Source organism: Patella vulgata, chromosome 8, assembly GCF_932274485.2.
Source record: "Patella vulgata chromosome 8, xgPatVulg1.2, whole genome shotgun sequence".
Classification (NCBI taxonomy): Eukaryota; Metazoa; Mollusca; class Gastropoda; family Patellidae; genus Patella; species Patella vulgata.
Genome location: NC_065886.2, coordinates 7,174,284 through 7,238,763, shown reverse-complemented (window position 1 = coordinate 7,238,763; position 64,480 = coordinate 7,174,284). Strand labels below are relative to the sequence as shown.

The 64,480-nt window shown below is 38.4% G+C and overlaps 1 protein-coding gene across 1 annotated transcript; it reads right to left on the bottom strand.

The window, feature by feature from the left end:
* Positions 1–8,740: 8,740 nt before the first annotated feature.
* On the bottom strand, positions 8,741–20,465 carry LOC126829682 (2'-5'-oligoadenylate synthase 1A). The gene is made up of 6 exons (XM_050559767.1): positions 20,379–20,465; positions 18,364–18,574; positions 16,945–17,236; positions 13,643–13,800; positions 12,435–12,601; positions 8,741–10,312 (listed from the first exon to the last, which is right to left on the bottom strand). The coding sequence occupies exons 2-6, from the start codon at positions 18,571–18,573 to the stop codon at positions 10,171–10,173; spliced, it is 969 nt and encodes a 322-aa protein (XP_050415724.1). The 5' UTR covers position 18,574; positions 20,379–20,465; the 3' UTR covers positions 8,741–10,170.
* Positions 20,466–64,480: the final 44,015 nt, after the last annotated feature.

Here is a 64,480-nt window from a genome sequence, read left to right as displayed (position 1 = left end):
GAGGTATGTCTTTATGTCCATATACAAGAACGATCTCTAGCCTAGTCATTATGTCCTCATATACAAGAAACAATCTCTAGCCTAGTCATTATGTCCTCATATACAAGAACAATCTCTAGAGCTAGTCATTATGTCCTCATATACAAGAACACTCTCTAGCCTAGTCATTATGTCCTCATATACAAGAAACAATCTCTAGCCTAGTCATTATGTCCTCATATACAAGAACAATCTCTAGAGCTAGTCATTATGTCCTCATATACAAGAACACTCTCTAGCCTAGTCATTATGTCCTCATATACAAGAAACAATCTCTAGCCTAGTCATTATGTCCTCATATACAAGAACAATCTCTAGAGCTAGTCATTATGTCCTCATATACAAGATCACTCTCTAGCCTAATCATTATGTCCATATACAAGAGCATTCTCTAGGACCATGCTTATGCTTATAAATGTGTTTCGCTAACTACTTTCATAGTTCTATCGAATATAAAACTATTGAAATATCGACGATATTTTCATTTAAGCAGAAATGTAAAATATGAAATTTTTTAAAAAGATTTTCTGAATGTAAAGGAAAGGTTGACGCTTTTGCATTTGCCATTTGACTCAATAACAGACCTTATGAAACAACACGCACGCGTTAACCATTCGGCCATCCAATCTCTAGGTTGAATAACATATCGGTCTAAATATTATCAAAATCGTCAAAATTCTAAATTAAGCTGCCTTCATTTAAAGGTCGAATTACTTTCTACTGATTTTGTTAGATTGAAATAAGACAGGTTATTGTGACTTGAAGCGTTAATATTTTTTTTTCAGGATGTTGAGTTTGTAAATGGTGGATTTGGAATAAAAAATCCGATTATAACTGTAGCAGAGAAACAGCAACCATCTGGTAAGAATTTTGAGAGAGAGAGAGAGAGAGAGAGAGAGAGAGCGCATCCTACTCCTTGTCACGGACAACCGGGGAATCGAAGCCACTCCAGTTGACACAATGACAGACCCTGTAAAAGGTTTTACAAATCTGATTAATGGGCCGGGATTGAGGGCTAACAACAGGGGAGTGATAGCTGCCAACCAGTCAGTGAGAGCTAGCAGCTTTAGTAAATAGAGGCTTTAGTAAAAGGTGGGTGAGAGCTGGCAATAAGCACGTGAGAGCAAGCAATATGGATGTGAGGGTTGGCAATAAGCGCGTGCGAGCTAGCAGCCGGGGAATGAGAGCTGACAACAAGCGACTGAAAGCAAGCAACAAGGAGTTAGGGCTAACAACTTATTCACCGCAATTAAATTAAAAAAATATGTATATATTTTGAGAATGTAAACTTTTCATTAGCTGGGTTTTAAAATCCTACGACAAATTTCAACTCTTCGTTAAAGACAAAGTTACATTCTTAAGATATTTTTAGACAAGCAAACTAAATCTAGTACAAGATCTAGCTCTTCCCTAAGGACAAAGTCGCATTGTGAAGATAGTTTTGGATAAGGGCCCAAATGTCGTGCAAACTAAATATCTGGGGTTTTTTTTTATGATTTTAGGTCTGAATAATAATATAGGTTAGACGTGTATTGTTGTTGTTGTTATTCTAGGTTCGGAGAAGCGCCCGGGCTATACATGTATAATATGTGAGGCAACATTTCCCAATCAACGATTACTGAGTCGTCATGTGAAAATGCATGAAGATATCAAGAGATTTCTGTGTTCGTTCTGTGGGAAAGGGTTTGATGATAAATTTGATCTGAAGAGACACACAAGAATACATACAGGTACAGAGTGGCATATATACCTTGTAACTTTACATAAAACGTGAAATGAAATGAAATGGGGTTTAACGTCTTACTGTAAAATCTTTATTTAAGAAGGGTAAAAGGCTGCTCCGACTGGGCTGATGAAGACGGGCATACGTCATACAGTGTGCTAGGAGGTACATTTTGCCCGGACAGCGGCACTACGGCCTACTCCTATATAGAATTTAACTGTCATGGGATAGTTTACGTGCACGCCAATGTGTACGCGGGACCTCGGATTTTTCGTCCATGGAAACCACCACGGAAGACCCTGATGAGCCCTCTCGGCCAGCCAGCCTCTTACTCACGTTGTAGTAGTAGTAGTAGCTGCATGTGTGGTTTCACGTCTGCTTCAACAGTAGTGATATCGCAAAAATTTTAATAGGAGGAAGTTGTAGGAGAAGATAAAGCCCTTATTAACACCGCGACTAGGACAAATGAGTGATGGGACCAAGGACAAATACGTGATGAGCCCAAGGACAAATACGTGATTAGTCCTAGAACAAATATGTGATGAGTCCTAGAACAAATACGTGATGAGTCCTAGAACAGATGAATCCAAGGACAAATACATGATGAATCCAAGGAAAAAGACGTGATGAGTCCTAGGACAAATACGTGATTCGAGTCCAAGGACAAATACGTGATGAATCAAAGGACAAATACGTGATGAGTTCAAGGAACAATACGTGATGAGTCCAAGGAACAATACGTGATGAGTCCAAGGACAAATACGTGATGAGTCCAAAAACATATATGGGATGAGTCCAAGGACAAATACGTAATGAGTCCAAGGACAAAGGAAACTTTAATTATCCATTAAAACAAATAGATTGTATAAATGAAGAGCCCCGGGGAAGAACGATCTAAGTCACATTTTCAATGAACACCAGTTAATCGCGCCATCTGGTAGCAAATTGTGTAAGCTTTCTGTGGAACAGTCAATTTCAGGTAAAACCGACCGGAGTCACATCGAACCAAGGCCCTTTTGAAATGGCCTCCTGGACAAATACGTCCATCGTACCCTTTATTTGACCTTAATTTGGCTGAAAAGTGGAAGTCAGTTGTTGTACTATTATGATTCGTATTAAACATCATTTTGAAGTTGTAATTAAACCCATTCGTTGTTTTGTTCGCGTCAAGCATTCTCGTCCAAAAGTCTGTTTTGCCTTTTATACGAAAAGACAAAAATGTGACTTAGATCGTTCTTTCCCTGGATTAACCTTCTGAATTCACAAAAAAAAACCCAAAAAACTTTGGTAATGTTGAATTGATTGAATAGAAAAAACCGATTGTTTCTCTTGTAGGTATTAAACCTTTTCGATGTTCCACCTGTGACAAGGGGTTTACTCAGAGATGTTCTCTAGAGTCACATTGTAAGAAAGTTCACGCGAGTCGTTTAGAATTTGGTTATAAACAGAGAAGAGAGAAACTACACGTGTGTGAAGATTGTGGTCATACCACTGAAGATCCAGCCAGTCATTATCTTCATCTCAAACATAATCATCCTAACAGTGCTGTATTGAAGAAATACCACGATAAAAGACAGTTTAAATCGACGGTTACATTTTGAGAAATATTTAATCATTCGCTACAATAAGCATATGCTGCACTAACAATGGCTTCATAATATACCCGAAATATAACAGAATGGCTAGACCATTAAATAAAAAGGGGTTTAAAGTGCTACTTTTCCACACCGAGTGTGCTAACAGCTTCACTGTTCTGATAATATAAACATATACTGGTTTATAAAACAGTTCTAAAAATAGAAATTTGTAAATGTAAACATATTCATAGGTCAATTATGACTTCCGCTTAATATATATTTCCGAATATATCTTATAGGGCTAACTCCGTCAGTAATAGAAAATACTAACCATTAACTCCAGACTAGCGAGCCAGCGTCTTACTCACTTGGCCACCGTGGCTCCTTTTTTAGAATAAATATGGTAATGAATGTACATGTACGTGTGTAGTGTCAATTAATAAAGCCCGGTGATTAAACGATACAATATAAATTGAACCCGATAACAGACCAGTTGAACCAAATCTGATTAAAACACATATCATATTTCGTTTTGTTTTTATAGTTCAAAATTTCGTTTTACCTGTCTTTACTACGCTAGGACCTGGAAGAGTTGTTATGTAACAGGCGTTCTAGTTGATGTGAGGAATTAGTCAATGAAACGGTCTGTTACCGTGAGTTCTTGACCTTTTTATGCACGGAACTGTGGGTAATCCTCTAGAAACGTCAACGCTGATTGATTAATCAATGTCTGACGTCATAAGGCCAAAAGCCACTCGTTTTACCCCTGACGTGAACTCCCACTATAACTTGTCAGATCGCCATGTAGTGTAGGCCATCGAAAGTATAAAAAAACTAAACGAAATATAGATCTGTATTTTAATCAGATTGAGTTGAACCGGAAATATAATGTACATTGACCGACATATTTTGTTTTATGTATTTGAATAATATCAACTGTTTTTTTTGTATTTGAATAATATCAACTGTTTTTTTGTATTTGAATGATCTAATATGTGATATCAGCTTGTTTTTGTATTTTAATGATCTAATATGTGATATCAGCTTGTTTTTGTATTTTATTAATATCAAATGTTTTTTGTATTTTAAAGTTGCAATTTCATATTTTTAAGTTATATTTTTAAAATTAATTAAACTAAAGCCTTAAAATAGATGGTATCTATAAACAGTCCTACCTTGTTAAAGAATAATTTTATTAATCCTATAATTCACTATTGCCAGTTGAGAAATTGGCAAAAATATCATTTTCAACTTCAAATTCAAACGTTTGAAGATAGCTATTCCATGGGGGGGGTGAATAGTAAAAACAAGGGAGGTAATTGTGTTATTATTTCCGGGGTCAAAGGATTTTTAAGTGGGAGAATAATATCTATGGTCGTATAATAAGGAGTTGACAACCTATTGAGCAAAAGACATATAAATAATTATGTTTTGACTTTCTGAGCAAATATGAAATTATCGCTTTAATGATCTAATAATGTGATATCAGCTTGTTTTTGTATTTGAATAATATCAAATGTGGTTTGTATTTGAATGATCTAATATGTGATATCAGCTTGTTTATGTATTTGAATAATATCAAATGTGGTTTGTATTTTAATGATCTAATATGTGATATCAGCTTGTTTATGTATTTGAATAATATCAAATGTGGTTTGTATTTTAATGATCTAATATGTGATATCAGCTTGTTTATGTATTTGAATAATATCAAATGTGGTTTGTATTTTAATGATCTAATATGTGATATCAGCTTGTTTATGTATTTGAATAATATCAAATGTGGTTTGTATTTTAATGATCTAATATGTGATATCAGCTTGTTTATGTATTTAAATAATATCAAATGTGGTTTGTATTTTAATGATCTAATATGTGATATCAGCTTGTTTATGTATTTGAATAATATCAAATGTGGTTTGTATTTGAATGATCTAATATGTGATATCAGCTTGTTTATGTATTTGAATAATATCAAATGTGGTTTGTATTTGAATGATCTAATATGTGATATCAGCTTGTTTATGTATTTGAATAATATCAAATGTGGTTTGTATTTGAATGTAATATGTAATACCAGCTTGTTTTTGTATTTGAATAGTCTAATTGTATACAAGAAATAAACCGATAACCTGGCATGCAGTGTTTGTTTTGTTATGTTGTTGTTTTTTTTTTAAAATTATTATCATATAAATCAGTACTTCAAATCTGAAAACAATATTGTCAATGACATCATAGGTGTATTGGCTGTTTCACTCACACTTTCCGGGTCTTCAGTGAAATGACGTAGAAATAGTCACCATCCTGCCACTCGGATTGGACAATTTTATGAATTACGTCATATGATCACGTGTGCCAATGATATTTCAGTGCATTCCAACATTGTATTTAGCCTCACTTCAATGGCTACATTTATCAGAATGTTATTGTAAATATCTTTTTTCTGTCGCAATTCAGTGGCTATATTTATCCGTTTTGTTGAATAACTGTCCTTCAATATGTTAATATGCCTAAATTTGGCTCGACTTTTGGTTACTTTTTACGTCTCTAAATATTTTGCACAACTTTGCCCCAACATACGTCATACGACTTTCAGTAAAATTCCGTAACAGTCGAGCGGTAAATTATTTGTGACGGGTATCGTGGACAAAGCAGAGTGTTCTTACCCTCTTTGGAACACCTGATATAACGTGCAGTATTTTTCATTTGTAAGCTCGACAAGTTCTCTTAACATAATCCCCGGTTGTACATAACAAGGAGAAGGGTCGCCTGAACAACCTCGTTTCCTCCCACGACTACAGATCCCTACGCGAAAGCCAATTATTGAAATAAAATTGAACCATACGTTAGTCCCGAAATGACCTAGTTTGTGTCTAGTGGACGTTAATTCCCCCCTCTCTCTCTCTCTCTCTCTCTCTCTCTCTCTCTCTCCCTCTCTTTCATTGGTCGAGAAAGTTCCTCGGGGTTATCCAGAGGTGCATGAGGGGAAGCCTACAAGAAACACCTTTTCGACAAACCGAGGCCCCCTTCATACTTATCACCTGCCACTTCAAAAAAATTGAAAATTCAAACGTTTCGAGAACAAATCTGAGAAATAAAGGGAAGACCAAACGAGGAGAAATCTAATGGAGTTAAACGTCCTAATTCTCTACGCCGATTCTGCTAATGAAGTCGGGCATACGTATACAGTGTGCTATCAGAGCAATTGTGTCGCTATGGCCCACTCTTATATCGAATTCCGACTGTCACGGGTTCTTAAACGTGCACGCCAATGTGTACACGGGACTATTCGTTGACCCAATTGACTTTATCGGCAAAACCGGGATCGAATATGGGACCTCCATGTTAGCGAGAAAACGTCTTACTCACTGCGTCACAACGACTCACAACTTGGAGAGAGAGAGAGAGGAGAGAGAGAGAGAGAAATGGGGTTTAACGTCCACTCGACACAAACTAGGTCAATTCGGGACTAACACATGGTTCAATTTTATTTCAAGAATTCGCTTGAGCGTAGGGGTCTTTAGCAGTGGGAGGAAACCGGAGAAAACCGACGAGGTTGTTCAGGCCACCCTACTCCTTGTCACGTACAACCGGGGATTCGAAACCACACCAGTTGACTCAATGACAAGCCTTATGATACAGTACGCACGTGCTAACCATTCGGCCATCCACCCCTTTCCCCACTCATAACTTGAGTAGAGAAATTGCTGAAAATATGTAACACGAAACTAAAGTTAATAGTGTTTTTGCATGAATTAACACCAACTTCATATCGTTTAATATAATCAGAATTTTAATGTTTTCCCAACTCCGTTAGAACCGTACACCTTTACACCAGTTCATTCATAAAATCTATCCATTCATAACGACACTAACTTCATTCTTAAACTATAGTCTTCTCCCATTGGTCGATAAAAAACAAATACGCTGTTGTTCGTTGGACAAGTTGGATTTATGAATGAATTTTTTTCAAGTTCAGGAGAAATACACGACTCCCTCTCAACAGGACTACTTTTATAACTGGATATATAACGGTATCCAGCTGACAATATAATTAAGTTAACGGCATACTTTTTTCTGCACTAACATGAGCTAATAACCAGGGCGACAGTTTCACAAAATCATTCGCATTTCCTGCCCAAACATCGGACATTTTGTATTCCATGAAGGGAGCGGGAGGGGGGGGGGAGAGAGAGAGAAGGTCATTTCGGGAGTGACACATTGTTCACCTTTTTGGGCCTTTAGCAGCATGGGGATACCAGAGTATCCGGAGAAAACCCACGAGGTTGGACAAACGATCCTACTCCTAGTCACGTTCAAAAGAACCTACGCGCAAGCGAATTATTGAAATAAAATTGAACCATATGTTAGTTTATAATTGACCTAGTTTGTGTCGAGTGGGCGTTAAACCCCACGGCATCTTGTTTACGGTGAGCTCGGTGTGATTAATATTAAATAACAGCCAGTTATATGTAGATCAAGGTTATTTAAGCCGAACGCCCACGATGGAACTTTTTAGCCGAAAATTCACCAAACCATTGTTCCCATCAATTTGTTTGCCGTCTGCGAAAACACGAACAAAAATGTTCCGAAAAAAATGTTCGCGAAATCGATCGTGTTAAATATATGGAACTCAGTTTGTCGTCTACGTTTTCCCACGCAGCAGCAGTCAGCGATCACAAATATATCACATGACATTCAAATGACATTCATTGTCTGCGTTAGCATCTTCCTCGTCTGCGTACAGCCCCCCCCCCCCCCCAAAAAAAACCAACAAAAAAAAAACAGCGTGTACACTTAAGTTCGCCAACTTCGCATCAACACGCGCACCAAGAATTGTATTTCCATTCTTTCAGCATCGTGTTGGGGATCATTGTTTTTATCCTGTGTGTTGACGAACATGTCAAAGTGTGGTTTTGGTCTCAGGTCAACACGTTACCGATATTTTGAGAGGGAGAGAGGGAGAGAGAGAGAGAGGGATAGAGAGAAAGAGAGAGACTAGATCGTTTCTGGGCTAATATGTGGTTCAATTTTATTTCAATAAATCGCTTGCACGTAGAGGTCTTTTTTAGCAGTGAAAGAACCCAGAGGAAACCCACGACGTTGGACAGGCGACTGTATACAGGGTATTGGTAACCATGGTGTTGTGTTTCAAATGTTGGCCAGTGTGAACAGACCTTTACTGTTAATATCACATAATCTATATAGGTAGCCTACATGTCACATGATCTAGGCTATAATACAATAGTAACGGATATTCCTTGTTTTTACTGTTATAAACACGGTATATAAATTTGATATATATGATTATATCTAGGTCTAAGTGATTTTTTTTCTCACACGTTTTAGTGTAGATAATATGAGTCGACGAATTTTGTCACTTTTTTCTGAAACATTATAACAAACACAAACCTGTTCGCCATTTTGAATATCTTTAAACATACATTATGCACGAGCTAAATCTGCCTATTGCAGGGTTTTCTTTAGGCCTAAAATGTTATCTAAATTATTAAACATACATTTTGCAAGAGCTAAATCTGCCAATTGCACTTCTTTCTTTGGGCCTGAAATGTAATCTTAATTATTAATAAGACATTAATTAACTTATCCAGACCATAATCAACTCTCGATGCCAACGCTAACCGGTGATATTTACTGGATCAGGATCCCATTTTCTGCTCAACTTTCATTCATGATTTAATCATGAAACGGATGATCGAGACTATGTTTTTTATCGTACCGACTTTAGTAATTATGATCGAGGCAAGGCCGAAACTTCAGTCGCAAAAATCTCGGTTCAGAGTGAATCAATTTGACTGGAATTTTCAGCAAATTCCCTTTACATTATCTAGTTTTTAACTATTATAGTGAGAACTACCCTCTTTATCTAATCTCTCATAATGTATCTTTAAAATCTTTTAATACTTTTTAACCCTTTATTTCAAATATACAACAAGCAACGTTATGATGTAACCAAATAGTTTGTTATGTGAATAAAATAAAATATGACAATTTGTATTACTATATTGAAACAGTTTAGATCGCTGACCGGGAACTGGCGGGTTGGATCTCGGTGTCGGCCTACAAAGTTCCCCAGGATTTTGCAGCGTGGTTGGGACGAAAAACCGGAGTCCCATGTACAGGGCTAGGGTTAGTAAAAGAACCCTGGACAGTTCAAATCGACGAAGAGAGTGGGCAGGAACGCCGCTGTCCGGGAAACCTTTTCCTCATGGCACACTGCATGGAGTATGACCGTCTTCATTAACCCCGTCGGTGCAGTAACAGTTGGACGTTATGAATACTAGGATACAAGACAGGGCTTATATTTACATTAATTGGCTTCATTGTGGATAGGTTGTATATTTCTAGAAATATGATAAGGACAAAGTATTATTATATAGTTATGAACAGATTAATATAGTTATGAACAAATTATTATAGTTATGAACAAAGTAATATGGTCATGAACAAAGTAACATGGTTATGAACGGTAACGACGCAGACGTAAGAAAAGATAGTTCGGTTGCATCTAAAGTCCCCATCTATACTCCCTTAAAAACAAAACCACTAATTATATAGAACACATATATAGTTTCTTTCCCACGCCCCTCCCTTAAAACACAAAACCACTAATTATATAGACCACCTAGTTACTCTAGCTCCCCCCTTCCTACTTTAAACACAAAACCACTAATTATATTGACCACCCAGTTTCTATAGCCCCACCCCTTAAAAAGAAAACAAAAACACTAATTTTTTACAGACTATGTAGATTATATCCTCGCCATTACAAACCAACCTATATAGGTTACTATTTATAACGAATCCCTTTTATTTTATAGCATTAAGTGTATCCGTTGCACATTCTTCAATGTGTCTGATTTGGCCAGCTTTTAGATCGTGCTTGCACGTGTTCATAAAGGGATTTGCTGGGTCCATGACGTAAGGTTCATCCTTTGGGAAATAACTCCTCCTAAAATAAAAGTAAATATAAATAGCAATTAATAGGGTGCCCCACCATAAATAAATATCTCCAAATATCTAGACAATTACACCACAATATTTATATATATATACCAATCCTTAAATCTGCTTGACACATTTATAGTCACTAAATAAACGGCCATATTTTACTTAATAAGCTATGACCATTTAACCATCAATAAATAATAGACTGAAAAATGGTTCCGAGTGTCGTCCATATACGCACTTTTGAGCAAAAAATAGGTTATGTGCCCTTGTTTTGAAATTCACCCTTTGATTGACAGGCCGGGATAATGAAGACTACTTTTTTTACGAAACATGACAGAAAGCGCGAACAAGAAATTGAACAACTAATGTTTTAAGAACCTTGTAAAAGTAAAATGAAACTACTGCTAGTATCATGTTCTTGACTAACGCAAGTATTTCAGAGATATTATTTCTACTAAACCAAAAGATGACGCTCCTAACCGTACAGTTATTGATAAAGTAATTTAAAAAATAAAACGAACGTAATTTCTAAAGCTGCTGTAGTAACCAAAAAGCTAGATATTACTGTTATTCAGAATCGTCAACAATCGATTTTTTACGGCTGTAATAGTTGATAGATGTGTTGAGAATTTCACGTGCGATGGCTATTTATAGACTCAAAGAGAGTGCATGAATAGGCAGGAATCACTTCGAGACAAGCCACTGAAGCGTTCACATTCACCGTGTTGAGTACCATTTTCAGCACATAGGGCATCCTACAATTAAAACCGCTGATCGTGCAATATATTATAATTAAAGGGACATAATGCAAGATTTAGATAAAGAGCTGACAGTTCTCGCTATAATTCTTTTTTTAAATAAACAATATTTGTTGGGGAACAGGCAGAGCCTATATGAGCCTATATAAACCCCTCCCCCGGTTACAAATAAATTAGACAATATCACAATAGGTTGGAAAAAAAAGAAAAAAAAGGGAATAGATAAAAAGGAAATAACATATATATGTACACATAACCCATACTAATATATACATGTAAACATAAATTTGAAATATTTAAAATCCGATAATTTTTAAAATTTAAATCATTCGGGTTTTTTTTTTTCAATAAAATTACGTACATGGTTAAATACTAACACATTTTCTTCGCGTGTTAGCGTTTCCGACCAGCATATAGTTAACCAATGAATTTAGCTAATTAATATGTGAAAGTTTCCCGGCAGCCCATAAGTCTTGTGGAACTATTGAAATACAAACGCCCAGTATCTACGTGTAGTTGGCGAGTAGAGCCATGATTTCAGGCAATACAATAATCGTATTTAGAGAAATCGTTTCATATACATGTCCATGTTATAGTGTTTTAACGTCCGCTCGAAACTATCCTGGTCATTGTGGGACTAACAGATAGTATATTTTCATTCTAATATTTTCGTTTTAGCCGACGGATCTTTAGCAATGGAAGGAAACCGGGAGCCCCGGAGAAAACCCACAAAGTTGCACAGGCGACCGTACTTCCTGTCACGTACACGCGGGGAATCGAAACCAGACCACTTGACTCAGTGACAGAGCATGCGTTGGCTACCGCCCCCACACACACACCCAACCAAACCCCGCCGCATACTTATAATATAAATATGTTTCATCAACGTTCCATTCGTGCCTTATATCCATAAAGACTAATTATGTACGCATCATTTGCGCCTTATGTCTATAAAGACTAATTATTTACGCACCATTTGCACCTTGTATCTATAAAGACTAATTATGTTCGCACCATTTGTATATCTATAAAGATTAATTATGTACGCACCATTTGTATATCTATAAAGATTAATTATGTACGCACCATTTGCGCCTTATATCTATAAAGAATATATATGTACCATTTGCGCCTTATATCTATAAAGAGTAATTATGTTCGCACCATTTGCGCCTTATATCTATAAGGATTAATAATGTACGCACCATTTGTGCCTTATATCTATAAAGAATATATATGTACCATTTGTGCCTTATATCTATAAAAAATATATATGTGCGCACGATTTGCGCCTTATATCTATTAAGACTAATGATGTATACACGACTTGAGCATTATATCTATAAAGAATATATATGTACGTACCATTTGTCTGGATTATAATACTCGGAAAATTCTACATTAAGGTTGTTATAGGTCTTTAACTTTTCCAAAACATTTTTAAAGCCTCGTGTTACATCACGACAACCTTCTTTACATGCATCTATAGAGAGCAGTTCACACGTGTACGAATTGAGAGCTAGGTCATTCTCCTATAAAAATGTACAATTTAGATTCTAATTAAAACGATAATTGCATTTTTAAATCATGTTTCATATATGTTAAATTAAAACTTTACAGCATGGAATATATACACAACAATACCGTATTAAAGTTAAACAGGAAAATGTTCTGCTCCGAACTGGGCTAATGAAATGGGCATACGCCTTACAGTGTGCCATGAGGGAAATTTTGCCCAGACAGCGGCACTACGGCCTACTCTTATATCGAATTCCAACTGTCAAGGGATCTTTTACTTGCACACCAATGTGTACACCGAACCTCGTTTTTCCGTCCCATCCGAACGACTTGACAACTGCCCTCAGTTCTGCATCACTGACAAGGGGGAACCACGCCGGAAAATCTGGATGAACTTTCTCGGTCAATGCAGGGATCGAACACCCGCCCTCCAGGCTAGCGAGCCAGTGTCTTTCCCACTTAGCCACCGTCAAAAACAACACTGTTGAGCTTTACCAATTCCAACCAACGTAGAGAAATCTAGGAAGGAAATTGTGTGATTATTTCCAACTAGGTATGCAGCTAGAATTTCTCGCGTGAAGTTCCGCTACAAGGTCCTTGATGCTAAACAAACTTTTTGGAAAGCATATAAACACTAGGGGACTGTTTTAACTAAGAAAAAATCTTAATTTTAGTAATTTGATTGGATAATATTAGATTGATTTTAGTGCTTAGCTAATCAAAATTGAAGTATCAACTAAAATTGGATTTAACCTTTAGTTAAAATTTCGAGAAACAGGGCCCAGGAAGACAAATCTACGTTGGCTGATTTAGGACACGCAAAAAAAAATATCTCGAGTGCTCGAGATACTAAGTCGAACCCTCGAGATTAATACAATCGAACACGTCTCAACCGATGTTTTAAGCTGTATAATTTTGTGGCCTAGTTTATGGCGCGTGGATGTTACCCCCCACCCACCCCCTCTCTCTCTCTCTCTCTCTCTCTCTCTCTCTCTCGTTCTCCCTCTCTCTCTCAATATGGAATATGGAACTGTGAAAGACTACATTTTTCTTACATGTTTCCAGTATTTGGTGAGTTTCATAAGTCTCTTGACGGTTGAGTCCTGTGCTCTCGTGAATGATCTCTGTTTCTGTACAAGGCAGGCTGAGTAATGTTCACGAACATTTGGCAGCTGTCGACTCATTTGCGTGTACAATTTGTCCATATTACAGCCTTTATAAAAGATATATAACGAAAAACATTTTATCTAGGCCTTGTTTCAATGGCATTTAGTAATTCAACTGGATTATACAGGTCACAATTCTATGGAATACTATTACTGAGCGACGTTTCGACTGGGCTTCTCTGGTCATTGCTTCTTAATGACTAGAGAAGCCTAGTCGAAACGTCGCTCAGTAATAAGCAGTAATAGCATTCCATAGAATTGTGACCTGTACACTCTAGGCCTATTCGATTTAACGTCCTACTTGTCTTCACCAAAATTGTTTAATGAAGCCAGGTATATATGTATATATTCCATACATTGTGCTATGAGGGACATTTAGCCCGGATAACATCACACTAGGCCTATTCAATTTAACGCCCTACCTTCTGCAGCATAATCGGTTATTGAAGCCAGGTATCAATAGATGTATGAAGTTAAACCAATCACTTTTATTTCTTACGATGGATTTATCGTTATTTTCACCACCATTAAAAAGTGATTGGGGAGCACCAAAAGGTCGTAATAAAGCATTAGATGATTTTTGTCAACAAATATCAAATTTTCCGGTAATACCAAACGATCACATAAAAATACAGCTAAAAAACATTGGAAGGAGATACTAACTCTATCAAAAGATGAATCAATAGTGATAAAACAAGCAGATAAAGGTGGTGCAACAGTCATTTTGGAATCGGAGAACTATAAAAGAATGGTATTAGACATATTGAACAACTACTATCAAAAATTAAACTCTCCGCCACTATCCAGAAATATGACCGCACTACGTCGACTGATATGGACACACAGTTCCTGTTTAACGGAGAAAGAAATCAAATACTTACAAGAGTTTAATGTGAAAACCAGTAATATTTATGGTTTACCCAAGATTCACAAATGTAAAGAAATACACACAGCATGTGTAAACCAAAATTCGACATATATTGAAGTGAATCATCCTCAAGATTTGAAACTCCGACCAATTAATTATAGCAGGTCCAGCATGTGAAACTCATCGTTTAAGCAATTTGATAGACATCATACTTCAACCTTATATTAAACATGTTAAAAGTTATACTCGAGATAGCGTAGATTTTTTGAATAACTTACCCCAAAATGTCCCACAAAACGCTATCCTAGTTACTTTCGATGTTACAAACCTTTATTCTAATATACCACATGTTTTAGGATTAACAGCTGTAAAGCACTGGTTATCTAAATATCCAAACGATAGAGAAGAACGTTTTTCGGAGTCATTTATATTAGAAAGCATCGACTTTATATTAGAAAACAACTGCTTTTGTTTTGATTCTAACTATTATAAACAACTTATTGGCTGTGCAATGGGTAGTAAATTCTCACCCTCGCTGGCAATTTTAGTCCTTGGATATTTAGAATTAGCCATTGCTACGAAAGTAGAAGAAACATTTGACTTGGAGACCAGAATATATTTCGAAAAACAGTGGCAACGATACTTATATGATTGTTTCTTCATCTGGCTCCAATCATATGATAATCTCCTTTTATTTTATAACATAATCAATAATATTCATCCGAATATCCAATTTACAATGGAAACTAGTACAGATAGAATACCATTTCTAGACATAATGGTAATCAAAAACGGGAACATTATTGAATCTGATATATATTATAAAGATACTGATACTAAACAGTATCTCGAATTCAATTCGTGTCACCCTAAACACATAAAAACGGCTGTACCATATAATTTGGCCAGGCGTATCTGTACCATTGTGTCTAACACAGTAACTAAATTTCAAAGACTACGGGAATTGAGAGAATTTCTGCTAGCCCGCAAATATCCCTCCACATTAATTAATGACGGAATTCAAAGGGCTAGTAAAATACCGATAACGGAATTAAGGCAGTTAAAGATAAAAGATGCAAATCACAATATAATTGCATTTGTCACCACCTTTAATCCTCACAATCCTAATTTTTCCAGCGTAATTAAAACACATTTTCCACTACTTCAACAAGATAAAAAATTAAAAAAACTTATTGATACACAAACATTTATCCCGTAAAAAAGACAACCTAAAAACCTTAAATCACTGTTAACTAGGGCTAAATTTGAATCATTCAGTCCAATTAACCAAGTTGTAAAATGTGGAAGGGGATAATCATTTATATTTGACAGTGGAAAATAATTTTTTGTCAATGAAAGTATGAACTGTAAAGTAACTCATGTATTATATGTCATAAAATGTAGTGGCTGTGCCGAACTGTACATCGGCTGCACGAACAAGTTACAAAACAGAGTAACGGTTCATAGACAACATATCAGGGAACCAAATTTAAGGAAGATCCCTTTAAGTGAGCACCTTGATATCTGCGGTAAGGGCGAGTTCAAAATATACCCTTTCTTTAAGATGCCGTATTCAGATCCCATGAAAATGAGATTGAAGGAACAATATTTTATTGACAAATTCAAACCCAAATTAAACATTTTAAAATAATTACAATATTAGGCTATATATATTATATATTTTCTACTTCATTATTATTATATTATTGTATGTTTATTCTTCCATGACGTCACGTCATTGTTATTGTTATTGTATGTCTTGACAAGCTCAGGCGAAACATGTAGACAATTAAACAATAGTATATACTTTCTTTAGGCATTTTTAACCTTTATTTTTTTCTATATATATATATATATATATATATATATATATATATATATATATTCCATACACTGTGCTATGAGGGACATTTAGCCCAGATAACGGCGCTACGACCAATCTGATTAAAATAAAGCTTTTATATTTCGTTTCGTTTTTTATACTTTCGATGGCCTACAGTATTGAAGATCTGACCGGTTGTACTGGAAGGTCGCGTCAGAGTTCGTATGAGCGACTTTTGACCCGATAACGTCAGACATTGATTAATCAATCAACGTTGCCATGACGTTTCTTGTGGTCGGTAAACCACTAGAAACGTCAATGCTCATGATTGATTTATCCAAGTCTGACTTCATAGGGTCAAAAGCTGCTCGCACCACTCCTGACACGACCTTCGGGTACATCTTTTCAGATCTTCATGTAGTGTAGGCAATCGAAAGTATAAAAAAAACGAAACGAAATATAGATGTGTATTTTAATCAGATTGCGAATGATATTAAATACCTTGTCGGTCCATGACTCGTATAGCGGGTACAATGTCCACTTTGATATCATATTTGGTTTCTCCGTCAGCCATTTTCAGTTTTATGTGGAAATCCCTAGTTCTGAATTCTTCCTTCCAGTGCTTTGAAGATACATGGTTTCCAGTCATGTAATCTGAAAGTTTATCCAGAACACCACCCGTTTTCTTTTTTTCCTTGATAAATTTCTCCATGTTATCGTACCCATTAAAGAATACGACTAAATCCATATCAGACGTTCGCTGTACAGCCGTACACTTCCCTAATGATCCGCCCTAGAATTGAAATGAAATGGGGGTTTAACCGGGATAATGAAGATGGGCTGTCGGGGCAATTTTGTCGGGACCACATGGTTTCCGCCTACCCTTCATCGAATTCCAAACGTGTATGGTTCTCGTACGTGAACGCCAAGCTGTGCTATGGGTCTCGGTTTGCTGTCCCATCCGAATGACTAAGCGACGTTTCTTGTATCACTGACAAGGAGAAACAACTCAGTGACGTGCACACCAAGCTCTTCTGGCCGTTTCTGTCTGTAGTCCCATTCCAACGACCGTTCCCTGCTTCTTGTGCCACTGACAAGGAGAAACCGCTTGGACAAGTACAGGCCTCCTGTTGTTGTCTTTTCTTTTAATGGCGCTGAAGTGTTTTAACTCGACAAATGAAACAAGCATAACCTAGACCAGATTTAATTTGTTTATATTGATACTGTATGATGACGTTCCTTCAAGCGTTGTTTCAATATCTGGCTCGGGACCATTAAACAACTTAAAATACAGACCCAAATGTTCATATCCGGTGTCAAATATTTAATCTAGTTAAGTACGACTGGCTCGTTATCCGTAAGCTTCATTATTTAAAATAATGATAAGCCAACGTCAGAGAATGACGTCTAGGCGATATCTTAAAGTAGACCATGTTACCCACGCTTACAATAAACATGGTATAATCTTGGATTTTCCAACACAATATCAGGGGAGATAACTCAACATATCAAAGCTGGTTTCAGAATAGTATTTCTCTTCCCGTTGACTTCAATGTTAAATCATTGTTTAATAAATGCCATTTCGGAACCTATAACATTTTAACATTCCGATGATCCGGTAAAACTATTCAAAGGTGCGAGGTGGTGGTGAGGACGTTTCATTTTTCTTTGCTAGACCTGCCCAAAGGCAGTGACACCATTTTAATAGACGACGCCCCTAATTCATGTCTGGTCAATTCCTGAGGAATGGATCACGTGACTTTATTTCATGACCATCCTCGTCAGAAGATCGAATTTTGAATCCGTTCGTTACAACCCCAATCAAATTGTGATTGTACTGTACAGTATTTACAACTCTAAGATAAGGAGATTGGAACCATAAACAGGTCAATTTCTACCAGTACCTCTTGTTTTTATTACCTTAACGATCATATCGATGGAGTTTTTGGATGACCCCTTATAACCCTCTGTCTTCAGGTAGTCCGGAAATTCATGAAGATAGCGGAAAACGTTGTTGACTTCTCGGTGGATACGTTTATTAAAAGTCTTGGGAATATAAAGACGTCTTAAAACAAAGGTATCCAGATTCTCTCGACCATTGTGATCCGGTAAAAAGTTAGTTATGGACATCCTGGAAGCAGAAAAAGGAATACTATAATCGTGCACAGCGTCTTAAAATCAGTAGATTACATTTTACTCATTACTACATTGGTACGGTCAACTGTATATATGTATAAATGTTTAGTTTATATTTAAATCTCAAATAATTTTATATTTTGTATGTTTATATTGTATATATGTTCTGTATGCACATAAATTAAACTCATTTTTGTAAATTCTGGAGAGGAGTCAACATAGGCCCAGCCTGTTCTCCAATCCATTTTCAAATGAAATATATTTTTAAAAAAAAATTAACTCAGGCATTATTCTCGGTTGCCCAGAACCACCTAGTCGTCAACGTACGGAGGGTCTGGGTCGGTTGTCAACATTTACCGTAATTTACTGGATAATATAATCAGCCAAATAAAAAACAAACTCCAGGTTACGCATGGGCAATAGATTTTTTTTTAGCTAAATTCATAGTGATGGCGAACTAGGATTAATAAAAAAAACATAGATATGATCATTGAAGTGAGAAATGTTACAATAAACACATTAAGAGTGTTTGATATTGAACAGGCAATGTTCACGATAATGTAAATGACTGGATAATCTAGCCAATGGTCTAGTTAATCTCAAATGTAGAATATTTTGCTGAATGAAAGAGGCTACCCAGGTATTTTCAATGACCTAGCTTGTGTCGAGTGGACGTTAAACTCCAGTTAAATATTAACTTTTTTCCTCCGACAAATTCAATTCTAAAATATTTTTTTTGTGTATTAGAAAAATAATTAAAGACGTTTGAAGTATTTGCAGGTAAAAATTATTTCCTATTTTAGTGTAAATGGATATTAAAATAAGTAAAAGGCGTCATTCTGCTTGAATCAGTAACGTCTTATGTAAACAATGCACGCGCCATTGGGCCAATGATTGACGCCGCGTGATATGACATCATGTGTCGAAGGCAGACATCTTTTACAGAGATATTAGAAGACTTTCGTAATACTTTGTGAAACAAATTGGCTGTTCAAATCGTCCAATCTTTATAGCAAACATTGAAACACAATACACAACACTCCGTAGAAATAACTTTCATAATGGGGAAAACGAAAGTAGAATAAAGTTTGTACAACGTCACGTTCCACTTTTAAATGTCATGGCATTCACCATATCTATCCCACGAGAAATTTAATCTACATTTGCCAGCGTGGTTTCCTCTTCTAAAGACGGAGGTGCCGGCAAAGAACAACACCTAGCCACCTGGATGGAGCGAAATACCGATGTCTTATGTACACTGAGGTGGAAGCGCCACATTCCAGGACAAATGTCCCACATAATAGACCCCGTTATAGCGCATGGTATCTTTATTATCCCGGTTGGTGATTGGGGTAGAAAGATATGACGTTAAGTCCTAATTCAAAATATCAGGGAGGTTAGGTAGGTAGCCGGTTAACACCCACGGAGGTTGGGTAGGTAGCCGGTTAACACCCAGGGAGGTGGAGTAGGTAGCTGGTTAACACCCGGGAAGGTTGGGTGGCCGGTTAGCACCCAGGGAGGTTGGGTAGGTAGCTGGTTAACACCCGGGGAGGTTGGGTGGCTGAATCATACGCTGTGTCATTAAGTCAATTGCCGTGGTTTGTTTTCCCCGCTTGTACGTGACAAGGAGTAGGCTCAACTGTCCATGAAAACTACTCAAACGAATTATTGACATAAAACTGAACCATATGTTAATCCCGAGATAACGTTGTCAGTGTCTTCCTTTGGGACGTAAACCCCCACCCCCCTTATCTCCCTCTTTTTTAATACTCATATAACATGACAATATTGGGTCTTACCTGAATGACGGATTTAACCTGCTATACTAACTATGAATGAGGGCGGTGTCTTCCGTTGTATTATGCCACGTATGATTGGGAAATCCCAAACGTATTAAATATCCACCCTACTTTCGTTTTAGTATACTCGTATCCTAGTTGTACCGTATATAAACATGTATAGCTATATCGTATATATACATGTATAACTATATATCGCCTGTCTTTTACAAGCAGAAGGCACATGCAACATGCTATGGGAGGGGGAGGGCGGAGAGAGAGAGTGAGAGAGACACAGAGAGAGAGAGAGGGGGAGGGGGCTTTCGGGACTAACATTATATGTTATAATTTTATTCTAATAATTTCTTTGTGTGCAGGGGTGTTTAGCATTAGGCGGAGAAAACACGCGTGTTTAGACAGGTGGTCGTTTTTATTGTGACGTACAAGACTGGGATTAAAAGAAGGCGGGGGGGGGGTATTGTAACTCAAACTGCTGGGTGACCGAATGCTTAACACGTGCGCGTTGTATCATAAGGTCTGTCATTGAGTTAAGTAGAGTGGTTTCGATTCCTGGTTGTACGTGACAAGGAGTAGGGTCGCCTGTCCAACCTCGTGGGTTTTCTCCGGGTCCTGCGGTTGCTTCCACCTGCTAAAGACAACTACGCGCATGCGAATAATTGAAATAAAAATGAACCATATGTTAGTCCTGAAATGGCCAGTATTGTGTCGAGTGGACGTTAAACCCCATTTCTCCCTGTCTCTGTCAAACACATCCGATGCAAACAACGCGCCAGCTAATGAGGCAGTTTGGTGTGACTTCACACGTAGACCTATACTGCTCGGGCCAGATCTATTTGTTAAGGCCAGTTCAATTTTCGTCGTGGTCGCTGAGATCTTAATAAGGTTAGGGCGCGTGATTGTTGGCGAGATTATAGGTTAGGGTAAGCGTTAGGTCTAGGTTAGGGTTAGGGTTAGGGTTGGGATTAGCGCTAGCCCCGTTTACATTTCGTGACCTTTGACCAAACTTGAACTTGGCCTTATCATATAGATCTAATCATACTGTAGGAGATTATACTGCCAGCGGGGCGAGAACACTAATGCGTCTATTGTCATAAGTTAAATGATGACAAACAATATATGTAGATTAACATAATTCTTATTATTAAAGTTGAAATGATGATTAATAACTGTAAACAGATCGTAGTTCATATGACGTAAGACGTAAGACGATTAACTGAAATACACAAATACACTAGAGTAAATATGAGAATATCATTATGAAAAGTGTGAAATAAGATAATAATACTGGTAGTTAACATTACACAAGGTAATCAACTTTTCAAGCCAAGGGACAGGCTCATGAATGCTGACAGTAAAGTACATAATGCAATCATGGCTTTACTAAGTCAAAATACCAAACAAAATAACAAAACATTTCTATAAATAATCATAGAGCAAAACATAATACATGTACTATTATTCTCCACTAAAACGAAATACGATTAAGGGGAGACAACTACTAATATTACCTTTATCTAACCATAGAACTGTAGCAATCTATGAATATGGTATAATACAAAAACTGTAGTGGAATGTATTTTACTTCCAAGGTCAACGCTATTGTTTAGATATTTTAATTAACTCACTAAACAGACTACACCTAATAACAATAGCGATACGACAAGCGACCAGTCAAATAAGCATGCGAAACCGACCTGGCGGAGACCTCATCAGTCCAATACCATGACTCACGAGTGTGGAGCGTGATGACAATGTTGCAATAATACATATAAAATTAAAACAATGAACATCTAAATAATATATTAAATTGACACTACAAATACCGTGTTTTTATGCGAATCCCTTTCAAATCTCTTACATAGCTGACAAAATTGCGAAACGAAATGTTACGCGTACACGCTGGTTGATTGAAATTACAGAATCAACTAAATAATTTGAAATCGTATTTCTGGCCATAACAATACTGCTCGTTAACTTATGTTGTATTCGTTACTCCTCGGTTTTATGGAAAATACGACTAACGAATTGGTAAATAGCGTTCGTAACTACAAAAACTGGTTCGAAAGTCGTGATTTCTACTGGAGAACTGGGGTAGCTAAAATTATATCGAGTTCACGACATATGACGTAACAAGGTGGCAGCCAAAGTTACAAAGTTGACCGTTTTGAACGGTAAATTACTATTTTTGTAGTTATATGTTTGTTGTGGATGTGCATATCGATCTGAATACGTGATTTATAGAATTTTACATATTGTGATACATTTTCTGAACAATGACAAGAAACACATTAAACAGAAAACGAGAAAAATACCCGGCTTTCCATTTTGTACTAACTTGTTATTGTACTGTAGATCTACGACAGTTCAGGTTTTAGGACCGTACGGACTATATCAACAAAAATGTTTCAGTAACTGTGGTTTAACGCCCAATCGGCACAAACTAGGTCTTTTCGGGATTAACGCCCTACGTTTCTTTGAATTTAAAATGTCTACATACCGTAACAATTAATTACACTGTAAATAATTTTTGTGTATTTTTACCGTAAATTTACTGGCAACTTTCTGCCAGTAAAATGATTGTATTTTAACATTGACTTGTAAATTTACACCTAAGCGGTAGATTTAGATTTACAAACACCATGTAAATTTACAGTGAGTGTAAAATAACTTCGATGTAAATTTACATAGTGCTTGTAAATTTACACTGTGGTTGTAAATTTACCTCAAAGTTATCTTACACCTACAGTAAATTTACACTGTGGTAGTAAATTTACCTCAGAGTTATTTTACACTCATTATAAATTTACGTGGTGTTTGTAAATATAAATCTACCGCTTAGGGGTACATTTACAAGCCAGTGTTAAAATACAGCGATTTTACTGGCAACTTTCTGCCAGTCATTTTACGGTTAAAATACAATTTAAAGTGTATATTTACTTGAAATATACTTTGAAAAGGTGACATTTTTATAGGAAATGTGTTTTTCCCCACTCGGCTAAGTAGCCCTAGGTTCGATCCTGGCAAACACTTAAAGGTTTTGCGGACCTTTCAGCCGAGCATGCAAAACATCATTCGATAATGGAAAGAATTAAATAAAATGACGTTTAACGTCCTACTGTTCTGCTTCTTACAATGGGAAGTGTAGGAGACATGACACGAAACAAAATGTTCCACACAACCCTATGTATGGCACAACTGTGTTCATACGCCAGTTAGGTGCCTTCAGATTTTAAATAACCTATTTCTCTAAAATAGGCTAATCTTACTGACATAACAGTAAATATTTCGCACAAAATTCGATATGTGGTCGAAGGGAAATAACTGATTTGAACACCATTTGACATTAAATTTACAATTTGTTGTAAAAATACTATTTCAAATGACATTTCTTTTAATATACAGCTCACATAATGTAAACTGACATATGGTTGTATTTCTATATTACGTTTGATGTAATATTACATGTGGCCAAAGAGGGAATGCAGGGATCGAATACCCAACCTCCAGGCTAGCGAGCCAACGTCTTACCCACTTAGCCCTTGTGACCCCCTCATAAGTGGACTATAGACGAAAAGTAATAAAGCCTTCAAAGGTCTATCAATGTTAAAGTTCTAAAGAGATGTACAATTATACGTTTCCTGTAAATTGTACACAAATATATCCCGTATTTAAACATGTTTGAATAGTAGAATTACTCCATAAACAGTTAAAATACAACATACATGTACTTTTAACCAACATAGCTGTATCAATACAGATACATGTAATAAAAATACAGTTCTAACTTGTAAAACTACACTTGTATTGTTAAATTACCATTTTCTTTTACAGTAATCCCATGTTACCTCACTAATACAGTAAAATTATAGTATAAAAACATGCAGTGGTGTTATTACAGATTACATGTAATAAAAATACAGTTCTAACTTGTAAAACTACAATTTTATTGTTAATTTACCAATTTTTTACGGTAATCCCATGTTACCACACTAATACAGTAAATTTAAAGTATAAAAACATGCAGTGGTATTTTAACCGCGTTATGTTAAATAAATTACATATTTTTCACTGTAATTTTACATTTATTTTTAACAGTGTAGATATTACCTGTAGGCATATGCTAAGCTTATTGACCGTGCCGCTAATCGACAATAGACTTTATCTAATTTTCACGGCTTAATGTACGATAAATTGTTCTTAGATTGATTATTGTACCGTAGATCTACGACAGTTCAGGTTTTAGGACCGTACGGACTATATCAACAAAAATGTTTCAGTAACTGTGGTTTAACGCCCAATCGGCACAAACTAGGTCTTTTCGGGATTAACGCCATACGTTTCTTTGAATTTAAAATGTCTACATACCGTAACAATTAATTAGATATTACCAGTAGGCATATGCTAAGCTAATTGACCGTGCCGCTAATCGACAATAGACTTTATCTAATTTTTCACGGCTTAATGTACGATAAATTGTTCTTAGATTGATTATTTAACATTTAATTAAGCAAACTAAACCAAAATAGACCATCAACGGAATGTGTAGATATTTTCTAGCTTGAATTTAATTGGATTTAAAAGAGGCCCATCAAAGGATTGACCAATATTTAAGGGTTTACACTGGCTTGTTTTTATCGTTTGCATTAGATGCCGAACGATGATAAATTTTCAATTCATCATATCTTTGTAAATACTGTACAGAACTGAGCCTTCTTTGGACTGATATTCCTTTTAGCGATTTAAATTTCACAAATGGTGATTATAGGGGTATTAATAATCCTTGAATTGATAATGACAGCGGGCCATGTTGATTTTCCCACTTGTGCACCCGAACACGACAAGTGTGGTATTTACTATTTCCTAGTGGGAAACACGATATTTCCAAGCGGTAACGAATACAGCATTAAAGCAGGCTATCGCTTCACCGCTGTGTAATAGATTATCGATTAATCAGTAGCTTATATGGTCTAAAAATAGACACCAGGAATTTCCTCATCTATTCTAATTACTATTCGAATTCATCAGGTGACTCCATGTTTTGATAGAAAAGGAGAAAGCGTCGAAAATTCTGTCAAAACACAGCAACGGTATATATAGCCGAACCACGCTGAATCAAATATAACCACAGGCACCTGAAGGGATTAAAATAAAACTTCTTACTAATACTTGACTATATATTACAGTTTTCACGCGTTCAAGACATTTCGTCTGCTATCATCTCACAATACTCACTAGTTCTAACACTTCCCGTCGTTTTTATTGCCAACGAGACTTTATTTGATCATTATACACCTTCCAATGTAATTAAATTGGTCACTATACGCACTATCTTTTGTACATCAATCTTATTAAGACTTTGAATACTTGTTCCATGTGTAAAATATCAGGCCCGTAGCTAACCCTCAAAAGTTGCGGTTTTGTGGACAAGGGCTTCTTTGGGCGCCGATGGGGCTTCCGGGGGCGCCGATGTACCTTCACTTGACGGTCCACGGCGGACGGCACCGGTTACGCGCCTCTCTTTGGAGAAGGGTCTAGGGTTCTCTACCCTCAGAAAATTTATGAAAATAGATTTTGCACCTGAGGAGAGGAACTATGAAAATGACGGAAAATTTCAATGTTGAGGCTGAATTTGCGATATCAGTATACGCAAAGGAATACGACTATAGCTATAATAATTCGGAATCGGGTTAGAGTGCGACTTGTTTGAATTTTGAAGATTATCACGTCTTGTGTGGGCTTGAATCAATCTCATCCGCATCGTGAATTTGACCTGGAAAATTTCCTACAATCTCCAGTTGCCTGTCTTGTGGTAGATTTCGTCGTGGGCGGCACCAATTCCGGCATTATGGGCGACCCTCCGGGATCAGGCACCCCACCAATCATGCTGTTTTGGGTGCCCCATTGATCATGTTGTGGACGCCCAACCAATCTCACTCGATATTATGCATCATGTGCGGCCCGACAATCATATATTGTCATTATAAGGCGCCCCACCAATCATGTCATTATGGACGTCCCTCCGGTTTACGGCACCCCACAGGTCACGCCGTTTTGGGCCCCCAATCAATCAAGTTGTGTTAATCATGTGATTCATTATGAGGCGCCTCAAAACGACATGATTGGAGAGTCGCCCATAAAACTAAGTGACATTGGTTGGGCGCTCCGCCAATCACGTCGTTGGCGCCCAAACAATGCCTCTCGGCTTTATGGGGCGCCCTTACTGATATGGGCACGTTGCTTGTTGGCTTCGTCTTGCGTCCAACGGAAGGACACCTTCGGGCTTGACAATATCCTCGAGGACACATGGAAGTTCGACCGTTTGTTGTGTAATAATGGAGATACACGCGGAAAGAAATAAACTATTTATACCAAACGAGAAGGATTCCCCGACGTAGACCAGTTCTTGGATAAATTATTACGTCATACACATCAGTCACGTCATCAGCAGGAAACAATCGTGGATTCTCCAGCAACAGTTTCACACTGGGCCATTGACGTCTATATGATGTCAGAAGGAATTCCCCATTGACGTCATATCATAGATAGAAACATCTCTGGCGGAAAACAAATCTACATGTCCATAAACAGATTTATAAATCTTTAAAAAACCAGCGTCTGCCAGGCAGGATACGCCCACATTTTGCAAAAGATGGATAGAGAACAAGTTAAACAAAAAGCGATTTTTCGTACAATCAGGGGCGCAAATATCGAAAAGAACCAAGATCTTTGGATTATAAACTTACATTTCAAATTTCATCAAAATCAGAAAAAAGTTGTCACCTCTAGAGGGTCCACAACCTTGACATACCATATTTTTACGCTATTTGAGCACGAGGGGCGGCCATTTTGTCTGTCAGTTTTGGTCCGATTTTCACGAAATAAACGATTAGTCAGACATTTTAATTTCACTTATCCATATATCGATGATGTTCTATCACTGAATAATCCAAAATTTAGTGATTATGTAGAATTCATATATCCTAATGACCTCGAAATAAAAACACTACTGACAGTGACAATTACGCTTCCCACTTGGATCTGCGTCTCGATTTTGACAATTGCCATAAACTTAGTGTTAAATTGTACGATAAACGTGATGACTTTGACTTTCCGATTGTTCACTTTCCATTTATTAGTAGTAACATTCCAATATCACCAGCTTATGGAGTGTTTGTGTCTCAACTAATTCGTTACGCGAGAGCTGTTCATTTTATTCTGATTTTTTAAGTAGATCGAGGCATTTGTCATCTAAACTTCAACTACAGGGATGCAGCTATGGCGGGTGTGGCGCCAGGCAGGGTAAGCTTACTCTTCCGGACACCTGTTACCACTATTTGTCGTGTATTTTGTACACGGTGAACAGTCCATATGCTGATTACACTATTTTGCCTGATTACATTATTTTGCCTGATTACATTATTTTGCCTATACCGTTTGTTTTGGGAACACAACCGGTGTAGGCTGTCATTGATAGTCCATTGGCCAATCATGCTATTTTACCGAGATTTCCCCTAATAGTTTAGATGCAGCTATGGCGGGTGTGGCGCCAGGCAGGGTAAGCTTACAATCAACGCGTATACAATCTCCCTGATAATGTCTGTCTACTACATCGTTAACACTGTTCATCACGTGCATTTTGCATACCGATAGTCCATTGGCCAATCGGGGGGTTGGATGGCTGAATGGTTAGCGTGCGCGCGCTGTATCATAAAGTCTGTCATTGAGTCGACTGGCGTGGCTTCGAATCCCCGGTTGTACGTGACAAGGAGTAGGGTCGCCTGTCCAACCTTGTGGGTTTTCTCCGGGTCCTCCGGTTTCCTCCCACTGCTAAAGACCCCTATGCGCAAGCGAATTATTGAAATAAAATTAAACCATATGTTAGTCCCGAAATGACCTAGTTTGTGTCGAGTGGACGTTAAACCCCATTTCTCTCTCTCTCTCTCCATTGGCCAATCACGCTATTTTACCGAGATTTTGCCTAATAGATTGGATGCAGCTATGGCGGGTGTGGCGCCAGGCAGGGTAAGCTTACTCTTCCGGACACCTGTTACCACTGTTTGTCGTGTATTTTGTACACGGTGAACAGTCCATATGCTGATTACACTATTTTGCCTTATTGCACTATTTTGCCTATACCGTTTTTTTAGGACTTCGAATTTTGTCTAATGGTTTGGATTGTTCGTACTTGGTTTTATTTTATTACTAAAACGTTTTCTTTTTAAATCGGATAATAAGTGTGACCTCTAGAGGGACCTCAAGCTAAAAACGCGCTTTTTCGTACAATCAGGGGCCATAATTCAGGAAGTTGCGATCCGATATGCGCAAATATAGAAAAAAACCAAGATCTTTGGGTTATGAACTTACATTTCAAGTTTCATCAAAATCAGAAGAAAAATGTGATCTCTAGAGGGTCCACAACATTCATATACCTTATTTTTACGCTATTTGAGTACGAGGGGCGGCCATTTTGTCTGTCAGTTTTGGTCCGATTTTCACGAAATTCGATCTCAACCATCCTTAAGGTGTAATAGTGATATTTCATCAAATTCAGAAGAAAATTGTCACCTCTAGAGGGTCCACAACCTTGATATACCATATTTTTACGCTATTTGAGCACGAGGGGTGGCCATTTTGTCTGTCAGTTTTGGTGCGATTTTAACGAAATTCGAACTCAGCCATCCTTAGGGTGTAACGGTGATATACTAAAACGTTTTTTTTTTAAAATCGGATAATAATTGTGACCTCTAGAGGGACCTCAAGCTAAAAACGCGCTTTTTCGTACAATCAGGGGCCATAATTCAGGAAGTTACAATCCGATATGCGCGAATATCGAAAGGAACCAAGATCGCTGGGTTATAATCTTATATTTCAAGTTTAATCAAAATCAGAAGAAAATTGTGACCTCTAGAGGGTCCACAACATTCATATACCTTATTTTTACGCTATTTGAGTACGAGGGGCGGCCATTTTGTCTGTCAGTTTTGGGCCGATTCTCACGAAATTCGATCTCAACCATCCTTAAGGTGTAATAGTGATATACTAAAACGGTTTTTTTTTTAAATCGAATAAAAACTATGACCTCTATATGGGTACACAAGCTTAAAACGTGATTTTTCATCCAATTAGGGGCCATAATTCAGGAAGTTACGATCCGATATGCGTGAATATCGAAAGGAACCGAAACTTTGGGTTATAAACTTACATTTCAAGTTTCTACAAAATCGGATAAAAATTGTGACCTCTATAGGGTCAACAACCTTGATATACCATATTTTTAAGCTATTTGAGAACGAGGCACGGCCATTTTGTCTGTCAGTTTTGGGCCGATTTTCACGAAATTCGAACTCAACCATCCTTAGGGTGTAACGGTGATATACTAAAACGGTTTTTTATATAGGATAAAAAATTATGACCTCTATAGGGTCCACAAGCTAAAAACGCGACTTTTCGTACAATCAGGGGACATAATTCAGGAAGTTACAGTCCGATATGCGCCAATATCGAAAGGAACTGAGATCTTTGGGTTATAATCTTACAATCAGGGGTCATAATCCATGAAGTTTCGATCCGATACATGCCAATATCGAAAGCAGCCGAGATCTTTTGGGGATAAACCTATATTTCAAGTTTCGTCACAATCGGATAAGAATTGCGATCTGTAGAGAGCCCACAAACAATTGTGTACGGACGGACAGACGTCCAGATATACGGACGTCGGACGAACAGGGGCGACGACAATATACGTCCACATGAAAATGTGGGCGTATAAAAACAATGTTAATACATTACTTGAAGACGCTAAAATTAAATTTTATTCTGATAAAATAGAAAGTGGTGAAAACAGACGAAAAGACCTGTACGAAGTGAATTCCCTTTCGGCACATAATGCTGAGCGGACTATTCTCCGGACAATGAAAATTACACTGAACTCACGAATTTATTCTCAGTTTTCTTTCAAATAAAAATACAGAAAATACTAACTGATTCAAATAAAACTAGTAACTTTATTCTGTTTATTTAGAACAGTTTAACTTGGTTTGTGAATCTTTTGTTTTAAAGCTAATTAAATCGTCTGCTCCTAAATCTTGTTCATTAGACCTTGTTACGACTCCTGTGCTTAAGGACTGTCTAGACGAAGTTATTCCAGTTTTTACCGATATTATTATTTCTTTATATCATCTTCTACTATTCCCAACGTATTCAAACAAGCTTATGTTACCTCTTTAATTAAAAAGTGTACACTGGATCCTAATGGTTTTAAAAATTACAGGCCAGCTGTCTCTAACTTAAGTTTTATTGCTTCACAAATAAAGGCTAATCTAGATGATAACTGTTTGTATGAACCATTTCAAAGTGCTTATAAACAATTTCACAGTACCGGAACAGCTTTAACCTATGGCGGTATATTAGATTAAAAATTCAATAATGCTTTCGTCTAACTGCTAACTTCTGTTCATATATTTTTTAACTTCTATTCATGTAATTTCTAACTTCTATTCATGTAACTTTTAAATTAAGACAATGTATAATCCAACTTCTTTACATGTTCAGTGTAAATTTTAATTCTCTTTCATCTTATTTCTATTATTTAGACGAAAAACGTCTTCTTCATTGATGCTTTAAACGTTTAGCATCAACATCAACTAATTTAGAATTTCTTACATTCTACCTAGCAACCATCATTATGAAGTCGTTTGGTGTCGCCACTGCGTGCTCACTTGGTGATTGCGCACCTGGTCGGGACCATTATGTTGATATAAACGACTCGTCCTTCGTCGGGTTGAAGGGTGGACAGAGTGCTAAAATTTGCTAAGAGAGAGAGAGACAGAGAGAGAGAGAGAGAGACGGGCTTGATAAAGACGAGTGCATCCTCGTCGAAACGTCGCTTAGTATTAAACTCAGTAATTGTGTATCCATAAAATTGTACCTGTGTTAATAATAGACCGTACAGTATATAAATATTAATTGGCTCAATTGTAAAAAAAAAAATCAAATAAAATTTTCAATTCCTGCACTTGCTGTTTAGCTTATATTTGAAATAGTATTTGCAAACCATATCACGTTCGATGTTGTTTGGGGGGTTGGGTGGCCGAATAGTTAGCACGTGCGCGCTGTATCATACGGGCTGTACTGGTGTGGTTTCGATTTCCCGGTTGTATGTGCCAAGGAGTATGTTCGCCTGTCCAACCTCATGGGTTTTCTCCGAGTCCTCCAAGTTCCTCCCACTGCTAAACACCCTACGCGCAAGCGAATTATTGAAATAAAATTGAGCCACATGTTAGTCCCGAAATGACTTAGTTTGTGTCGCGTGGACGTTGAACCCCATCTCTCTCTTTCTCTCTCTCGATGTATATTCAATTTTAACACTCCGCCAAACCATTCAACATTAAAAACAAGTAAGATTTATGGAAACAACGATCCCGTTCAAAAAATGATGAAACAGACGAAAACGATACACACACAATATATATATATATATATATATTGTGTGTGTGTATATGTTGGGAAGGTAAATATATATATATATATATATTGTGTGTGTATCGTTTTCGTCTGTTTGTAAAAATTTACACAAATATTTACCTTCCCAACACTTCGCATAATCGGAAAGAATACACATATACTCTCCAAAAAAAGAAACGCATAGCCCATTTTCATCATTTTTTGAACGGGATCGTTGTTTCCATAAATCTTACTTGTTTTTAATGTCATTTTGCAAGGATAGAATAAATTATTATTGGTTTTAAATGTAGGGCCATTAATTTTGACTGGTCACACTTTTTAGCGAAATACGTTTTCGTTTGATTGCACCAAGACACATGACCTTAACAACTTCGCAAGCTTTTCGCACGAAACCCAAACCTAAGGCCTTCAAAATCCCACGGTTCTCGGTTTCAAAGTCATGTAAATACTCAAAGGGCCAAGTGATGCCACATGTGAACGAAGACCAACACAACAACGCTATCGGTCGGTTACAAGCAGGTGAATCCCAGACAGATGTAGCCTGGCTACTGAATGTGTCCCACAGTACCATTTCTCGCCTTTGGGATGGGTACCGACAGCGAAGTTCAACGCATGACCGCCCAAGCTTAGGCCAAACAAGAGTGGTCCCACCTGCCCTGGATCGTCACATCCGGTTACGTCATTTGCGGAAACGGTTCAAAACAACGACCTCTACTGCAGAAGCGAATCCTGGAAGGCGTAGGATCTTAGAGCTGGCAGTCCATAAACGCCTACGTGGAACTGGATTACGAGCCAGATGTCCCCTTAGAGCTTTTGTTTTGAAATACGCCGACACCGTCAAATCCGACTTCAATGTTTTCAAACTCAAAGGATACAGCCACAGCAACGATGGAAAACAGTTTGGTTCAACGACGAGTCGCGGTTCCTGTTGCAACGAGGCGATGGTAGAACGAGGGTATACTGACGACGAAATGTCACTATGCGTTTTTTTTTTGAAGAGTATATTATGTTAGTTAGTATGGCGATGGCTCATTAACCAAAAGATCTTGAGTTCGATCCCTGATGTTAGCCCGGTTCCCCCCTTTCGCTTGACTGGATTCACCTGGTGCAGGATGGAGAGTCTGGTAAAGCAAAGCCTTTACTAGTTTGGAAAATAGAGGTCCCGTAAATAACACTGATAACACGTTGATTCCCGAATGGTTAGCGCGTGTGCGTTGCATCATAAGGTCTGTCATTGAGTCATTTGGTGTGGTTTCAAATCCCCTGATCTACGTGACAAGGAGTAGGGTCGCCTGTCCAACCTTGTGGGTTTTCTCCGGTCCTCCGGTTTCCTCCTACTGCTAAAGACCCCTAAGCGCAAGCGAATTATTGAAATGAAATTGAACCATACGTTAGTACCGAAATGACCTAGTTTGTATCGAGTGGATGTTACACCCCCTCCCCCACGTTGGTTCAGTAAGTAAGACGCTGGCTCGCTTACCTGGAGGTCTTGGGTCCTGTGTACACATTAGCGTTCATGTAAATAATTCTTGACAGTTGGGATTCGATATACCAGTAGGCCATAGCACCACTGTCCTGTCCAAATTGCCCAGAATTGCGCTTATAACACATTGCATGACGTATGCCCGTCACATGCCCAGTATGTGCGGAAAAGTGGGAAGTTAAACCCCATTTCATTTCTTTTCTTCTTTAATGCAGTACACTTTAAAGTAAACTGGAGTGCGGGGAGTGTTCCATCAAGTGGTGCGGAGATGGGCACACATTTCTGAACAGTTCCTCTCATAGAATCTTTTCCGCAGAGGTCAGATGATGTCAACGCTCAAGTGGTGCTTATTTACTTGATGACCGCCCCCAGCACAATTTGATGAACGCATCCCCGCCCCAACACAATTTGATGGACCCGACCCTACACCATTTAATGGACCCTTTCCCCACACACCATTTGATGGATTCGTCCCCCACACCATTTGATGGATCCGTCTCCGCACCATTTGATGGACCCGCCCCCACCACCATTTAATGGATTCGTCCCTCGCACCATTTGCTCGACCCGTCTCCAGCACCATTTGATGGACCCGTCCTTGCCCCATTTGGTGGACGCGACATACCCGTCTCCCTAGCATGGTCAGTGTGGAACAGGATCATTTGATTTCTGGGATATAAACTTGTTATTGGGTTTAATCTAGTAAAATACAACATTTCACTTCTTCCCGCCATGTATGCTTGCCCCCACCATTCTCCTCGAATTCTACCTCTCCAACAGCTAAAACGACCCGCGCGGCGTTTAGGGGCGGCCTCGAAATCGCCGGTTGGACCAGCAGCGTAGCGCGCCCGAACTTACCGTCTCCTAACTCAGTAATGAAACGGGTTACTCAGTGAAGGCATGTTCCCGGCTTACGAGCTTAAATTAGTGTATCAATTATTTGAAGCCCACATAAAACACAACATTTTAACGACTTTTAGAGTTTAATTAATGTTTTTAATGTTTATTACTTTCAAAATGAAAAGGCTCAAGAAAATTGTTAGTTTATGTAATTCTATATCTTAAATCGTAAAAATTCACTTTTCGCCATTGATACTCAAAGGATAACTCTTGCGTTTATTATTGGAGCAGGCGAAATACTCATCGTTTAAGAATTGTGGGTTATTATTGGAGCAGGATAACTACCCAAGAGATAATAGTGCGGTTCATTATTGGAGCGAAAGAAAAACTCAAGGGAGATAACCCTATGGGTTATGGAGGCAGACCACCATTAATTTCCCAATTGACTTCAATGTTAATTCTGGCCTTTTTGCCCGGCTCCAACTTTTCTCCAAATTGTCGTTGGGCTGAATGTTTTTCCATATAGACAGAGAAACAAATGGCCATGTCTTTGCACTAAAATTTGTATTAGGTTGACCAGATCTATGTTTAGTTTCGTTTTTATTTTATACTTTCGATGGCCTACATTACATGAAGATCTGACCAGTTGTTTTGGGAGGTCGCCTCAGAGGCCACACGAGCGGCTTTTGACCCTATGAGGTCAGACAATTGATTAACCAATCACCATTGATTTTTCTAGTGGATTACCCACAGTTCCGTGCACCTCGCGCCAAAAGCTCGCCGTAACAGACCGTTTCATTGGCTAATCCCTCACATCATCCAGTACACGTCAATGATAACAACTCTTCCAGATACTAGTGTAGTAGGATCTGTGTTTTAATCAGATTGCACCGTAACCAACATGAAATAGACGAACTACAATTTTTGGTGAAATTTAATGGTGGTCTGCCTTCTATATTATGGGTGCAGGAGAAATGCCTAAGGGAGGTAACTTTGTGGATTATTTGAGCAGGAGAAATACTCAAGGGTCATAACAAATAAAGATTATTATTGGAGCAGGAGAAATACTTAAGGGAGATAACTGTGTGGGTTATTATTGGCGCAGGAGAAATACTCAAGGGAGATAAATTCGTTGTTTATTTTTGATGCAGGAAAAATATTCAACGCAGAAAACTCTGTGGTTTATAATTGTTATCATTACAAGTCAGATCTACGGAGTCTCAGTTTCAAATTAGGATCATTATTGGTGACCCGAATAGCATATTTGTATGTTTTACAAGTACGTGTTGATCTATTATAGGTGTACATACGACACAGATGTGATTTGGAACATTCCGCGGCACATAAAACTCCTCTAGTAAATATTGTATCAACCAGTGGTGTTGCAAATGATGCTGGCTTCTGGTTCTTTATCAGATCATAATAATCACTCAGTTCTTCATCTACAAATATACAACATGATTAGTAGAGAGAGAAAGAGAGAGAGAGAGAGAGAGAGAGAGAGAGGGGGGTATTTCGGGACGAATATATAGTCCAATTCTATACACCAATAATTCGCTTGTGAAGAGACTCGGAGAAAACCAAGGAGTATTGGCAGGCAATCCTACTTGCCACCCACTAGCGGGGATCTAAACCACGGCACTTGACTCAATCACAAACCGTATGATCTAGGGAGCTTCACTGTAAATATCTAAAGTAAATTTAACTTTTATTTCTTTTTGCCGTTATTGAACTTATCTTTTTAACAATTTGAACAAGTGGCTGGTACGTTCACATTTTGCAGGAGATGGACTAGGAAATGGAAATTGGATAGGACCCATCCTCTCATTGTCCGAAGCTACACTTCTGATTTGAAAAGGGGGGGGGGGGGTGTTACTACGGAACAAAAGGTTGCGAGAAGCTGATTATCTATAGGGATCGACGAAATTTCAAACAAATCTGGTTAACATTGTGGCCTCTATCGCATTTTCGACAAAGGAGATGGCGGGGGTTGGGAGGGGAGCGTAACTCATCGTTTGATCCATAACTTAAATGTACAGTTTCAGTAGTTAAGGGAACTGTTTAGGGACAATGCACTTGATGACCCTGTGACCTAGTTCATTATTACCTTGCACTGAATGATCTAGTTCAAGATATGTAATGTCCTATTTCGTGATGACCTTGCCTTGATCTGGTTCATGATGACCTTGCACTGGATGACCCGCCATGGCCTAGTTCGTCGTGACGTTGCACTAGATGGTCAAGGCGTTTTCAACACCTAATCAGGTAAGACGAACATAGTGTCAGGGTCAGGATAATCACTACCAGAGTATTACCCCTGAGGTACACGAAGGTGTCCGCGTTGCGATTTTCTTTGACGCGTAGGATCGCAGCGTCCGCTGCCATTCTGACAATGAAAATCGAATGGTGTGTCGTTTTATAATCCATTTGAGGAAATGGGCATGACGTGACGTCACATAAAAGCGCGTATGGAAAATGTATTGCACAACATGTGGGGATGTTCGATACCAAATATAGACGTTATGCATTCGTATGTAACAGAATAATTCCATGTTAAAAACATGTGAATTCAAGTATTGCACAACCGTATGCAACAGAGTACATTCCATGCTGACGCATGTTTCTGTTAAGTATTTCACAATGTATTTGTATTTACATAGATATGACGTCATCACGTAGGGTAATAAAAGGGTGCGATGCGAAAGGTTTGAACAGTGTTACGTTATCACAGCGAAATGCAAGATGAGTTTTTCTTTTTACATAATAGCAGATCTTATAGAAGCGTCGTGCCATCTTGACATGTGAAAACGGAACTGATTCTAATATCAACCCGTCTGCTATCGACACCCTTGGTGGTCCTGATGGTGTTCATTAGTCATTTCCATAATATAAGCTTATGGTTGGCCTGTTTTATTTAATTTCCGTTGTCTTATAATCAAACTGTACTGAATGTTAAATCTGATATGATGCAGTAGCCAGATGTGTAATGAGATCCTTTGTCTAGAGGAGTTTATACGAGACGAGACGAGTCGGGGGAGACTAGGCGAGGGCGCCTAGACGTTAACTTGGGACCGGCAGGTCTCGAGTTAAGACCACACAGAGGTTAGCTGGGAGTTGGCACCCAAGGGTGTCAAGCCAAGCTAGGACCACGACTCCCACAACACAAGCTAATTACGGAGTCTTGTACACGATATGTTAAAAGAAGAATATGAGTATTATATGAAGTTAAACCAGTGTTGTGGTCAAGAACCTGACATAAAGACACAATACTGTAACATTGCCTACGATCCGTCTATGCGTAGAAATAGACTGTAATGAAGATTGGACATCCGGCGAGTTACATCAGTATGACGTCAATAATGACAGCATTTATGTTTAATTATGGAAGAGAGTTTTTCGTGGCTGTAAAGCAGAATGAAAACCTGATTAAAGCGATTTGATCGAATTGACATCAAACATATCTGGCCATAAAGTCAGTTCGATTGTATCTAAAACAACTGCGTTATAAATTGTACGACAAATGGTTGGCGTGTTTATAATACTCCCTATATAAGTAAAGATGCTGTTAAAGTAGTTGATATAGAGTGTGATAGTCTCGCCCATTGTGCTGCTGGTATCTTAGTAGCAGATGACGTCAATGGAAGTCTCTTAATCTTTTCGGATATGATATAAATGACATCACAGTGATGACTCAAACCATGAAGTAACATTATTCCAGATCATAATGTTAATTAACATTAAATGGCAGATATGAGAAGTCACACAACGAGCAGCTCTGAGTAAACTATCAGTTTATCCTCGTATGCAGCAGTTTTAGTTAAGTATGTGCTAACAAGGTGAACTAATGTGTATCTGTGTCCTGTTTCTGACAAAAAACTACTAGAATTAGAATGTAAATAGTGTGGAAATATCCAGTTTGAGGAAGTCGCTAAAAATCTATACTAAACATGGCGGAATGTCAACAAATGGTGATAATAGGAATATGCAAAGTCACTCTTACCGCAACTGCCTGTAAAGGCGAGTTGAGGGTGACTTGACTCTGAGGGATATCTCCATTAAGAATAATAGAAACACCTCCATGAGCTCTACCATCACCAACTGCATGATGATGGTAACCAACAAAGTGTCTAAAAGACAAAGTGTCAGAATTCCTCAAGAATGTTTCCTGTAAACAAATAGCTAAAGGATTGTAATTTTGAATTAAAAGTTGAACTTCACTAAAATTTGGTTTTAAACGACGACAATTCCATTAAATAATGGAATTGACCATTGTCAGGGATAGTTCATTTTTGGCGGCTTACTGACGGGGTCCTTATGGACATCCGCTACAGTAATGCCGTCTATCAGATCATCCCCATATCTATTATAGAGAGCAATAGGGTTTTGTGAACCCTTTTTCTCTCTATCACGCATCTTTGCCAATTTCTTTTCTTTCTTAGAAAGAACTTCTTGAGTGGGTGGAATACCCTTTGGCTGCGAACTTGACCCAGCAGAACTGGAATCAAGAGTAACAGCTTCAGGGGGCAAGGGAGCGGACTCCTTGCCGTTCTGGTTGGAAGTTTTGGTAATGGTCCCAACATCTTCAGTTTGAGGCAAGGAAGATGAGTCCTTGTCAGGCAAAGATTTAATAATTTTATCCGAGCTCTCACTCGTTTGAGAATAGCTCGATACCCCTTTATTATGATCTGATAAATCTGTTGGATTCGTTTCTCTTTCTGCCAAATGGGACATTCGCGAGAGTAAACAAAGTGCTTACCCTTGCAGTTAACACAACAAAATTCCGCCTGGCAGGTAGCACTCTCGTTGCCATCATGACCACAACGAGCGCTGGTGTCTTTACCTCTGCAGACGGTTTTGCTGTGTCCAAACTTTTGGCATTTGTAACAGCGAAGAGGGTTTGAAATGTACGAATCAACAGGTATGTTAAGATAACCTGCCTTGAGAGTCTTTGGTATTTCGGGACGATTGAAAGTGAGGATATAGGTGCTTGTAGCAATCACCTTATCTCCCCGGCGTACGCTAATCCTTTTTACATGCGAGACGCCTTGAGATGAAAGGTATTCAACCATTTCATCCTCACTGCTGCCTTCAAGATCCCGACAGCGAATAACTCCTCTACTTGAATTTAACGACCTATGCGGCGACACCTTGATAGGAATGTCTGCTAAGGATGTGGATTTAAGCAGCAAGGTTGCATGCTGTTCCTTAGCACATTCTATCAGGAGTGTCCCGTTTTTTAGTTTTTTGATAGCCTTGGGCTCACCAGCCAAACCGGCTATGCCCTTGGTTATCAAAAATGATGAAATTTTTGGAAAGGTTGGTAGAGGGACTCTCAATTAAGAGAAACCTCGGCCATGCCTTTATAATTTTTTTTTTTTTGGGGGGGGGGGGGTATTAAATAAATTTGAAACTTCCTCTGTATTAGGACGTTTCTGTTTATTTTTCCTTTCTTTAATTGGTGTGGGGGGATTGGGGAATCCATGAATATTTTTTTTTTAAAATTCACCCCTCGTCGTCCCCCAGGTTACTTCCCTGCCTACCAGGGGGAGGACTAGCACGGATATCCGGTGCATGGCCTCAGGGCTCGACGAGGGGTATACTCAAGCCAGAAAGTAAAAATACTTATCTAACCTGATTGACCCAAGCCGCCGCTCTGCAGAATGTACCTAGGACACAAAGGTAAACTTGCTGAGTTTTTAAAAAAACCCAAAGCATTAGAAATGAGAAATGTACAATCTACAGAGCTAAGACGACCAAAGCCGATTGATCAAAGTGGGCCACTCTGACCTCCCGTCTAGGTGAACCATGGGCCAAAGTAATGTGTTGCAGAGAAAGGGCTCGCAAGCCAAATCCCCACTCAATTACCAGGATCCCACTCTCCACCGACACGGGTCGCAACGCACGGCAAACACGTTGCCCCATTACAGGGATCCTTTTAGTCGCCTCTTACGACACGCAGGAACTACGAAGGGTATATTCTTATCACCCCCTACACCCCAGGGGGGTTGTAAGGGTGGTGGTATAGCAGTTTACGTCAACTAATACCTACACTTCATACCAATACATGACCTCACAATTAAAAGTTTGGAAGCCCTGTGGATTGAGGTTCGGTATGCAAAAGATAAATTTCTGATAGGCACTTTTTACCGCCCACCCTCTGTTAGTATTTCCTATTGGAATTTAATCGAAGATAGTTTTAATTCCACTAGGGATTTCGCAGATTTTAACACTGTCATTTTAGGCGATTTTAATGTCGACTTTTTGAAGCAAACTAGATCTAAGATTCACGACTTTATCGATAATTTAGATTTTAAACAAGTGATTAATTCCCCTACCCGTATCCAGCCCGACTCTAAAACTCTACTTGATCTCGCTATTGTAAGCTGTCCTGATTTCGTAAAAGATATTGAAATTCTTGATTGTAGTATAAGTGATCATACTTTATCTTAACACTTCCAAACCGAAATTCCATAGTTACGAGCGAACTATCTGGAAATACCAAACTCTAGATGTAGATGGCCTAAATAGATTTATCTCTAACTATGACTGGGAAGCACTCTTCTTAAACAAACATGATCTTGAATCTCTTGCTGCAAATTTCTCAGAGGTAATTATTAATGGAATAAAAACATTCGTGCCCCATAAAACCGTGACTATCCGACCAAAAGACCCTCAATGGTTTAACAGCCATTTGAGAAAACTACTAAGACAGAAAAACAGACTTCACAAGAAAGCAAAATTATCAAATAATCCTGAACAATGGCTTAAATTTCGAATTTTCAGAAATAAAGTTACATCGGAAATTAAAAAAAGCAAGAAGGCGTATATAGATAAAATTGATTCAGAAGTTAACTCTGTTTCAACGAATCTAAATGGTGGTCACATATAAAGGATATTTCATTTAAACGTGGAAATTCATCTACAAAAATCCCCCCTTTGTCTCATGGAGACAAAATATATTTTGATAATCATGACAAAGCGGAAGTTCTAAATGATTTTTTTGTCTCCCAGTGCTCAGTAAGCGACAATAGTGAAACCCTACCAACAATAGCATTTGTTGAAACTTCCATTCCAAACCTAAATATCAATGTTATCCAAATCGAAAATATCTTACTATCCTTGAAAACAAAGAAAGCATGTGGTCCAGATAATATCATCAACTTAATCTTAAAATCTATTGCAAAACCCTTAAATTTTCCTTTCAAATGTTTGATAGATATCTTAGTCTAGTCTGCGGTATTTCCAAATTGCTGGAAGACAGCAAACGTTGTTCCTATCTACAAAAAGGGAGATGCACACCTGTGCTCAAATTATCGCCCAATCTCATTGTTGTCCTCTCTTGGCAAAGTCTTCGCGAAATTAATTTATAATCACATTTACAATTTTATTTTTTCAATTAAATTACTTAGCCCATTTCAATGCGGTTTTCAACGTGGAAAAAGCGCCATATATCAACTAATCGATATGTATGACTTTATTGGACAGGTTTTAGATTCCGGGGGTGAAGTAAAAGCAATATTCTTTGACATAAGTAAAGCTTTTGATAGAGTATGGCATGACGGGCTAATTCATAAATTAAACGCTTCTGGTATTCGTAACGAAACATTGGAACTTGTGAAAAGTTATATGTCAAATCGCTTCCAAATAGTAAATGTAGCTGGTAGCTCGTCAAGTCCTAGACAAATTTTATCTGGTGTACCACAAGGCTCTATTATAGGTCCATTGCTCTTTTTAATCTTTATTAATGACATATGTGAAGATCTCGAATCAAACGTGAGATTATTTGCGGACGATACGTCTCTGTTTCTTGTTATTAACGATCCTGATCAAACACGCGATATTCTAAACAAAGACATTGAACGTATCTATCAGTGGTCGGTAAAATGGAAAGTTAATTTTAATCCTTTAAAAACTATTAGCTTGACCTTCTCAAGAAAAATATCCTCTTCTGATTTTAGTCTTGATTTTAATAATGTAACCATAAGTGACAGTAGCAACCATAATCACCTCGGTGTTATTTTCAAGTCAAAGGGAAATTGGGAGTCACATATTAACTACCTAACTTCAAAAACAAGTAAGCTGATAAGCTGTCTGATATCTTTAAAATACCGATTAAATCGCAAAACATTGGAAACTCTTTACAAATCGTTCATTCTACCGATTTTTATACGTCCACATTCATAATGTGAACGTATTATGCCGTCGCCCCTGTCTGTGTGTGTGTGTGTGTGTATGTATGTATGTGTGTGTGTGTGTGTGTGTGTGTGTGTGTGTCTGTGGTTCGCCTACAGGGCGCAATTCTTCATGGATTTTCTTCAAACTTGGTATACTTATTCCTTATACCCCAAGGAAGATCCCTATTGTTTTTGGTGCATGCCCGACCCCCCGGGGCAGAGCCACGCCCATTTCTAGTATTTGTTTGTTTGTCGTCTACAGGCCACATTTCTTAACTAATAATCTTGAAACTTTGCATACACATTCTTTGTACCCTAAGGAACATCCCTATCGTTTGGGGTGCATGCCCAACCCCCAGGGGCAGAGCCACGCCCATTTTCTTTTCGTGTGTCTTTGTGTCGCCTACAGGGCGCAATTCTTACTGGATTTTCTTCAAACTTGGTATACTTATTCCTTATACCCCAAGGAAGATCCCTATTGTTTTTGGTGCATGCCCGACCCCCAGGGGCAGAGCCACGCCCATTTCTAGTTATTCTTTAAGTGGCATTTAGCGATCAGGGAACAAATTAACAGAACACAGTTTTTATGGGATACAATCACTAGTTTATTCTAAAAGCACGACGTTTCCACAAGTATTCTCTTATCGTTATCAATCAAGCAAAAAAAAACAAAAAAAAAACGTCATGCTTTTAGAATAAAGACATCGATTGTTTTAAAATAAAAATTGTGTTCTGTTAATGTGAACGAAATGTTATACTGATAGCAGTCCTACAACCCAGTTTTATTTCACAGACCCTCAATGCAAACTGGACCATATCAAACAAAACAGGAATGTGGACGTATATTGCTGCGTTAGCGATGCTCTTGTTGATTATGCTGATGTCCTGTGGGATAGCTGTACAAACGAACAAGCATCTAAATTAGAAAAACTACACCAAGATGCCCTGCGAACCATAACTGGTCTTCCAAGGGGGACCTCACACGAATTTCTTTATTCTGAGACTGGCATTTGACCTCTGAAATATCGCCGAACCCAACATAAATTGATTACCTTTTATAAAATAGCCCATAATGATGCTCCTGAATTTCTTTCAAACAAGATACCCTTACAGGGGTCAGCTGATCACTCGTACCATCTGCGAAACTCACAACATTTTAAAAACTTTAGGTGTAGAACTAACTATTATCAAAGCTCATTTTTTCCCTCCTCAATCTCACTCTGGAACAACCTTGAAACTGATATTCTGAATACGGAGTCCATGTCACACTTTAAGTCAAAGATCAAATCAAAATATTCATCTCCTTCTAAGGACATATTTTACTTCGGTGACAGATTTTTCGAAATAATTCAATGCAAACTGAGGCATTGTAAAAGTGACCTAAACCACAAAGTCATGATGCACATATCAAATAATCCAATGTGTGTCTGTGGTAAATCAGTTGAAAACTGTGATCATTACTTTTTTCATTGTCCACTATATACCGACCCACGATCTAAAACACTGGATACACTTGATCCAAAATATCAAAACAGCAAAGTACTGCTCTTTGGAATTGAAAATATTCCTCCAGATATTAATCATTTAATATTCAACACCTTACGAACCTTTATAAATCAAACTAAACGATTCAAATTGGGAGTTCTACCTTACGTAATCCTTGTCCAGAATAAAACTATAGTAAAATGCTTACTGCTTGCTTTTCTCGACACTGATGACTACCCTGCACCATCTTTTTTTTTTTAAATTTTTGTTTATTTGTTTTTTTGTTCGATTATGTATATGTGTGTATATTCTAGTTACCTTTCATATCCGCTTCATTATTAATACATTATTTTCAGGAAGCGATATTTATAAGCATCTACATGCTTTTTTTCGTATCCTACATACTGTAATTTAGCTACACAAATTGTAAACATTGCAAATAAATATTGTTTAAACCAATGTTAATGGCCCTAAATATCAACTGTGTTCAGATAATCTTGAAATCGGTGGAAATTCACCAAGTTAGGAGTTAAGTATTGCACAATGTAGACGTAATTACATAGATATGATGTCATCACGTAGTGTGGTAAAAGGGTCCATCTGGCTAGCGTTCGGCGAGCACCGGTCGTTAAAAGCCAATGACATTTTACAGAAAGTGGCCGCCGTTTTAAAGAGTAAGGAAGCATTTCGACTGGACATGCACATGTCCATGACTACCTGCCAGGTTTCCCTTCCCGATGATTGAGGTAGCGGAATAAACCCAAAGAAGATATACTCTGCTAATTTTGACGAGTACTTGAAGAAAAAGAGATGTCTCGTTACCATCAAGAATACCGACGAATTGTGTTTCCAGCGAACCATTGTCGTCGGCCGTCACTATCCGAACAAACAGTTCACGCCCCAATGTGAAAGAGAGGAGATAAGTCTACAAAAGAGGGCAGGAGCCAACGCAAGTCCTCGCCGAGGCCGCCAGAGAAGCCAGCAGGCAAACCTGCATTGGTGTGGAAACGTGGGAACTGTGTTTGGGAGAAGAAGGTTACCAACTGAACGTTTACACCCGGGCAATCTTCGGTAAGGCGATATATCGCGGACGGAAATACGTCACCGGAACGCCGAAACACCTGAACTTTGTATTTACACGACAGATATAACGACGTCATTTCGTCCATGGAAAGGTCGTATTTTTGGTGGACGAAATGCAGCAAGTGCCAGAAGGAGTGTGACGTCATCTGTCCCACTCTGTCCACCTGACCCCAACACAATGACTTGTTACTGATGTCATCGAGTGTTCGTCAGCCACCGGTGTTTCGACAATCACCTTGCCATCCGCCCCAATGCCAACTCCAGTGTGTCTCGTCGCTGGACGAAATGCGGCAAGTGCCAGAAGGAGTGGGACGTCATCATAGGCAAGCAAGACGTGGAAGAACACCGTTGCGGAGAAAACGAGTGCTCCATCTGTCGATGGTTTTTTTTACATTCAACCGCTAAAATCACCTATCCACGTGGGCAGTGTGAAGTTGAATCGTTTTTCGTTATTCGTTATTCACCAATAACGAATAACGAGGTGACTTACCTCGTTATTGGCGAATAACGAGGTAGCTTGTACCTCGTTATTCGTTATTCACGAATAACGAATAACGAAGTAAGTTACCTCGTTATTGGCGAATAGCGAGGTACAAGCTACCTCGTTATTCGTTATTCAACTTTCTATTCGGGATTCCAATATGCAGCTAGCCATGACTAGAATGATGGATGCCAAGTAACCCCCAGTAGTATAAAACACAGCAAAACGACCTCTAGACGAAAAACAGTCCACATTGTTATTCAAGCAGCGAATAAAGAGCTGCTCGCTTTTTACTTCGTTATTCGGGATTCACATATGAAGGTGTTCATGTATCTTTAATGAAGATATTTCAGTATTTAATTCTAAACGATCACTAGACAACAATAGAATAATGGATTGCAAAGTATCCCCTAGCAGTAGAAAACTTATTAAATGACGTATAGTCGGTAAATAAACCAGATTGTTATTCAAGCGGTGAATAACGAATAACGAGGTACAATCTACCTCGTTATTCGTTATTCAACTTGTTATTCTGGATTCCAATATGCAGCTAGCCGTGACTAGAATAACGGATGCCAAGCATTCCCCAGTAGTATAAAACAGGAGAGGAAAGCACATCTCGATAAACGACAGCAGAAAACGTTGGTCCGCTTTGTCTTTTTTTACTTTAAATGCCAGCAATATTTCGGTAAACATATCCCCAATCGATGTGTCCCGCAGACGTGTCGTCACTTTTGTATCGACGACCAAAACCCCGTGAGAACTGCGACGAGTATTGGGAATCGCCAGCGGGAAATCGTCTTTAAAGGCAAGGACACCTTCGTCGACGTGGGAAAATGGATCTTGCAAAGGTTGTTGGGGAAACGACAATCACGAAGCGAGTCCTGTGATCAAGAAAGGCTATTTCCCTCGTCACTTCAACAGACCAAAGAATGAAGATTACGTGGGCGCCTATTCTCCAGACACAGATTATGACCCGGAACGAGAGAAATTTCACGACTGGTACAAGCAGTACAGATACGACGTGTTCGATTTCCCCGAAGAAATTCTCGCGTACTGTCGGAGCGCCAGTGTTGTGGCGTGTTTTGCGATATATTCCTCATGGACACAGGAATAGACCCCTTCGAAAAGACTCTGACCCTGCCCTCCGCCCGCAGTCGCGTGGTACGGACGCACTACGTGAACAAAGACACCATCGTCGTCATTCCTAGTGTCCTGATGCATCGCTTCAAGCCTCGACAATAGTCCAACAAAGCACTTCGATGTTTGGAATGGGAACAACACCGACGGACCATAGCAGCTTTTCAAAATCAGACCCCACAACCATACATTCGACACGTCCACAAAGGCAATGAATGCCAAGTCGAACCTTATAGTTTGGGTGGTATGAACACTACCAAGGGCGCGGTGTAGGATTTTCACGGGTGTGCCTTTCACGGTTGTCCGAAATGTTTTCCCGGTCCGATCCTAGACGTCCAACACAAACATCTCCCATCTCGCAGTATGAGAGACTTGTACCAGAAGAAACAACAACGTCAGCGTCGACTCTGCGAGCAGTACGGTATCCAGACCATTTGAGTCATGTGAAAGTGCGAGATGGCGGAATTTATAAGAGGATTGGAAGATCAGCAATAGCCCGCTCCGAACCTCTGATGCCTCGTGACGCTTTCGTCGGCGGGAGAACCGATGCCATCCCTACATCTGCGGTACGATTCCCATCAAGGAACCCACGGCCGTCACACAACCCGATCAAGACGACTGACAGGTGCTTCCTTTTCGGCGCAAGCAGAATCTGGTTATCGCCTTGTGTCGAAGCTGCTTCGACGAACACATGCAACAAGGGGGTATCGTCGAATATCAGTCTTGTGACAACACCGACGAACACCGGGACAACGAGCCTGGGTCGGCACTTTTGTCTCCACGGAACCAAAGAAAGCGGTGATACAAGGATACCGTGTGTTGAAGGTGTACGAGGTCTGGCACTGGAAGGAATTCAGCACCTACGATCCCAAGGCCAAAACGGGAGGTCTGTCTACTGTTTACATCAATTATACAAGGGTATGCGGGCCTTCAGTAAACTTCTGCTAAACACGGCCTGGGGGAAATGTGTACAAAGAGACAATTCAGCGCCTACGATCCCAAGGCCAAAACGGGAGGTCTGTCTACTGTTTACATCAATTATACAAGGGTATGCGGGCCTTCAGTAAACTTCTGCTAAACACGGCCTGGGGGAAATGTGTACAAAGAGACAATGTTCCCAAGACTGAATACATCACGGAGCCCAGCACGTACTGGCGCCAGGCAGGGTATGCTTATTCTTCCGGACACCTGTTACCACTGTTTGTCGTGTATTTTGTACACGGTGAACAGTCCATATGCTGATTACACTATTTTGCCTGATTACACTATTTTGCTTATACCGTTTTTTTAGGACTTCGAATTTTGTCTAATGGTTTGGATTGATCGTACTTGGTTTTATTTTATTTGAGAATTTGTTGGACGTGACCCAGGCGTGCAGATGGACATCGATAACATGGAATTGGTGGACACGCGAAAGAAAGAAAAACACGTCTCGCCCTGCCCCATTACCATTGTGGTTATCGCGGCCTTCGTCGCCACTCAGTCCCACTTGAAACTCTATTCCGTTTTGAAAAAGTTGGGAGAACGTGTTACGGAGGCAAGAGACCCACCGGCGATAATAATAATAATAATGGTGTATATTTAAAATGCGCAAATTTCCATACACATATGCATGCTCAAAGCCCCAAACACTATGTACACTGTGTATCTTTCACCATTTACACAACAGTATATATGATCAAATGCAACTGTATTCACATTCAAACAGGCGAGTATATTTGATCAAATGCAACTGTATTCACATTCAAACAGGCGAGTCTTTAATCTCGATTTGAATGATTCCAGGGAAGGGGCACATTTTAGTATGTTTAGACTTAATGGTAAGGAATTCCACAAATTAGGAGCACTGAACCGGAAAGATTTGTATCCGAAAGTTTGAAGGTTAAATTTGAGAACTTCTGGTAAATTACGTTGAGGAGTATAGATATTAATTAGATCAGATAGATATATTGGACTAGTTCCATTGAAACATCTATATACATGGCAGAGAATTTTGTAACGTATTCTTGAATGGACAGACAGCCAGTGAAGATCTTTTAGTAGCGGTTGGGTGTGTACACGTTTCGAGGCGCGACTGACTATCCTTGTAGCAGTATTTTGAATAGTTTGCAGTTTTGAAATTAAATTGCGATTTAGACCACAAAAGATGGTGTTGTATTAATCCAGTCTAGAAAAGACTAATAATCTAACAAGTGTGTGAGCCGAGTCTGATATTTCCAATAGCTTTCAACTGTGGACAGCTCGGACACGGCCTGCTCGAGTCCCAAGAAGAAATCCAAACCGAAGACAACTTTGAAGCCGCTGTCAGTCTCATGTTCGACAACAACATCGATATGTCGTCTGCGGCCATGATTGCTTGTATTATTTATGTCATCGATTTCACGCTCCTTCATCTCTCGCCGTTTACGGTCACGTGTATCGTGTGAGAGATATATTCGTTGAACAATGGGCTAGGTCATGTTCCCGATTTGCAACCGGAACAGAAGAAGGGACAAAGATGCCGATGCTTTTTCACTCTGTAAATTTACTTATTTTCAATGCATGCTTCATTTTTGTTTATCGTTTCTTTAAAGATTTCTTTTATAGTTTTATGGTAACTATTTCATATAATCTAATTCTTTGTAACTTTAGTTCAATAAAATAAATACAAATAAAATATAATGTGTCTCTTTTTTTCTGATTGATGTAAAATGGTATCGTCCCAACAACCTAGACACCACAATCGAAATGGATCAAGTACAGGAAGATTACAGATTTTGTCAGACTTGTGAGAGTTATTTGCCGATTACCTGATTTGCTTCTGGTGTGGGATAGAATTTGGGAACACATGTCATAGACGGAGCAAACATCTTCTCAAGTTCCAAAAGAGACCCATACCACTTTGGTCATAGCATTCGAAATGTTCCTGTTAGTATCATGTAGACCAACGGCCCAAATGTAAATGCATAAAAGAAGGTTTTTTTCCGCTTTGTCCTCCCCTCTCTCTCTCTCTCTCTCTCTCTCTCTCTCGGGAGTCCTCTAGTGCATATCAGGTCATAACCATCTAGCGCAACGTCACGACGAACTAGGCCATGGCCGGTCATTAAGTGCAAGGTCACCATGAACTAGGCCATTGCATCATGAACTAGGCCATTCAGTGCAAGGTCATCATTAACTAGGTCATATGTTCATCAATTGAATTGTCCCTATACTGGTCCCTTAACTACTGTGTCATCTAAATCAGACACTAATTGATGGTTCTAGAGGATCTAAAATATTTCTAAATATCTCATATTTTGGATAACAGGCAGGGGTCATGATCCAAGAAGAAGCGGTCCGGTGCTGACCAAAATCAACGATAGTTTGATCCCTAACAAACTTTGCGAATTAAGGCAGAGGCCATAACCCAAGATGTTGCAGTCTAATGCCCACCAATACGGAACTAATCCAAGATCTTGTCATCCTGAACACACATTATTAAGTTTCGTCAAAGCCCACGACCTTTGTATATGTTCCCCTATCCCGAATTAGGTACAAATCTGAATAAAAATATTGATTATCAAAATGATTTAAAAATCACGTGTATTACCTGATTTGCCGGTATTTAAATAATGGGGAGGGACCATCTTTACGTGAAAATACAATCCGATTGTCCATGATCATTGAATGAACTTTTAATGACCCCCACCTGGTCGAAGTGATAACACAATATGAACATTCGGTGGAAGTATAATAACACCCGATAAGCACTGAGATGAAGTGAGGAAAACACCCGATAAACCCTGGGTTGAAGTGAGAAAAACACCCGATCAGCACTTGGTTGAAGTGAAAAAAACAACCCAATAAACACCGAGTTGAAGTGGGAAAACACTCGATAAGCACTGGATTGAAGCAAGAAAAACATTAGATAAGCAATGGACTGAAGTGAACAAAACACCTGGTAAGCCCAGGGTTGAAGTGAGAAAAACACCCGATAAGAACGGGGTTGAAGTAAGCAAAACACTTAATGAAGTGAACACTTCGTGGAAGCCTAATTTGCATATTTGGCATGGTTTCTTCCTCACGTCAATATCATTTTAGCTTTCATTTCATTGAAAATTTGAAGTGTTATTACGGAAGTGTGGTAGAAATGAACACTTCCGTATTTAAATAACGGGAAGGGGCCACTTTTACGTAAAAATGCAGCCCGATTTTCTATGATAATTGAATGAACTTTAATCAACATCGAAAATTTGAGAGGTCCACAAGCCATATATGCGATTTCCGTACAACCAGGGACCACACTCCAGAAAGTTAATACCCGATATGTTCCAAAATCGAATCCATTCCAGATCTTTGGAATATAAACATATATCTGAAGTATCATCAGTATCGGCATATTATTACAACATGTGGGCGTATAAAAACTGGACAGTGAGCAAAACATTGGACAGTAATACCTGAGCTAAATAGAGGAACGTACATGTTATGTTTTGGCTATATTGAACTTATACTGATCTGTCAAAATGTTAAGTGCTATTAATCGTATTGTGAGACTTCCCCTGTGTTAGTTATTTATTGTCTTATGAGATCTCCCCCTTTACTTTATTCTGTGAGTTATCTCCTCTTAGAAAATGAAGTCGGCGTATGACGAATATAATATGATGTTTGTAACTTTTCAACGTTAATTCAAGAAAACAGGACGTGGTCGTCAACAATTCGTTAATTGTAATCGTTATCAACGTTATCATTATCGTTATCATTGAAATTAAACAGATTATACTTCAAGAAACTAATTATTTGATGAGTTGAAATTACGGAGAATTTAGGTTAACGCATTATCGAATAGTTGAGCCCAGAAACTAAATTTCATTAACGAATTGACGAACTTATGATGGAAGGTGAAGACAACTCCGCCGCTTGCTTGGATGATCATTCTGAAGAACTGAAAAGAACTAGGAAGATGGCAGAAAAAGCTAGATTGCAGAAGATAGAACAGCTGACTTTAAAAAGAGATGTGTCATTTACCAGAGTTAGGGCTAAGATGAAATCTATTAGAAGCTGCACGAATGAATAAACGTATGAACAAATGGTTGCAGAACAGCGTGAGTGGCTCTACCATGTAGAAGATTTTCAAGCAGCCCATGATGACTACAGCAAAGTGTTAACTGACCCTGAGTGCGAAGGATATTTAAAAGATTGGTACATTGTTAGAGATGATGATATTAAAAACTTCAAAAATCGAACTGAAGCCTGGTTTAAGGAACATAAGAAAGAAGATGAAAACATTCAACCTACCGATAGTATTTCACAGACAGTCTCCAAGAAATCTCAGCATGGTTTACGAAGTTCAAGCTCGAATTCATCTCTAACATCGGCCAAAGCGAAACACAAATCAGAGAAAGCTGCATTATTAGAACGGTAGAAATGATTGAAGAAAGAAGGCTCAAGCTTTAGAAATGGAAAAGATAAAACTTTAACATAAAGAGGAACAATTGAAAATAGAAACAGAAGTTGCAGTAGCCCAAGCAAAATCGAAAGTAGTCAATGCTATTATCAAACAAGATTCTGATTTGAAACAACAGCAGGGACAACCCACAATACCGTAGCCCAAAAATGAATCAACCACTGAACCTAACCAAGATGTAACCAGTCAACCTGCTACTGAACAAGAAATGGAGCCTATCAACAATATAAATGTATCGACCTTGAATAATTAATTAAGAAATTGCAAAGGCTTGTGAAAGAAATAAAGAAATTCAGTGGTGATCCTACAGAATTTAAGAAATTTCTTCGACAATTTGAAACGAAAATAGTAGCCTACACCACTACAGATGATGAAAGAATGGGATAAATGGAGCAGTATCCCACAGTTCAACCCAATAGAATAGTGTCAGGATTCAGCTACCTTGATGCTTGTGTAGGGTATTCTGCTGCAATGAAGGCTCTTCGTGAAAGATATGGACATCCAGACATTATGTCAAGTGCTTTTTTGAAGAAAGCCTTGGACTGGCCACCAATGAAGAATGATGACCCTACATCTTTAGATGAGTATGGTATCTTTTTAGCAGAATGTGAGAATGCCATTTCAAACAGTGAGACTCTGAAATCATTAGAACTACCAGACAACATGAAACGCATGGTACAAAAATTGCCATATGGTTTTACACGACAAATGGAGAAATATATACATGTACTATAACACTGTTCAGAAAGAAGAAACTGTAAAATTTGGTTTATTGGTGGATTTTGTCAAGAAAGAAGCTAGACAGATAGCTGATAGTTGATCCAACATATGGAAAATTAGCGATGCTGGAATTAGATAAGAAACCGCAGTTAACCAATTTGAAATTAATTAATCGTCCTAAAGGCAATTTTGTGAGCAATTTAAAGGATAACGGTCAACGATATAGTAGTCAAGAGAAGAACAATTCCGAAAAATCTAAATTCTGCCATTATTGTAAGGAAACACACTACATTGGTGAATGTACTAAACTGGGTCAACTAAAATATGAAGATAAGATAGGATATTTAAAATCTAAAGGAATCTGCTATAGTTGCCTAGAAAAAGGTCATATGGAAATTTGTTGTGGTAAAAGACTGATTTGTTCTACATGTGGGGGTATACATCCTACAGTTTTACATGATGAAAATAGAAGAAAGGAAATAGGCAATAAAATAAGTATAGAGAAAAAGGAAGAATGCACAATGACTGAACAAACCATACCTCTAAAGGCGAATGCTAACACGATGGTAAAATCTCCCAAGGGAGCCGGTGATTATCAATATGAACTTTGTACCTTAGCCATAACTGCAGTGAGAGTGAAACGTAGAAACAGTTTTTACCCTATCACTACATATGCATTCTTTGACCCTGGCAGTAATGTTTGTTTTATGAGTACAAGTTTGATGCAACAACTTGGAATTCAAGGGAGACAAATCAAAATTAAATTAGAAACCATTGGAGAAAGTGTATGTTTGGACTGAGTTATTGTGAAGCATTTGGAAATTTCCAATTATGATTTATCTGATGGTATTATTGTCCCAGTTTGCTATGCCAAAGAAACAATGCCTGTAGATTCAAGGGATATTCCAGGAGATAAAGATATAAAACAATGGTGTCATTTGAATAGTTTACCAATTCCTGATCCAGACAACTCCACTGGCCTTATAATAGGAAACAACATTCCTGAAGCATACACACGCCTTGAAACAGTTACTGTTCCGCGTGGTAGTCCTTACGCATCAAGAAAGCCCTTGGTTGGATACTATGGAATGTAATTAGAACAAATCTTGAACCATCTGAAGAATTTATAGTTAATCATGCCGAAGTTGTAGCAGAACATGAACTCTTGAATGAACTTGACAAAATGGTAAGACAATCGACATCCTTTGACTTGCCCGAGAAGACCATAGACGACAAGGGTGAACCTTCTGTGATGGGAAAATTTCTCTTTGACAAGGTAGAAAAATATGTAAGAATGGTAAATGGTAGATATAAGATTGTTTTACCATTCAAGAATGATAAAATGGCACACCTAAACAATAGGAAACAGATATTAGATATACTGAGAAGTTGGAAGTCAAGATTAATCAGAAATGATGAACTTTATCAAGACTACAACGAATTTATGAAGAATTTGATTTCCAAGAGGTACGCTGAAGAAATTCCCAATAACGAACAAGAAGTCGACAATAGCGGCTGACATGGTATCTTGCCCATCATGGAACCTACCATAAACAGAAGCATAAATTACGAGTAGTATTTAACTGATCTCTGAAGTTCAATGGTATATCACTGAACGACACTCTACTCTCAGGTCCTGATCTCCACAACAATTTAATTGTTGTTTTGATAAGATTTAGACTTGGGAAGGTAGCAATAATGAGTGATATTGAAGCCATGTATCATCAAGTTAAGGTTCCCAGTAAAGATAGAAATAGCTTACGGTTCTTCTGGTGGAAAGATGGACAACTCAACACATAACCAACTGAATACAGAATGACGTCACATCTATTTGGTGCTGTATCGTCACCCAGCATAGCAAACTTTGCCTTAAAGATTTATTCGAAGAAGGAGTAAGATAAACTATATTATTCAACTTTTATGTAGACGATTGTCTTCGATCCCTTGACGATAAAGAAGCAGCAACAAATACGGTTCAGTTATTGATTGAGATTTGTGACTTGGCTGGATTTAGACTACATAAATGGATCTCCAATGACACAGAAGTTTTGAACACAGTAACAGAATCGAGCAGAGATACCTGTAAACAAGCATCACTAGGAGAAGATAATTCAATTGTTGAAGGAGCTTTAGGTGTTAACTGGGACGTAACATCAGGTTGCTTGACATTCAAGATTAACATTAGGGATCAGCCGACAACCAGAAGAGGATTGCTCTCTGCCATTGCATCAGTATATGACCCTCTTGGATTTATTGCACCTGCTATGTTGCCACCTAAACTTCTCCTTCAAGATCTCTGTTGAAAAGGTTTATCTTGGGATGAGAACATAAATGAAGAGCAGAATAGATTATGGACAAAATGATTAAACGAATTACCGACTTTAGAAACTGTGCAACTACCTAGATGTTTGAAAACGTGAGATTTTGAAAACAAGTATCTGTACAACTGCACAATTTTTCTGACGCAAGTCAACGCGGATATGGTATTGCTAGTTATTTACGACTAGAAGATGATCTAGGACACATAGTCTGTACACTGGTACTCGGAAAATCACACGTTAGTCCATCGAAAAAAGTCACAATACCCAGGCTAGTGCTGACTGCGCAACTACGTCTGTAAAGCTTAGCAACATTGATAAGATATTCTCCTGGACAGACAGCACAGCTGTACTAGACTTTCGTGGCTAATCGAGTCTCATTTATCAGAGAATCAACAGAACTTGATCAATGGAGATATGTCAACACACAGGAAAACCCAGCAGATGACGCCTCTAGAGGACTCACTGTGGCAAATTTAGTTAAACGAAATCGTTGGTTTTATGGACCAGAATACTTATATAAACCAGAATCAGAATGGCCGAATAATGAAGTTACTATGGAAATTTCAGAATGGAAGAAGATTAAAGTATCTTGTGCTGCTGTAATGGAATTTGAAGATCCAAATGAGAAACTTCTGATATATTATTCTACATTTAACCGTCTGAAGAAAGCTGTGGCTTATCTACTATGGATCAAACGAGAACTTAGAAAGAGGATCAAATGTATAAAATCCAACGCAAAGGAATCAATAAAATCTCATTGTATATTGACAGCAACTGATTACATTGAAGCTGAAGAATGTTTAATTAAACACGAACAACAAAAATACCTAGGTGATTTATCATCAAAGAAAATGAAAGAGAAATCTATCCAGAAATTAGATCCTTATGAATTGGATGGAATTACAAGAGTAGGAGGACGTTTGGAGAGATCAGCTCTAAGCCTAGATTCCAAACATCAAATCATCTTGCCTAAACAATCCAGATTACCAGAACTTTTAGTAGTCCACACACATAACTTAGTTGGGCACTTAGGAAAGAATTGCATCCTGTCTGAGTTACGAAGATGATACTGGATCATTGGAGCCTTTGCAATAATTAAGGGAATCCTGTCAAAGTGCGTGATATGCAGAAAATATTCAGTACGTACCAATGAACAAAAGATGGCGAACCTTCCTGCAACTAGAATAACTCCTGGAGGACTACCCTTTGAATACACCGGAATGGATTTTTTCGGTCCCTTCGAAGTGGAACAACGTCGAAATCAAGTCCAAAGATATGGAGTTGTATTCACCTGTTTCAACAGCCGCGCAGTTCACCTAGAAATCGCCCATACAATAGACACGGGTTCCAGCATTAACGCGATCCGACGCTTCATATCTAGACGAGGAAATCCCAAAATCATCAGATCAGACAATGGAACTAATCTAGTTGGAGCGGAGCGGGAGCTCAGAGAGTCCATTGAAAACTGGAATCAACAACAGATTAAGTACGAGCTTTGTCAACAGCATATTAAATGGGAATTTAACACCCCTGCTTCATCCCATCATGGAGGAGTTTGGGAGAGGATCATTAGGACCGTCAGAAAGGTTCTATACTCACTTCAAAAGATTCAAATGGTTAGATTGGATGATGAATCATTAAATACACTTATGTGGGAAGTAGAATCGGTAATCAATAGAAGGGGGATCACGTGGCTAAGTGGGTAAGACGATGGCTCGCTAGCCTGGGGGTCGGGTGTTCGATCCCTGCATTGGCCGAGAAAGTTCAGTCAGATTTTCCGGGGTGGTTTCCCCTTGTCAATGATGCAGGATGGAGGGCCTGACAAAGACAGCTGTCTAGTCGTTCGGATGGACGAAAAACCGAGGTCCCGTGTACACATTGGTGTGCACGTAAAAGATCCCTTGGCAGTTGGAATTCGATATAAGAGGAGGCCATAGCGCCGCTGCCCGGGCAAAATTTCCATCATAGCACACTGTATGGCGTATGCCCGTCTTCATTAGCCCAGGTTAGGAGCAGAAAAGTAGGACGTTAAACCCCATTTCATTTCATTTCATGTAATCAATAGAAGACCCATCACTAAGTCATAAGACTTGACGGATGGCGTAGATACTTTAGGAGGAGCACAGAATGAATTTCCTCCTGTCAAAACTGAACCCAATAGTCTTTATGTACGACACCGCTGGAAACAAGTACAGTATTTAACAGATTTATTCTGGAAGAGATGGACAGCCGAGTATCTTCCAGTATTACAAGAGCAGAAAAATGGTTACAGCCCAAAAGAAATGTTGCTATTGGAGATATTGTAATGGTCTATGACAACAATTTAAGAAATTCCTGGACTTTAGCTGGAGTGATAGATGTCAATTAAGATTCAACTGGATTAGTGAGAACAAACCAAAACCAGCACTCTAGATCGTCCAGTTACTAAATTATGTACATTATTGGAATGTGATTCATAAAATATTGGAACACTTAGAATGTGATACATTATGGAAGAGACTTTAGATTAGGGATACATGTGCTGCAATTAGGGAGCCGGAATGTTATGTTTTGGCTATATTGAACCTATGTCAAAATGTAAAGTACGATTATTCGTATTGTGAGACTTCCCCTATGTTAGTGCTTTATTGTCTTATAAGATTCCCCCCCCCCCTTTACTTTATTCTGTGAGTTATCTCCTCTTAGAAAATGAAGTCGGCGTATGACGAATATATGATGTTTGTAACTTTTCAACGTTAATTCAAGAAAACAGGACTGGTCGTCAACAATTCGTTAATCTCAATCGTTATCAACATTATCATTATCTTTATCATTGAAATTAAACAGATTATACTTCAAGAAACTAGTTTTTTGATGAGTTGAAATAACGGAGAGTTTCGATTAACGCATAATCGAATATTGACCTTGAACCCAGAAACTACAGTACAGTTAAACACATACCATGTCTTGTAAAGGTGCCAAAACATATGTATTCCATTTGTTCGTCGCATTGTTTTTCTTCCCACGCACCATCTCTGTAATAAATACATATGTCCTTATCTGGAGACGCCTCCATTTGGATTCCTTTTCCGTCAACGGTTGACATCTTTTCACCATCAATCCACTGAAACTTGTTAAAATTGTTATCCTCTTCACCGAACCCGATCAATCCAATCCACATATCCTTGTCTCTGAAACAATTCATATAAATACACCAGCAGGTTCATATTTTCTAGCGGGTTACGCTATGCCTTAACCGGAGTCTCTCAATTTAACACCAGGTGGAAAATTAAAAAACCCCACTATATTATAACACTTGTGTTATTTTTAAATGCTCCACTTTCGTATTTGTCTCCTGTTCAAAGGCATTCAATAGTTTGACTATAATAACCACCAAAAGAAAAATGAAATGGAGTTTAACGTTCTACTGTTATGCTCCAACTTGGCTAAAGAAGACGGACATACGCCATACAGTATGCTATGAGGGACATTTTATCCAGGCAGCGGCACTATGGCCTACTCTTATATCGAAAGCCCTATTTGTCGTCTGCCGTTTCACACCAGTATGACTTGAACTGATTATCTTTTCATGTTAATTTTTTTCTTAAATCGGAAATTTTTTATTGAAAATATAGACAAACTGAGGGGGTCTGAGGTTGAGTTAGCACAGCATTATAACAGTGCTACACTGATCTAACTGGTGTTAAACACTACACCACCTTAACCCAGGACTTGAATTGACTCAATGTCATTTCCTGCAGGTCCTCCGCCGTACACCACTGTCAGAGAGGTATTTACTAAAACAATAACGTATATTTAAATAAATGACATCTATAGACGTTACTTATGTACAACCGGATATTCATTTTATACCCGTCAGAAGTGGGTAAGTGTGTTGGATCCCTGCATTGGGCGAGAAAGTTCATCTAGATTTTCCGGTGTGGTTTTCCCTTGTCCGTGATGCAGGACTGAGGTCCTGGCAAGGACAGCTATCTAATCGTTCGGATAGGACGAAAAACCAAGGCCCCGTGTACACATTGTCATGCACGTAAAAGATCCCTTGACATTTGGAATTTGATATAACAGTAGGCACACTGTATGGCGTATGCCCGTCTTCATTAGCCCAGTTCGGAGTAGGACGTTAAACCCCATTTCATTTCATTACTTTCATTAGCTCAGTCGGAGAAGAACACTAGGATGTCTAACCACAATCCATTAGTGGATATCCATTCTATTAGAATTTAAACTTACATGTCACCATTCAGGTAATTTGTTAGCTTAGTCTGTTGATCTAATGTTTTGATCATCACAAGATCCATACCATTATTTATACACCTCTCCCGAGCTGTATCATAATCTACTTCATGTTGATATAACGTAAACTCTGGTTCTGGAAAGGAAAATAGTTTTGAATTAATTTAATGATTGATTACTATTCATTCTTTATATGACGCTGTAGTTTGATCACATTTGAATAAAATTATGCACCCAAAAAACAATTTATGTCTGGGGTCTTAGATTACCCCTTGTCGCCGACAATGCTTTTCGTGCAACGTATTTGCACAAGGGTTAAAAATTGTAAATGTTTAATCAATTAATCCCCTTTGATCATCACAAGATCCATATCATTATTTCTACACTTAGTCCTGGCTGTATCATAATTTACTTTATCTACTTCTACTTTGGTTCTGGAAGAAAAATAGATTTGGATTGATTCAACCTAATCCCATACCATCTTACTATATAACGTAATAAAGCCTCAACTGTCACACGCAAATTATTAAGCACTGATTCATGCCAGTTCTGTAGCAATGGACTTCTCATAAAAATCAACCCATTCGGCGAACAATTCCAGATATTTGGGACCACACATAAAATATGAAATTACTGTATTCATGGCATGGCACAGATAGTAAATCGGACAGCCCTACGACATACAGTGAGCTGTTGGGAAAAAATTGGGTCCGTACAGCAGCGCTACGACTGCACTTACAAATGCAAATGGCTCACTGAAAAATCCCGAGAAAGTTACTCACTGACCCACCACCTCTCCCCAATATGGTGATTATCATCTAAAACCCAGAAACAGTTAATACTACAGTGTCAAACATTAGATACTCTTTTGTTACTATACTTATAATAAAATTAATCTGAGATGAAATAAGATGTTCTAGTTTACCCATTCCATAATCTTATTTTGAATACTACTTGTCAAGGTTTTTTTTTAAGTGTATGTCACGCAGGAAAATCCAGATGAATTATTTTAGCCAACACCTTGCGCGAACCCGAGACCTCCTGGTTAGCGAACCAGTGTCTAACTCATTGAGCCACAGTGGCTCTAAAACTGGAGTAAAAGTTTCGTACTCAATGAGCACAAGTCTTCGAGAATCATTAGGACTCTCCATACTACTCCTACCTGATAATGTGTAATCCACACATATGTAGTAGTTCCCGTCGTCATCACATTTTGCAGTTTTCCAGTAAAAATTATCTTTGTCCAGGACCACACAATGTTTTTGGTGAGGTTCATGGGGTTCACCGTCGTCCCAAAATGATTGTATAGTTTCATTATTCAACCACTTAAACTGATTTTCACCTTCTGGTTTATATATACCCATCCAAAAGTCGTCTCTAAAAGTCGAATAAATACAAATATATGCTGATATCATATCATGCCATATTAATTATCCTCCACTGATTTGAACAAATTTATCATCAATTTACCTACGAAATGTGGTTAAAATCCACCAAGAGGTTTATTAGAAACGGTAGAAAATGTCTCAGCAAGTTCAAAATTAAAATTAAAACATTTATATAACACTTGAAGTCAGAAAAAGACCTGAAATAATCAGATTTACCCCTAACATACCGTAATGCATCTTTAATGTTAAAGTGCAATAGGCAGCTGTAGCTCTTACAAGTGGGGGGGGGGGGGGTAGCCGAATGGTTAACATGTGCGCGCTGTATCATAAAGCCTGTCATTGGGTCAACTGGGGTGGTTTCGAATTCCCGGTTGTTCGTGACAGGGTGTAGGGTCGCCTGTCCAACCTCGTGGGTTTTCTCCGGGTCCTCCGATTTCCTCCCACTGTTAATGACCCCTACGCGCAAGCGAATTATTGAAATAAAATTAAATCATATGTTAGTCCCGAAATGACCTAGTTTGTGTCGAGTGGACGTTAAACCCCATTTCTCTCTCTCTCACCTCTTACAACATTCATCTTTAAAGGACAATTCTGATGTCAGTTATCACATATGTGATAGAACTATGGTTAAACACGTTCCAAATATAATTTTAACACAATCATTGCTACGGTAGATGCGTAACAAAGATTTGAAGAAACTGTAAGTGAGGCAAACAATTGAAAAAACGAGTTAATTATATGAAGGATAACTCGTGTCTTCCATTTTTTTTTGCGTCACTTCCAAACTGGTTGACACCAGAATGTTCCTTTAAAGATGAATAATGTAATTATTATTAAGACATTTTATTAACATGCCACAAGTATGTAATCAACTGTCTAGTCCATGACATGGCCGAGACTTAAATGAATTTAAACATCTGCGAGATTTAAATATAAACGATAAGCTGGACAATCGAGGCTAAGTCGTAGTTGTCAAGTACCGTTGCTACGATAATGAACGATGTACACTATAATTCAAACTTTCATAACGTCCCTCAGAATAAATTAATTTGAATGAACTTTTCAATATATTCATTTTGCATTATCTATTGTTGAACTATTTTATGGAGAACACCCAACTCTTTATCTAAATCTTACGTAATGCATTTTGCTATGAATTCTTCAAGCAACGTATATTCTTCATAGGTGGTTGCAACAGCGAGTGACATATTCTTCGTCTTACATTCCATGTCTGCATCCCAAAACGAACGTTCGATATCGCCCTGACTGCTTCTGACCACCTCAACGGATCCTACGACTATACAATAAATATAAACGATTAGGTTTTAATCTACGGTGAATTTAAAAAAAAAATCCGTACTATAGTTCTGTTGTGGATTATTAAAGACTCGATACGTCATTATAGGACTTCCTTACATTGTGTCGGAGCAGAACAGTAGGATGTTAAACCCTATTTCCTGTCCTTTCCTTTCCTTACATATTAGGCCCTACAGTGAAATTTAAGCGGTATAAGAATCACGTGAAAACTACAATATTGTGAAAGATGATTCTCTAAACGGAACATCAACCAAAATGGTTCAATGTCATTCAGTATTTACAAAGTTATGCTGTTCTAAATTAAATGAAATGAAATGGGGTTTAACGTCCTGCTGTTCTGTTTCGACTGGACGAAAACACCATGCAGTGTGCTATGAGGGAAATTTGGCCTGGACAACGGCACTACGGCCTACTCTTATATCGAATTCCAATTGCCAATGTAGATATGAAATAAAATGAAATGAAATGGGGTTTAACGTCCTGCTGTTCTGCTCCGACTGGGCTAATGATGACGGACATACACCCTACAATGTGTTATGAGGGAAATTTTGCCCGCAAGCGGCACTACGGCCTACTCTTATGTCGAATTCCAACTGTTAATGGATCTTTTACATGCACGCTAAATATGTAAACGGGGCCTCAGTTTTTTTTGTACCAGCCGAACGACTAGACAGCTGTCCTTGTCATTCCCTCCTCCGTCCTGCACCACTAACAAGGGGAAACCATGCCGAAAAATCCAGATGAACTTTCTCCGGCAACACCGGGAGCAAACTCACAACCTACCGGCGAGCGAGCTAGCGTCTTACTCACTTAGTCACCGTGGCTCCCCCATACTGTTCGAGGGAAACAATACGCCGCCATCTTTTTAATCAAATCGGAGAAATATAATGGGCCTAGTTAAAATCCGATTGGATCCAAACCTCGAGGTTACTTGGGTTTAGTATTTAGATAATCAATCTGAGTACATATTTAGCGAGGATTAATTCGTGAGAAATTTGATATTTTAGGGAAAATGCAAATACGAAATGGGCCTTTATTCAATTGATAACAACCTTAAAATCTAGTCTTGTTTGATGGAAATTCTAAAAAAAATTGCAAAACATGAAGTTAAGAAGTACGTTATACATTCATACATTTATAACACAAATTATTTTGGTAAATTTTATATTATTTGTACACTTGTAACACAAACTGCACTTGGTACCAGGGACGGCGTGGGGCCGAAGACCTATCGCAACATATTTTTAGTTACCCAGATGAAAAACATTCAGTAGAAAAAGATAAATAATAAAACATAAGCCCGTTTCTTAAAACGCCCATAGGTTCCTAGAGCTATCGAACATGCTCAACCTTCCATCCATAGGTCTGAAACTAATATCCTACTTGACGTATCTAAATACCCAGAAGTATCTATCTATTAATCATCACACGCGACAGACTTTGTGTTACCGACTCCGATTTTTAAGAGGACTAATTCTCTTAGACATATATTGTATTTATACATGTTAATTATCCCTAATTACACCAATGTACACCAATACCGAACTAATCCAAGATCTTGTCATCCTAAACACATATTTTAAAGGAGCGTAGGACGTTTCGGCCTAGGAATTTCGTCCCAGGACTTTTCGGCCAATTTATTTGTTTGTTTTCTCCTACAGATTTTTTCTTTCCTGTGTATATTTTTTTTGTTTGCTTTTTTCTGCGACAAATATATTTATCTTAAATAAGTCTGAACTCGTTATCATCTTTGTACATGTTTACAAGTCCCTGGTGACTGGATGTGTCTCTAAGTTGATTGAGTAAGGTGATTAAAAACAGTACTGAATCTGTACTTGTGGTCCATACACTGCATGAAGAGCAAGATCTACAGAGCATTCAAAGTCTATTATAACAGTTGACGGGTCACAACCATGCTTCTCTTACAAATGAAACATTAATTCATAAGTTGTCTGCGACTTTCTTTGTAAAAGTACGTTCACTAATGGACAAAAACTCCTGATACACGACCCTAGATAACATAAAACTGCATAAAAATACTGAGTGCCATTGCATAGTTCTCGTCAATGCACTAAACATCGGAATCTGCACGTTTCTGGACGTGGTGCTCTCTTTAAATGCTTTAAAAACATTTTTGTAAAATTGGCCGAACGTCCTAGGCCTAAATGTCCTAGGCCGAAATGTCTACTGGCCGAAACGTCCGTCCATTATTTTAAAAATTCATCTAACTCGAGAAACATTGTGGTCTCTAGAAGAGTCCACGACCTTTGTATATGTTCCCCTATCCCTAATTAGATACAAATCTGAGGAACCAATTAAAACCCATGTGATTTACATAATTTGTCACGGTGAGGGACCATTTGTACGTAAATATGCAGTCCGATTTTCCATGAAAACTGGACTTAACCGCTATTAATGTTTAATGAGCTTTTGAACGTTAATCAATATCGAAGACAAAACTATTCTGACTTCTAGAAGGGCCCACAAGCTATATACGCGACTTCCGTAAAACCAGGGACCACAACCCGATACGTGCCAAAATCGAACCC

Bases quoted from the DNA above. Each gene is read 5' to 3' on its own strand.
- LOC126829682 (XM_050559767.1), bottom strand. From the start codon at position 18,573: ATGTCCATAACTAACTTTTTACCGGATCACAATGGTCGAGAGAATCTG. The intron at 13,801-16,944 runs GTATTTAATATC...TCTTTTATAAAG, and splicing joins ACGAGTCATGGACCGACAAG to GCTGTAATATGGACAAATTG. The intron at 12,602-13,642 runs GTAAGAAAAATG...ACATTTTTATAG, and splicing joins TCACCAAATACTGGAAACAT to GAGAATGACCTAGCTCTCAA.